General features: G+C 48.1%; 3 protein-coding genes across 8 annotated transcripts in view; 1 reads left to right on the forward strand and 2 right to left on the reverse strand.

Moving 5' to 3' along the window:
* The window catches only part of AEBP1 (AE binding protein 1), a 50,362-nt gene extending 47,093 nt beyond the window's left edge, over positions 1 to 3,269 (reverse strand). The window contains exon 1 of one of the 2 annotated variants that reach the window (XM_044437313.1): positions 2,140 to 3,269. In XM_044437313.1, coding sequence (XP_044293248.1) covers positions 2,140 to 2,404 — 265 coding nt within the window. In that variant the 5' untranslated portion in view covers positions 2,405 to 3,269. The remainder of the gene's footprint in view (positions 1 to 2,139) is intronic. The other variant, XM_044437314.1, reaches the window with a different exon arrangement.
* Positions 3,270 to 30,230: 26,961 nt separating this feature from the next.
* CAPG (capping actin protein, gelsolin like) lies at positions 30,231 to 41,087 on the forward strand. 2 transcript variants are annotated; one of them, XM_044437666.1, is made up of 10 exons: positions 30,231 to 30,329; positions 33,252 to 33,286; positions 34,448 to 34,620; positions 35,724 to 35,878; positions 37,395 to 37,562; positions 37,885 to 38,034; positions 38,262 to 38,354; positions 39,212 to 39,344; positions 40,358 to 40,446; positions 40,915 to 41,087. In XM_044437666.1, the coding sequence occupies exons 2-10, from the start codon at positions 33,264 to 33,266 to the stop codon at positions 40,978 to 40,980; spliced, it is 1,050 nt and encodes a 349-aa protein (XP_044293601.1). In that variant the 5' UTR covers positions 30,231 to 30,329; positions 33,252 to 33,263; the 3' UTR covers positions 40,981 to 41,087. The 2 variants fall into 2 exon arrangements, with proteins under 2 accessions (XP_044293601.1, XP_044293602.1); XM_044437667.1 differs by lacking the exon at positions 30,231 to 30,329 and adding an exon at positions 31,548 to 31,565.
* Positions 41,088 to 42,138: 1,051 nt separating this feature from the next.
* Positions 42,139 to 58,844, reverse strand: LOC123027162 (matrix metalloproteinase-17-like). Of its 4 annotated transcripts, none has more exons than XM_044437663.1 (12): positions 58,655 to 58,844; positions 57,858 to 57,990; positions 55,669 to 55,846; positions 53,454 to 53,737; positions 52,611 to 52,787; positions 50,706 to 50,796; positions 49,065 to 49,147; positions 47,427 to 47,579; positions 45,955 to 46,212; positions 44,179 to 44,647; positions 42,962 to 43,548; positions 42,139 to 42,177 (listed from the first exon to the last, which is right to left on the reverse strand). In XM_044437663.1, exons 1-10 carry the CDS (start codon positions 58,832 to 58,834, stop codon positions 44,349 to 44,351), a joined length of 1,836 nt encoding a protein of 611 aa, XP_044293598.1. In that variant the 5' UTR covers positions 58,835 to 58,844; the 3' UTR covers positions 42,139 to 42,177; positions 42,962 to 43,548; positions 44,179 to 44,348. The 4 variants fall into 4 exon arrangements, with proteins under 4 accessions (XP_044293598.1, XP_044293599.1, XP_044293600.1 ...); XM_044437664.1 differs by lacking the exon at positions 42,139 to 42,177 and having other exon boundaries at positions 42,202 to 43,106; positions 43,218 to 43,548; XM_044437665.1 differs by lacking the exon at positions 42,139 to 42,177 and having other exon boundaries at positions 42,202 to 43,548; positions 55,669 to 55,777.
* Positions 58,845 to 70,211: the final 11,367 nt, after the last annotated feature.

Below are 70,211 nucleotides of genomic sequence, written 5' to 3' on the forward strand. Positions count from 1 at the left end.
GGGGAAATTTGGCAATATTACTTGGAGCGGAAGATTTTAAAAAATACCACAACCATGATAAGACTTGCAACAGAGCTGCCTGTGAGGAAGTCAAAGACTGAGTGTGGAAGCAAAGAAACACAGCCCCCAGCTTTTCCCTCCAAAAATGGCATTTAGTCAATTGGCCTGCAAAACCACAATGGCTCATTGAACCATAGAAAGGGTTTGGCATGGGTTTGGCTCCCCCCCTCCATCAGATCAGCAGGGGAGGGAGAAAGTGGCCATTTTGCAATTCTACAGCCAGCCTCCCAATGCCTCAGGATCTGCGATTAGCCTGTGGTGTCCTCTCAAGTGGTCAGCCTTCTTGGATAAGGCTAGCAAAGGGCCCCATGGTGCCATAACACCCCTTCCTTGCACCCTTAATAGCTGTGTGGACAGGGCTTGGCAGCAGGCAGATCTCCAGCTGTTTTGGACTTTGACTCCCAAACCCCTGCCAGCATGACCAATAATTAGGGATTCCTGGTACTTAAGTTCCAAACATACCTTCTGCCCACCTCTGGCATCAAAGAAGGAATGTCAGAAGTTGACACCTGCTAAAATCCACCCTTCTTTATGATGATTAAAAAGTTCAGGACCCCTGTCCTCTTTCACGTCTTGCCACCCTAACTCCAAGGGCAGGGGATGGCCCTCCAGAGGGTTTTGGACTACAGCTCCCATCAGCCCTAATCCACATGGCTAGTTATGGGAGATGATCACATATCAGTTAAAGACCCATTTGTCTGTGCAGGCGTTGATTATATAGGCAGGTGCTCTATTTGGTTTTTGATTGATTGGCTGATATTATTGAAGCTTTTCTTTTATTTATTTTTGTGATGTTACACTTGTGATATATTGCAATTTCTGCACTAAATTTACTACCCTGGGCTCTCTCTGAGGAAGGACAGAATATAAAGCAAACCTAGGTGCAATCCTACGCAAGTTTAGTCAAAAGAACTCCCAACATTTTCCTGTCTAAACTTGTATAGCTTGTACCTTAAAGAAATATAAAATGATGAGAATTGACACAGATTGCTTCCCCCTGTACTAGTTTGAGGCACTTTAATCCCTATGCCTTGACTTTAGCTTTCTACAACCTTGTGCCTTTCAGAGATGATGGACCACTGGGATGATGGGAGTTGTAGTCCAACACATCTAAACAGCATCAGAAGAAGGCTGCCCTACTGCAACCAAGGCTGCACTTCTATATTTACTTACCTTGCAGTAAATCCCAGTGAAGGCAATAGGGCTTACTTTTGAGTAGACATGATAGGACTGCACTATTTGGCTGCAATTCAGCTTAAGCATGTGTGGCTGAAAGAACTGGACACAACTTTCCTGGTTACCATTTCCTTGCCTTTCTGCTACTGTTATACAATAAATATTAGCATTTTCATGCCTAGTTTCACAGGCTCACATCCCCTTCATCAGCTGAATAAAGTTTTATCTTCAGTTGGCAGGAATACACGAGAATTAATGGATATACAAAGAGAGCAAGTGAGAGCAGGCAAAAGCTTGGAATAAGCAACATGACCGCAAAAGCAGCACTATAATCAATTACTGCAGTTGCGATTGGTCACTCAGGCCACATTAAACTTTACACGGGACTTTTCTATAAACCTGACATGTGTAGTCATTGATCCCATTGCTCTATGGGTTCAGCGTGTTTGCCTGCCTACTTGAGAATAACTGGCTCTTGTTCGGGAAAGCTTATGCCACAATAAACCTATATCCACAAGCCTCTTTTGGTGCCAGGATTTTGTTCTGTGATGCTGCAGAGGACACCTGACAGGGCCACCCCTTCTGGAAGTCATTTTCCTCTCTGTGGGCTCTTCATGTCAGGATGGGAAAGGTCCAACAGCAGCTAACCTAAAGAACAGGAGCAGAACCTTCCTAGGCCAGGTGATTCTTCTAAGATGGAGATGGGAGTGACCAGTCACTCTGGGTTTGGCTTGGAAATAACCCTGCCTTGAAAGGGCAACAGTGGGCCAGATGAGCTTGGCATAAGCCGCGTCCTAGCACCTCGCCTCCCCAATAACATCTCCTCACACGAAGACCACGGCACTGTTCCTCCTGTTCCCCAGTGCTAGGGCCCGCTCGACACCCACACACGAGGGCGCTCACCTTCGTCCACTTCCACAGGGGTGCTCTCCTTTTCCACGGGGTCCAGCCGCCCTTGCCTTCCAGGAAGCTCCTCACCCAAGGCCACTTTCTCAGCCTCCTGCCCGTCTGCATCCTCCTCGTCAACCTCTCCTAGGAAGCCCTTCAAGAACTCCTCGATTTCATGGTCGGTCAGCACTGACTGTGCCTCAGACGGGGCAGGAGTATGGGAGCACAGCAGCCACGCCAGCAGGCAGAGCAGCGAGCCGGGAAAGCGGGTCCTCATCATCGCGGGGGGGTGGGCTACGGAGGGCTTCGGGGAGAGGGAGAATACCGCTGGGCGTCCTCTTCTCACCTGCGGGCCTCTGGCATGCGACGGTGCGGGAGGAAGATGCTGTGATGGAGGCTGGTTGCTCCTGGAGGAAGCGAGCCACGGGCACACTCGCTTTTAAATGGAAAGAGGTCAGGCAGGCAGCTCTGCTGACGGGAAAGGTGACTAAGAAGCGGAGCCGAGCGGGATCGCTCGAGGAGGCGAGCTCGGAGGCGCACGTGAAGAGATGGGCAGCAGCCGGATCGGGCCAGCAGGGTCTCTCCTGGCGCGCAGGCTGGGCCGACCCGGGGGCTTTTGGGCAGGGGGCGGACTGCGGGCGGAAAGCGCCGCCTGTCCACAGGCACAGGCGGTGGCGGAAGGTCTAATTGAGATCAGAAAAGCCTGCGGTTTCCGCGACGGCGTTTGAAGTATCCCGAGGAGGACGAAGCGAAGAGCCGTCCAGACACCAGGAGGAGGCGCCCCCTTCTCCCCCGGTTTCTCGACTGGTGCCCAGGCGTCGCCTCCTTACGCAAAAGGAAAGCAGCACACAAACAGAGGACGACTGCGACCCCGCTCCCCGCCCCGAGGCGCCGGTGGTCGCCCTCTCAGGGTCTGGCTAGTCTCATCTCCAGGCGAAGCAGCCGCGTCTCTGCCCGCCCCTTCGAAGGCGCCTGCAAATGGAACGCGCGGCTCCGCTCGCCGCTTCTCCGGCTCCTTTCGCTGAACCTCCAGCGACTCCTTTTGATCCAGGGACGGGACGGGGGCCGCAGGGCCTGATTCCCACCCTCGGCAATGGGGGTGGCGGGGCAGTTGCCCTTCTGCGGGGCTGCAGACGCGGTCGTTCTTTCTTCTCTGTGCAGAAGCGCAGGGGAGTCGGAGGGGGAACCTCCTGGCAGCTGCTGAGAAACTTCTGACCTAGTAAAAAAAAGACGACGACGAAGAAAAAGAGGCCGATCTCCTCCCCCAGCCTCCCCACCCCTCACTCATCTCGCTTCAGAGAGGCGTGGACAGCAGTTTCGCCACGAGTAGACGCAACCCAAACCCGATGAACGCGCGCGCTTGGCCGGGGCGAGGTGTCCTGATGCGTGTTCACTTATGAGCCAAGGAAAGGATTTGGGGGAAGCGTGCTTATTAAACACTCGTGTTCGGGGAGGTGCCTTAAATGGGGGAACATGCCAATTCAAGGGCAGCCCTAGGTAGTAAAAGACCCCGTGCTCTGGCCCTTCAGACGAAAAAGTACGACTTTCCCTCGATTCATTTACACCGGCTCTAAAACCTCCATGTAGGAGTTCTTTCATGAAATCCATATTTCACCTTGGCAACCCCTTTCTCATTTTAAATCCGTCCTGACCAACCTTGTACCTTTCTAAAAACAATAGCTAAGGGGGCTGGCAAGAAGGGTAAAGATGTCTGCAGGTCTTGTAAAAGACATAAGAAACTGGCTCATCCTAAGTCAGATCTAGCCCAATATTGCTTACTCCGACTGGCAGCAGCTCTCCATTGAGAATCCCATCCCCTGCTGTTTAATCAATTTAACTTGAGATGTAGGGATTAAAGCTGGGCCCTTTTGTGGGCAAAGACTACTCCACCACAGATTAGTAGGAGCACTATAATTCAGGCACTGAGTGGGCATCTCTCAGTCCAAAGCCAAGTTTGTTTTCCGAGAAGCTCTTGGGCTTGCATTCTAGTGGTAGTGGGAACTTGCACAAAAGTTGGGCAAAGGTTGGGATGCAGAGCTGGGGCTGGCTGGGGCTTAGGACCGGAAGAGCCCCAGATCTGATGCTTTGCATGTCTGAAATAAGGAGAGATCCCACTGCTCTGCAAATGGTCGTGGGGCACCCATAAGGTCCTGCTGTGCTCTCAGGAGTCTTCCTCCTTCTCCGGGAGATGGGCATCTGCTTCAGTACTCAGAGGCATTGTGCAACCCAGACTGTCTCTTTGCAAGATGGAATCGGTCACATTGCTATAATTTGCAAACCCACATCCATTTGCAAAGACTTTGCTTTGCTGTGCATTTTTGCCACATTATGACCATACGCTGTCATTTTCTTACACATGAGGTCATTAATTGCATAGTTGGGCATAAAGGAAAAAATGCATTCTAAGAGATGTGGACACACCGAACTCAAAGCCATCTTCATTGCCAGGTTAAGCATTTATGACAAGGTTTGCGGTTCCTCCTGGAAAACATGGGTTGTTTGGAAGATTAATTGGATTCCTATACATTAAATTAAAAGTGCCAAAAAGACTGATGATGGCTCATGGGACAGAATCCAGGACAAAGGCTAACACATCCATTGGTCGTTTTCAACTAACTTTTCCCCCGAGGAGTCCCCCTGCCTTGGGCTGATCTACAGCAGAGAGACAGTGGGTGAAAGGGGAGGTGCATAGCCCATCCTTTTCTGGGGTCCCAGGCCCAAGTGCGTGGCAGAAAATGCCTCTGGAACCAGACCTGGGAGAAAGGTTAGGGTAGTAAACCCCTGTCTGGGCTGTACCACCTCAGACTACAAGTGGGCGGGGGGAGCACTCATATGAAAAAAGTATTCCTTTCAAAACAAATCTACGCATCTAGCATGTCAGAGAACTGGCTAGGATAGGATCTAGAAAGAAAATGCCCAGCCAAAGGTTTACCACCTCAGTTGGCAATGCTGCAGATTAGATAGGCCAGCCTTTACAAGTCTCCAGGCAGAAAGCAAGAGGCCTCCCTTTCAAACCATTACATTCATTTCAAGAAAAAGGTTGGGATGACCAGTACCATACAGTAACAGTTCCATAACCTATATCAGTAGATTACACACAGAAACTCCAAACTGGTTGTGTTTAGATGTAACACTAAACTACAGTGTAATACTACACGAATGAGCCGTCTCTGTACGACAGTCCATACAGTTGTGAGGAAGAGACTAGAAATATTCATTTCCATTTTTAACCACCTGTAGTTTGCCCATTTTGTCTGAAGTGGGAACTTGTTATTAATTTTAGCTATGGTTTTGTAAAACAAGCCAACTTCAAATCATGGCTAATCATCCTAGCTCGTTTTGATAAATCATAGTTAGAACTAATTGCGGCTCCCTGCTTGGAAAAGTGTGTAAAAATATGCAAAGATATGCTGAATCAGACCAAAGCCTATCTTGCCCCAAACCAAATGCCCCATGGCAGGGGCCAGCAACCCATGGCTCCGGAGCCACATGTGGCTCTTGAACCCTCTGCTGCGGCTCCATCGCTCAAAACTGTCTGTCGCGCCGGCACAGCCGCCGATCTGCTGGAAGCTCCACTCAGGAAGGCAGCACTGGCTAGTTAAGTGAATCAGCTAGTTAAGTAAATCGCCACATTCCTCTGCTAAACAAGCTTCCTGCAGGCTCTCATGCTACTGCTGGAAAGATTCTCTTTGTCCCAATGTAATCTCCTTCATCTGAATGTTAAAAGCTGTGCTTGGGACCTGACACAATTCACAGCACTTGACTGTTTTCAGGACAAGCTGATTTACTGAGCCCCCCGCCCCTCCCCCCTCGGTAGGCCAACCGTGGATAAATCAAAGAAAAGTTTCTGAAGAAAACCGAACGTTTAATGGTACATGGGTAGATTCATTTGCTTTCACTGCTGACGAACTTATGGGGTTTGCTGTTTAATGCATGCAGCCCTTTAGCACTGACTTTGACTCTGCAGGAAGCTGTTCTCCTATTCAAAATATACAAAAGGAGTCCTACTAGTTTATAATGTAAGATTAGAAATAACAGTTTTTAGTGATTGAACAAGAGCTGCAGCTAAATCATAATGAAGATATACATAGTATTAAGGTAAAAAACAACATATGCAGTGTTATCTTCATTTTAGATGACAAAAGGGTTTTGCAACTCCTGGTGTTTTCTTTTGTGTGGGAAACAGATCCAAATGGCTCTTTGAGTGTTAAAGGTTGCCGACCCCTGCCCCACGGGAAACCTAGAAGCAGGACTTGAATGCAACAGCACCTCCTGCTGGCGTCTCCCAGCAACTGGTAGCAACAAGCTGCATTTAGTTGAAGCAGAATTAGATGCTCCTGGTTCGCTCACAAGTACATCGAAGGAAGGGAGGGGAACAGACTCATGCACACAATGCTAAACAAAGATTTAGCATTATTTCTTTACCATTTTACTGACCATTTGTTTTCCTTCCTCACAATGAGGATGACAATCACCATATGCTCCGTCTGCCTTCTCCTTAGATTGAATGCATCTCTGCATCTGGAGGCTTACTTCTTAGACTCTGACAGTTTCAAACAACTTTCCTAAGCTTGGCTCCTTCCAATTATTTCAGATTACAACTCTAGAAGCTGCAGTTAGCATGACTGATCGGGGATTATGGGACTTGTTGTTCTGCCCATCTCGCAGGTACTGGGATGGGTCAAGTCTGCCTTATAATCTGTATCATGCCAGGAGAGTGACTATTAATTTAAAATTACATAAATACAAAATAAAACTTGAACAACAACAAAGACTCAAGAGATCAACAGTAGTGTATGAATGATATGTGATGCTCTGCAGAGTAATGAACACATGACTCATGAAGTTTCACTACACAGATCCAACCACAACTATGTAAATGGCCTGAGTTAAGAGGAAAATACAGCTACATGAATACATTCATCATGGGAGATGATGATCTTCTCCAGGCAGGCTATAGGCCATAGAATAGTAGAGTTGGAAGGGACCATGAAGGTCATTGGGTCCAACCCCCTGCCATTGCAGGACACCAGTTTACACCATCCCACTCAGATGGTTGTCCAGTTTCTTTATGAATGCCTGTAGTGTGAGAGACAGCTGGCAGCTGGTTCCACTGTTGTATTAGTCTGACAATGAGGTTAGGGAAAGAGAGTGTGGAGACCTCTCCACGGAAGCTGAACTGGCCTCATAGGACTGAGATCTTACACTTCTGCTGTATTTGGAAGGTTGTATGGTCCAAGCTGGGCTTGAAGATAAGGAACCATCAGAAGGAAGAGCAAAAGGGTGTTGAAGTTGTCCATCAACATGTTGCATCTAGACAGCAGATCCAGTAGCCTAGTCATGCCAGTTGCCTGGTCTAATTCTTTCCTATTTTGGCAAGTTATATTATAGTCCTACCAGTGAAAAGCAGCAACGCATTGAAACAAACTTGGTGGAAGTGAAAGAAGAAATTGCAAAAGCAGGACTGCACCTGAACATCAAGAAAATGAAAATCATGAATAGAGAAAAATTACAACGCTTTAAGGTTAGCAGGAAAGAAATTGAAATCGTGAAAGATTTTGCATACTTTGGCTCAGTCATCAACTTGAACAGAGACTGCAGACAAGAAATAACAAGAAAACCAAGACTTGCAAAGGCAGAAATGGATTAAAAAATCAAGTGTAAGGATGTTTCACTGGAGATCAAGGCCCAGAACATCCACACACTGCTCATTATTATGTATAAGTGCATACAGCAAAGAAAGCTGATGGGATTTAAATGGATGTATTCGGATCATGGTGCAGGAGGAGAACTTTGTAAATACTCTGGACTGACAGAGAGACAAGGCAGGTCTTATATCAAATCAAGCCAGGACATTTTCCTGGAGGCTAAAATGACTACACTGAAGCTGTTGTATTTCAGCCACATCATGAGAAGCAAAACTTACTGGAGAAGACAACAATGTTAGGGAAAGTTGAAGACAGAAGAAGGGGAAGATGAACTATGAGCCGGACCAATCTTTAAAGAAAGTCACAGTCTAGCATTTACAAGAGCGGAGCAGGTGAGGGCAGGACAGGATCACCATAAGTTGGAGGCAACTAGTATGTCGCAACATAACAACAATAACCACAACAAATTTATTTCTAAATGTTCACCTCTATATAAATCAACAAATGTAACTTATATGGATCTGATCTTGTTTTGTCCCTTTTTCCCAGTGTTTCCTCCCGCTGAGGATGTTCAAAATTCAAACTTGTCAACAATTAAGGAGTTTACAGGAAACCTCCTTTGAGTCTGTGTTGCTTTTCCTGGTTAGTAGCTAATGACGACTAGATCCTGGCTGCAGTTGAAATCAATCAGGGAAGCAGATGGGCCTCTTCAGTCTAAGCCCATCCTCCAGTTTTTGCCCAAACTTGCAGTGTTGCAAACCTGATCCATTCTGAACTTTGTACAATGATCTCATTGACAGAAAATGTAACTTAGCCAGGGATAAATGCATTAACTGCAAACAAGGCAACACGTGGATGCAGTGAGCTTTCCTCTGATGCAGAGCTTTTAAATGAAGGTGTTAAAAACCCTAATTGTTGATGCTTCCAGACTAAATATGTTATGACTTGATATTGGGGTGGAATTTGGCGGTTGGTGGGTGGGTTCCTACCTAGTTACTTGAAAAGTTCTGCTCAGTCTCCTTAGTGATGGCAATGTTGGAGTATCAGGAATTCACCTTTTATGTATATGTTAAAAGAGCATATTTTTCTAGCTTATTTTCTACCTGTTTGACAAGTGTTTTGTTCCTGAATGCTGTGCTAAATATATTCTGCTTATATGTTTTGTGGATATATTTGTAGTTCTTGTTTAGTGTTTGTAGTATTTTTATGAGTGGCTGATCGTGGCAGGCCAAGAGGGGCAGACCATCAGTGGAGGAGAAGACGGTCAGCAGCTACTGGTTGTGATGGTATGAGCTGCCTTTGGGATCAGAGGCTGAATGTCTCCATGTATTGTTGGGAACTCAGTGTTGCTCATGGGATCCTGTGGGCAGCCAGAAAGCTGCTGTGTGAACATAATGCTGAACCAGATGGGCCCTCGTTCGGAGTCAGCATGGCTTCTCTTTCATCCATCTCTAAGGGCCAACCTTTTCTATCCTTGCTCCACACCATGGAGTGCAGAAGTACCTTTCTCATGAAGACTGGAGAAGCTGCCCAGGAGAGGGCCCGTAGCAATTTCCCCTGCAACTTTGCAGTCCAGAAGCAGCGCCCCTCCTCTGCCTTTTTTGGTACCTCATACTTCGTAAGTAATTTGTTTCAGGTGGCTGTTTGGACTCTGAATCATTCAAAGTCGGAATCAATTTTCCCCATTAGAAATAATTGAAAGCAAATTAGTCCACTCCCAGATCCTAAACAATACTCATTTCGATAAACGTAAACAGAAAATATGGCCTCCTGAACTGAATTAAGTTCAAAGGAGTAATGTTATGTTAGTGCATTTACTGTACCTTAGGGAGGAATGGTTACATATAAGTAACCAAAAGTATGGTGAATGTTTAAATTAAAAAAATATAGTAAAAGCACATTACCATTAATCCCCCTCATTTTGAACACACTTATCCCATCGTCCTTGCCACTTACTGGAGCAGTTCTGGAAGTTCTCTTTTGTGAGTGTCTTTAGTTGCACTGTTGTGGTTGCCCTCAATGTCCTGAATCAATTCGAAATGCACATCACTTCTGGTATGGCAATCTCTGTCAAATAAAAATATTATGGTGTATCCTCATCCACCTTATTCACCGGATCTGGCATCATGTGACTTCTGGCACATCCCCAAAATCAAAATGACCAAGAAAGGTAAACAGTTTGAATCAATTTCTATTTGAAGGGCTGTTAGAGGACAGCCCTTTCTAATAGACCGTCTTCTATTTCAAGGGGTACCCTCCAGATGCTTTAACACAATCCTTGACAACTGGCCATGGCGGAAAGAAGTTGTTTGAAGCATCTAAAAGGGCTGCTTACCCCTGCACCTATTTGGGAGGCTATCTAGTTCCAGATGTTTAAAAAAAAAAAAAGGAGACCATCTTTTGTCTATCAACATTTGGCTCCAACATGAAAAATACTGTATTTCTATGTAAATTATAGTAATTAGGTTTAAATTTGCATTGATACCTAGAAAGCAGCACATGAATTGCATTATTCTATTTCAGTCACAGGGCAGCAAGTCAGCACATGCAAATTTTATGCAAAGCAATGTCCTTTTTGCTCTTCTTTGGGTCCAAGCAGTTCTGATTTTTGGCAATACATCAGCAGCCATCCTAGCTCAGAGGGCAGCTGGCTTATGTCTCAGATTCACACACTGATGCCCTAAAGGAAGTGGGCGGAAAGGAAGCAGTGGGCAGTGAGGCTGACCTGGACATGGAAGCAACTGCAGCCTTATGCAAAACTAGATTAGCATCTGTTGTGCAAATGGAGGCTTTTTGACAACCCAAGAGCTGCTACAAAAGGCAGTCAGCAGACCCTGGCAGGAAGACACACATCCGACATGTTTCCGATGTTTTCCTTGCAGTCAGAACAGCTAGGAACACAATTTTTAGGAGATTGAAAACAGGCACGAGGCATTAAAGAGCACTGTCCTGCTCTCATGTACAGTCACGCGTGTGCACAGGCATTGCAGTGAGAATGGGCGGGACGAAGAATACACACAAAGCCACAAGTCGTTGCTTCTTCCAAGTAGGATTGCAAGGCCGGCTTACAGTTCCTGTTAGTCCAACCCAGTGCTGTTGAGAGTGAAGCACGGTAGGAGTTGCAAGGCAAAACATCTGAAAGACCACCCAGGCATAGACGAAGCTGTGTCATTGCATCTACATGCATGCAGCAAAAACGCTCGTGCACACAAGGTGTACTCCTTTGATCATTTTCTTTAGTATATTGGACACTGTCAAGCCTTTCCTACGGATCAATTGTTGCATTCCAGCCGTTCCCAATCTCCAAATGTTTTGGTTTACAACCCCCATAGTCCCTCAAACATTGGCCACACTTGCTGGGGATGATGGGAGTTGACATCGAGATCGGAGAAGAATGTCTGTGTTCACATGATCATCAACAAACAGCTGTAGATCCTTTTGGACAAAGGCATGCTTCACATCGATATTGTTCAACTGTGTTTATTTCTAAGTGGGTGGTGGATGCATGCCATTGTTTTCTCTCGTGAGAATGAAGTCAGTGAAGTCATATGAGGATATTTCTGGGTTCATCTTGGCTGCATTGCCAAGTGAAGGACTAAAGCTCAGTGGAACTGCACATGGTTTGCACGCAAAAGGTCTCCTGTTGAATCCCTGTCATCTCTATTAAAAATATTGGCATAAAATGGCATTGTCAATTTAAAAACATCAGGAAGAAGCGGATAGCAAAGCTTCTGCCAATCACAGGAGACACTACTGGACTAGACAGCTAAGGACTACTCCACATTAGGTTTTTAACCTTCCACTTTACCAAGGTTTCAGATGCTTTGTGAGCTCCTTACACATTTTCGTTCAAGGTATCTTTCTCTGCCTTTCTATATGCTCCAGCACTAAGTGGCAATATAGTATAGCAGAACTGCACAGAGTTTCAGGTTGCTATAACACCAGACTCTCTTTGTTCTAAAGAAGGCAGAGGAAATGATTGCAGAGAAAGGAAAGGCTTTGAAAGATGACAACAGCATGTAAAGGACCCACAAACTACCATGAGAGAGGAAACACAAGCATAAAACGAATGCCTCATGTAGAAAGCCTTTGATGTTTGATTCAGCTACAAGGCAAGGGCAAGTGTATGACTGTAAACAGTCATATTCTCAATGGCATACAGAGACAACATAGACAAATTGGCTGTTCCTCTAATTGAACAGCCACTGGGGGAACTTCTTCATTCTAAGGCATCCTCTATTTTAGCCTTCTGCATTCTGATGTTCTCCAGAAGTTCTGAAGTATAATTCTCAGGCAAACCCTACAACCAGAGTTCAAATTACAGGGGCTGGAGAGGCTTTGGCCTCCATAGCTCCTGTTACTGGAAAGATCCAGGGAAGAGTTGTGGATGGAGACTGCAGACTTCCTTAAGAGCCTCCTCATCTTTTCTTCCAGTTCAGATCTGCCTCCAGCTGCTTCTCTCACAGCCTCATTCTCTAAGGTCAAGGTCAAGTGAGATGCTGGATAAGACTGAGTCACCCTGTCACTCACCAGGTTTTCTCAGAAGGCCTCAGAAAAGTAGCCCTCACTTGTGACCCTGCCTCTACTAATTTCTCTTCAATATGAAAAGTACAGAAGATGCACTTCATGGACGTCAAAGCTGGTTCATTAAACTGAAGCCACTGACTATGCAAATACCTTCCTACTTCTGAAGCTTTGGAAATGACTAATTGAGTCTGTTAACACAGACTCAAAGGGCCTGGCATTTTGCTACATTTTTGTCTCTTATTTTCTATGTTATTAACAGCAACAGTCACTGTGCCACTGCCTCCTAGCCAATTCAGGCATCCTACATCTCTATCCCACCTTCCAGCACTCTTTTTTCCTAGGACTTAAGTCTTGCCCTTCTACTTCTCTGCCCTTTCCTAGATCAAGAAAGGAACAGATTTCTTTGGTGTCGAGACTGAGTTAGTCAGAAAAAGCTCCATAGAGCAATCATTTGGTAGAGATTTGCTTACATAGCAGCTTTCTCCAAACTTGGGGTCTTCCAGGTGCCAAAGTCTTCCAGGTACTTCAGTAAGGATGCCAGAGAAATCTACAAATGAGTTTAAATATCTACAATTAAGACCTACGGGTTCCTCTCCAGAAGTTGTCTGTGAGTCACCTGGATTCAAAAGTGCTGACTAAATAGGAGCATTCCCCCCATATATTAAAGCATAAACGTATTCTGTGATTTATGCATTTTGGGGAGTGCAAAGGTGTGCAGCTGCAACAGTTCACAATTCAATTCTGTTACTGGGTGATTGACAGAAAGACACCCAAGAATCCACAAAATGTGGACAGAACTGATTTCACAATGGCTGTCCAACTCTAGATGGCAGCTCCCGTAATCCTTAGCCACCAAGCCAGCATGGAATTGTGGAAGCCGCTGTTCGACATATTTGGAGGGCTCCAGGTGAGGGAAGTCTTCTAACCTTCTGTGTTTGCCTGGGAAAGGAGGGCTCTTCTAGGAAACTCTGACTTTCTAGCCTGAGGCACGTCTGTCAGCTCAGTAAAGGAAGCATGAGAGTTACCTGTCAGCTTTATGACACTTGAATTTGCTCTTACACAGGTGTTCACCAGTGATAAGGCATTTGTTCAAGTGTTCTTTGCTGCTACTGGCACAGTATCTCAAGCTTCCCAATGGTGTCCTGCTTAAGGAGCAACCCTACTGTCCTCATGGCAGATGCTTGGAAGCCTCCAAACAGGAGACTCACAAGCCCCCAGCACAGGGCACAAACTGCAATCATAGAAACACAGAAACTGAGCAAGACAGAAGGGGCCTCCTGGGCCATCTAGACTCAGCTCCCCTCATGGCATGCCTACCATGTGCATGTCCAGCCTGTCCTTGAACACCCTCACCACTGGGGCTTCAACCACCTTCCGTGGAAGCCCATTCCACACCTTCGGGGTCCTGACTGTCAGGAAGTACTTCCTGGCATCCAAACTGAACCTTGGTTGCCTGAGGTTTGCTCCATTGGAACACGTCCTGCCCTCCTCTGCAGGGGAGAACAGGTCTCTACCCACCTCCATGTGACACCCCCTCACGTGCCTGTACATCGCCAACAAAAAGACTATGAAACACCTGGACGATGGTGATTAGTTTTCCTCAAGGCACTTACTGGAGAGGGCCCTAATGTCCCACAATTTGGAGACTGTGCTATTTGTGTCTGCCTGTTATTGCATTAATTCCATCTGGTATCAATCCTGTTGAATATTCCTGTGGTTATTTTCTTAAAATGCAGGGGAATGCACCAGAATCACCTTCCTGTGTCTCATTTGAAGCTGAGCTATCAATTAATTGATGGACATATGGCTTCCTGTCTGTCAAGTCAGGCATGCGGCACTAAAATTTGCATCTGTGCAAGAGAATATAAAGGCAGCCACATCACAGCTTTGGCACAGAAATCAGACATTCTCTAGACTTCGGAAGGACATAGCGCCATCTTGTGATAGCTGCTTGATGCTGCTGCCTGTGCAGCTACCTACAGAGAAGGGAACCTACAGGGAAGGGAAAGTGGTAGAAATTACACAAGTGTTTCTCCAAAAAAAAAAAAAAAAAAAAAAAGAGAACAAGACAGGACACCAATTTGCACCATACACAAAAATGTATTAGTGCAAATCTAGTATTAGTAACTTTTATTTCAATTGAAAAGGAAGATGTTTTCGCATGTCCTGTGACATGCAGAATACGTCAATTTCAACCCCCAGCTTCTGCAGGTAAGGCCAAGAGAGAATCCTGCCAAAAACCTTGCTGCTGCCAATCAGTGTTGGGTTTACTAGGATACCACTGCAAAAGAACATCAGAACTGCATGGCATACTAATAAATGAATTAGCAAAACGTGGGCTTGGCAGAATTACAACTAGGTGGATCCACAACTGGCTTCAAAATAGGTATTAATGGAAGCTTCTCAACCTGGATAGAAATCACTAGTGGAGTACCATGAGGCTCAGCTCTGGAACCAGTACTTTTCAACTTCTTTATTAATTATCTTGATAAGGAAATCCAGGGAAAGATAATTAAATTTGCAGATGATACTAAACTAGGTGGAATAACTAATACCCTGGAAGACAAAAAGAAGATGCAGAGAGACCTAGACAAGTCTGAAATGTCAAGTTCTCCACCTAGGCAAAAACAAAACAAAAAATCAACTGCATCAATTCAAGATGGGAAATACTTAGCTCAACAGCACTAAAAAAAGAAAAAACTCAAAGTTGTTGTAGACATCTAACTAAATATGAGCCAACAATGTAATGGAGCCACAAAAAAGGCAAACACTATTTTGGGATGCATACGTAGAGGTATTACTTTCTGAAATAGAGAAATACTCGTTCCCCACTCCTCTGACCTGTACTCCAGGTCAGATCTCATTTGGAGTACAGTGTTCAGTTTTGGGCACCCAGGTTTAAAAAGTATGCTGAAAATCTGGCAAGGGTTCAGTGAAGGGCAACAAAGATAATAAAGGGCCTGGAAAAAAACTCTAAAATGGGAAGCTGGAAGAACTGGACCTGTTCAGCCTTGAGAAAAGAGGACTTTGAGGTGAGATGGTAGCACTTACCAGTACCTCAAAGGCTGTCACAAAGAAGAAGGATAAGACCTATTCTCATTCATCCCAGATTGTAGGGCATGGAACAATGAACTTAAACTACAGGACACCAGCTGCAGGCTAGACACAAGGAAAAATTTCCTGACTGTGAGAGCAGTACTGACAGTGGAACTGGCTGCCAAGAGATGTTGTCTGCTCTTCCACACTGGATACCTTCAAGAAGCAACTGGACAGTTATCTGAGCAGGACAGGGTAGCTTGGCATCCTGCACTAGAAGGGGGTTGGAGTCAATGGCCTTCCTGGCCCTCTCTGACCTGGCTGGTCTGAGAGTTTGAAAGTTCCTCAGTGCACCGCTGGCTACAGAATTCAACTGCATGTCGCCAGGGTTGATTTGTGTCTAGGAATGCAGAAGTCCTCCAAGATTTTGCTCTGTAGAGTCAGGCCTAATCAGGGATTGTGTGTTATGAACTGCCCAAGGACAACCAAAGTCCCCAGTTCGCCTGTTATGTAAAATTTTACAGAAAACCTGGAGGTGGAAAATGCAGAATGATGAACTGGAATCTTTAAGTTCAAGTAACTGTATTGTAAGAGCAGAAACCCTTCCAGTGGGAAGTCCTATGTTTATATTATGAGGAATTGAAAGCTTTGGAAAGGTTTGCTCCTTGAATCATAGCATCCTAGTCCTACTTCTGCTGAGTCCAAGAGATCTAGATCTAAGAGATGGATGGTCAGAGATTGGAGATCAAGTGATTGCTGCCATACTTCACAATTGGGTTGCTTTCTATTCAAAAAGCACCTTGATTTGAGAGAGAGAGAGAGAGAGAGAATAATGTTTTCAAAGAGAATGAAAACACAAGCATCCCTTTCAGAAGCAGGGCTCAGGAAATTCAAACAATCTTTACTCCCTTTTTTGGCCACAGCACATTTCACCCCCACCCCCCAATTCCTAGAAAGGATTTTTTTTCCAGCTCAAGCAAATGATTTTTAAAAATAAAAACAAAATAAACAAATGAAACAAATCATGTGGATACACAAGCAGCTTTGCAATTAAGACACTCTGAATCCCTGGTCTACCCTCCAGCACTGCTGGCCACAAACAAGTTGGGCTGGATTTTAAAGCACTGAGAGAAGCAGCTGGGGAGAAGGGTGTTCGGCTCTTCCTCCACATGCTGCTTCTCACATCTGTTTCAGATCCCGCTCCCCAGCCCATTTCCCCCTAATGAGGTATCATATGAATGTTTCCCGGAGTATGCACATGCCTGGGGTTTGCAAAGGAAAAGTGGTGGGCAGGGAAGGGAAGGGAAAGCCTCTGGGTTTCCTCTTCAACTTGCTCCATCTCCATGCTGTTTTGCAGCAAAACAATGGACTGGCAGTTTACTAATGACATGATTTCAGCTATAAACATGTTGTTAAACCCACATTCATTCCGGCGGTGAATTATATAGCTTGCAGATCAGATGCAAAGGCAGATGCCCCTTCTGCTCACTTGTGCAACTCTGGCAGTAGAAGCAGCTGGCCAGGCATCACACATCTGGCAGCGGGCACTGGGGGGGCGGGGGTCCCAGGGGCCCTGTCCCTAGTTTTCTGGGTGGGTGGTGTTGGGAAATTCAGATAACTCCTGGTAGAAAAAGGTTATATGTGCCTTTGTTGTATAAAAATACCTACGCCTCTTTCTCAGAAAGCACCAGAACTCCAGCCAGAGCCTCTGTTTACTGTTGTTACTATAAGAGACAGGAACTCAGCTCACTGGGGGCAACTGCGACATTCAGTTACATAGAAACTGAGAGAGTCAGTAGGGGTCTCCCGGGCCATTTAGTCTGACCCCCATCTCCAGCTGGTTCCACTCATGACATGCCCACCATGTGCATGTCCAGCCTATCCTTAAACACCCTCACCAATGGAGCTTCAACCACCTCCTGTGGAAGCCTATTCCATACCCTCGGGGTCCTAACCTTTAGGAAGTACTTCCTGACATCCACCCTAAATCTTGGTTCCCTGAGCTTTGCTCCATTGGAACATGTCCTGCTCTCCTCTGCAGTGGAAAACAGGTCTCTACCCACCTCCATGTGACACCCCCTCATGTACTGTACCTATATGCTCCCAACAGATCCCCTTGGATTCTCCTCTTCTCCAGGCTGGAGACCCAGTTCCCTCCATCTCTCCTCATATGGCTTCCCCTGCAATCCAGCCACCATCCTTGTGGCCCCACACTGCACCCATTCCAACATGGCTATATCCTTCCTGTAATGTGGAGTTCAGAGTTGAATACAATACTCCAGTTGTGGGCACACCAGAGTGGCAGTCATACCTCTCTCAGTCTAGAAGCCATGCTTCCGGCTATGCCACCAAGGGTGGCATTCGCCCTCCAAGACCTCCTTTTTGAGTGCCATCCACCCCTCCTGAACTCCCTTGCCTTCCAGTACCCCCTCCCAGGAGACCTTCCCCAGTCTGGCCTTGACCAAGGTTGGCCCTCATGGAGTCGCAGCTCCGAGGACTCGATCTGCCACTCGTTCCCATTTCCCAGATCTCAAAGCAAAAGATGGCGTGATCACGCACATCCAGGACTCCCCTCATCTGCACCCTTCTATCAGCTCCTCCCTGTTGGTCAAGACCAAGTCAAGAAAAGGTTGGGGGGAGATCTGGGTCATGGTCCCAACCGGGCCGTGAAGCACGGTGGGTCACTTTGCACCAGCCACTGACCCTCAGCCTCACCTGCCTCATGGGGATTCTGTCAGCCACCCTGAGTCTCTTGCAAGAGGGAAAAAGGCAGGATAAAATAAATCAATTAAAATGAAACGCATAAGCCATTCATCTGATATACTGTAGTGAGCAGTAATAAAGAGGGAAAACTCCCGTTCTGGGGCTTTGGGATCTGTAATGTGGAGCATCTTTTAAAATAAAAGCAGAACTTAGTAAATACATTTTATTACTGGCAACAAGTCTGAAATGCAAAACATTCTTTGGAAATAGAAACAGTAGAGCATAAATGTATTTTATTGCTGGCAACTGGAGACCAATTTAAAAACAGACAGAATATTTTGGTTTTTTCAGAAGTGTGAGAAGAAAGAGTGTGCACTGAGTTTTAGAAACCAGATTTCGGAAAGGAAGTGCCAGAGCTGCTGCGACTCCGACTGAAAGAGCAGTGACTGGGAGTTTTATATTTACTTATGATATCAGGATTCATGGACCAGTTGCTGCCTAGGAGCTATCTGGCTTCTTTCTACTTAGCTTCTGATTGGCCAGAATGCTCATTTGCATTACAAGCGCTTTTCTTTTTCTTTGCCATTAGCAAGTCATCAGAGCATCTCACATGTCAAAGTTGCCTTCCTTTATGCCTTCTGTTATTTGGTTTAACAACTGATCCCTGTTTCTGGGGGGGAAAAGTGCTGAAAAGAGGCAATTGTAATCCATGGGTCCCCTGGAGGTGCTGATTGAAAGCCCTGTGTCAGCCTTCCCCAGTGCAGTGACCCCCAGATGTGTGGGATTACTCCTAACATCCATGGGTTATAGCAGGTGTAGACCACACCATGCTGGGGAAGACTGCTCAATGGATTGGGACCACTTTCTCACAGATACCTGCAGGAACCTGCTCATCATTATGATTAGCACAGTAGGCCCTGTTCTCTGACTCACAAGCTAGAATGGGTAGACTGGTAAGTGCTAGGGACAGGGCTTTCCCAGTGTTGGCCCCACAACTCTAGAATGGCCCAGGGGTGTGCACAACGGGGCTGCATCATGACTGCTGGCTTAAAAATATAAACAAATACTTACTGAAGGCACATGGACTCCAGAATGCATTTGGCTGAATTCTTCAGTACTTGTAAAGCATATAAAAATCTTTATCTGTTGCTATTCATTAATTTTAAGTGATTTTGAGGCTTAGTGAAACTGTTTTAATTTTTCCCATGTGGATTCTATCCCCTCCCCCAAAATTCCATGAATGGGCAGAGCAAATGCACAATGCAGGTCTCATCTTGAAGTATTTTTAGCAAAGCAATGCATCCCATTGGTGAGTTAAAAGAAAATTAAAAATGCTCTCAGATGGCAACATAACTAGAAAGAGAGAAGATCAAACACCATTTGGGAAAAGATCACAGGCAGTCTGAAAAAGGATGCTCGAGCCACAATCCTGTATGCGTTTAGACAAAGAAAATGTGTACAATTCCCCACATGCCCCAGCATACCTGCAGCCCAGTGCACCATCTCATGGCGGCAAAGTCTTTAGCCATCTGCCCCAGAACTGACCAGTTCATCAGATAAGATCAAACGGATGCATGATAACCAAGCCCCTCTCCCAACAAACCACATGGTTATGGCTGCTGGCTGACCATTCTTTTGCAAGCACATACAATTTGTGAGAATAACCAACCAGTCGTGTTGGTTCTCAGTTCTCCCTGGGGTCCCAATCTGGCCCTCTGGGGTTCCACAAATAGCCAAGCCTCCTTCCCCACATCACCAGCTGGTTCCCAAACTCCCACAAACCAGCTTGCAAACATTGGGTGTTCTCCCTGTTCTTATGCAGTCCCCACATTCTAAAAGAGGGAATGCCTTTCCCAGTGCTTATGCACTGATAGTAGGAGCTTTCAGCTAAAAGATGCTGCATTTTTGGTATTTTGACTCTTTTTCCTTTGGCCCAGCCACTTTTGCATTTAGCTCCACCCACTACTGGGATATGGGCCCCCAAGAAGTTCTTCAAAACTCAGTTCAGTTCTCAGGCTGAAAGAAGTTCAACACTCCTGCTGTAAATAAAGCCTGGACCATTTGTTTTTCTTGCACTGAGAACAGAACTTTGGGTACTCCTCTGCCAAGAGGGAGAAAGCAGAACGGGTCCACAAATATTTCCTTACCATGACTCAAATTCTTCTTTCAACTACCCCTTCACAGTTTCTCTCCAGGACTGCCTTTCTGGGTACTTCCAAGAAAAGGTCATCCACAGACCATCAAGGGTAGGTACCCATTGCAAAAAACACACTTCAATCCACAGACAATCCAGACTATCTTGTTTAGTGGTTCAATTTTCCAGCTGCCTATTAACATAACCCCCTAATCTGACTCCATAAATTCATCTCATGAGTTATTTAGGAGCATCTCCAGCCCGCAATACAACAGCAATGGTCACAGTACCAAATCAACATCACTTTTCTAAAGAGCATTTTTCTGGTCTTTTTACTGGCAGCGTTCCTAAGCCAGCATGACATGCATAACTTTGGGAAGTTCAGCTTATTCTTTTTCCCTGCACCACCCCTAGTATAGAAAACAAAAATGGGGAAATATTTGCATTTGGTTCAGCACACAAAAAAGCCTATCATCTACAGAGTTCCCACCACGGAGACAAAAACTTTCCTAGAAAATAAACTCAATAAACATATTAGCAATAGTTCCTCATCAGCACTTGTTGGGAACAAATTATATTGCCTCTTTTAAGCTTGGCATAGTCTGGTCACAGGGTGTAATTTATTTATTTTTGTATTCCGTGTCCATTTGGCCCTTCTGCGTTGATATACACACAGATGTGTGCGTACATACACACACCACACCACCTCACTGGGGTCAGGCAGGCACTTCCTGGCCAAGCCCAGTCCGGTGGCCCCTCTCCATGCGAGTGGGGCTTCCTTGCCATAGATTCACCTGGCAGCAGCAAAAGCAGGCAGACTGGGAAGCCATTATCCCATGCTTCCTGCAATTAGAGTGGCCATGCGTCTTGTTTTACAAAGGACTGACTCTGTTTTGTAGAGCAAGACAGGCCTGGGCAGTAGACATACAAGTCACACGGTTTCCATTTTTCTCTCTATGGCAAGATGCTCTGAGAGTGGTCACATCTGCATATCAAAAAGAGTTCAATTCACACAGAATGTGTATATAGATACACATCTATAGATACAGGCACAACTTTTGAAATCATTTTTATAAAGCAAAAAATATCAGACTGCTCACCATGATGTGCACCTCCTGCCCACATGTTGGGGATTGCATGAGCAGAGCTGACTGGAGCCAGGGGTCAGGCTAGATGGCCCAGAAGACCCCTTCTGCCTCACTTTTTTCTGTGCTTCTACGTGTTGTGATTGGCAACTTCAAGGCTGTGCTTTCCCTTCTCATGAGTCTTCATCTTGAATCAAGTCATGGATTGGGCAGGCCTCCAAAGACGACTTCAGGGTAGAACACAGTCCACAGCCTTTCAAACCACTGTTCCCACCGAAGTGGCACCTTTTCATCTACTTGCATTTGCATGCTTTCGAACTGCAAGGTTGGCAGGAGCTGGGACGGAGCAACGGGAACTCACCCTGTTGTGCATATTCGAACCGGCGACCTCTCGATAACCAGCCCAGCAGCCCAGCGGTTTAAACCACAGCGCCACCTGCAGTCAACTTGGAGAGGGTTGCTTATTTCTTGATACAGCTTCTCTTTCAAAGAACCTCTGGGTTTTTTTCTGATTTTGTATTTTTTTCTGATTCTATTAGGTGCCTGTTATCTAAGTACCTCTCTTGGGGCTTAGTTCCAAGCAGGAACAGCCTTAAGATAACATCCCCTGCTGTTTATGTCCCCTGTTTATGTTTATGTTTATGCCTGTTTATGTGCAGATTCAAACCAGCCACCTTTTGATCAACCAGCCCAGCAACACAGCAGTTAAAACCACTGCGCCACCTGCATCCCATTGCCTTTCAAACAGAGGACTATAAAAGAGCATGTGGCCACCTATGCTGCTCAGGTGTAACAGGTGCTAAGGCCTGACTGGCCTGAAGATCACACCTCACACTTCTGATGAACAGCTGACTATAGTGCAGCCCTGAAGGTGCCACCGCAATCTCACTGTCTTTGACAAAGGAGGGCAAGTTTAGTTGTCTTCCACTCTTTCCGCATGTTACTGGCAGTAATTGGTTCAAGGTAAAATGGGGTGGTATGTGGGTCCCACCTCCTTTGCTTTTGGCCTGCCCCAACCCCATCCTGCACTTCACTGTGATGTACCTTTGTGTTATAAAATCAAACCTGTGCCCCTTTCTCACAAAGCAGCAGAATTCCAAGCCAGGTGACTGTTTAGTGCTGCTGTTCCTTTAAGAAGATGGACTTCTTAGCTGGACTGAGAAGCTGCTGCAGGCTCATAATACTTGTGTTCTCATCAGCTGCAGAAAAACTGAAACAATGGTATCCATTTGTTTCTGAATGGACCCACCTAAGCATCTAGTCCAGGGATCCTCAGACTTTTTAAACAGGGCCAGTTCACTGTCCAGTCACCCGGAAATCTGCAATTAAGGCTCAAATGAGGGCATTTAGGTTAATTTACAATACAACACAAGGATCCATGGGTGTCCAAGACAGGAACACCCAATGCTAATTATAGAACACACAAAAGGGGAGTGAATACTCAGGAAGGTGATTGGATACTTTGTTATGGATAGGAAAGTGATTGGATACACAGCACAGCATCCTAAAGAAAAAGTTACATTTCACTCTAATTAGATACACTTGACAGGCCTTCTAAATTAAAGTTACTTTGAACAGGGCTGGCCAAGTTAAGTAAATAGAAAGGTTACTTGTGTGAACTTACAGGGTTAGGGAGGCACTTGGCAAGCCTATAAAATACAGAGATTACACTTTGACAGTCCCTCAGACTGTTGTGGGGCCAGACTATAGTTTGAAAAAAAGATAAACCATTCCTATGCACACTGCACACTACAAATTATTTAAAATTAAAATAAATTTTAAAAGTCAGTTAAAAAAATAAAAATGTTCGCTCTGCTCACTCAGGCCGCAGCAGAAGCCCAAGATGATGCTGCGCTGCCCGCCGAAAGGGAGAGCGCGACATGAGGGGGAGCCATGAGGGCGCCCTCGCCTCGGTCGAGGCCTTCGTGGCCCCTCGCCGCCACCCCGCTTCGGCAGGCACTCGCCCGGCTCCAGGAGCGGGAGGCAGGGGAGGCGAGCTCGCTTGGGGCGGCTCCGTGAGGAGGGAAGTAATGGCTGCTTTCTGAGGCGAGGGAAAGCGAGGGGCAGGGCTGCGGCGGGCCGAGCGGGCGCCTCCCGCCTCTCCCCGTCACGGGGGAAGAAACATGGCGGCGGCGGCGGCTTGCCCAGAGAAGGCCACAGCGGAGGTGCGGGAGCCACGGCACCGCTCCGCCTTAGCCTGTCCACCCCTGGGCTCGGTGAGGCGGCCACGGTTTGGCCCACAGCCCAGAGACGTGGCTCACATAGTGAAAAATAGATTTTGAAGTTATATTTTCTTGCCTTCTATCCTTTTTTAGTGTCTTTGTCTCTCTCTCTTCCGCCCTCCTGTCTTCTGTATTCCCACTCCGTATTTCGGCTCTGTATTCAGAGCCAGCACATGCGTGCAATGGGGGGTGGGGGGAAGAGCCGACACACACAGGTGAAAGGAACTTAACACTCGTTATAAAAGTGTCTGTACGTGGGCTGTGATTTTGTAGTTGAATTTGCCTTTACCAGGTAATATATTATCATTAGTGACTGCAGGTACTGGGCCACCAATCAATAAAACAGCAGAGATTCAAGCATTTGATCCTTTCTACGGACCCGGGTGTTTATTTCCTTGCAAATTGAGAAATGAGATTCTGTCAGCTGCAGCTCCCAGCCCTATCCAAAGTGGTACACAGCCCTCTGGCCAACACTCCTGCCCTAAAGATTTCGCCATGCCACCTGTACTCTCTGTGTATCAAAAACAGCCGTTCAGGTTCTCCTCCCATTCTGTGCCCCAGAGCCCAGGTACTTTCCAGACTTTTCCTGTGTTTCTACCAGCGCTGCTGATTTGGAGGTGTAACCTGGCTGTCTGCAGAGAGAACAGCAATGGAAAGTCGGCAGCAGGGGTGCCGAGAGAGAACAACTCATTTTTCCAGCCTCACATATGCACAAAAAGCCATAAAGTTCTGGCGTTGCATTGCAGATGAAAGAATGCCTTCCTGATCCCCTGCCAGGGAAGCTGGAATGTAAATAATAGACATTGGGACAATAGCAGCAATTCCTGGACCTTCCAGCTGCCCCAGAGGAATTCGGTGCCAAACAGAAGCATCAGCTAAAGTGATCAGAGGGGTGGCCACGATGCAGGGGCCCCATCCCTGCGAAAGGCACTTGCGGCTCGTGTGTAGCACAACAGCAGGAGTCCAGGAGGCTCTCTGGGTGTGCATGGCAGTCCATTGGGCCGCATGCTTCCCTCCGAGCTGTGATGTGGCGAGACCTCGGCAATGGCCTGGGTGAGGCGTGGGGGGAAAGGAAGGAGGGCTTGGCTCCATGCCTGGTTTTAATCCTTGGCACAGGGTTCAGTTAGAGCCATTCCTCTGCTTCCTTTTGGAAGCCTGGAAATTTTTGTCACAAATGCAGCCTAAACCCCCTTCAGACAGGCCTTTCTGATAAGGAGCAGATTTGGTTACTGGGGCTCTCACTCTCACACACATGCGTGCGCACACAGCAAAGGGAGGCCATGGAGGTATGTATAAAAAAGCTGCCCAAATCCAGAAGTCACAGGTGGCCAATACTTCAACTAGGACCATGCAGAAAGCCACAGAAGAATGAGCAAGATTTCAAGCTTGCTAGGAATCTCCATCAAGCCAGCAAGCAGCTTTGTTTCCTGCATGAGGACATCAAGAAGTCACTGTAGTGTCATTATCTTGAAACCAAATACTCTGTATCTGGGTATGTGACTGGAAGGTTACAAAACTCTCTGTACATGGGCTGGGAACTTGTAGATGCTTTGGACTTCTACCTGGGAGCGTGTTGTCACGACTGCAGGAACTGGGGCACAGCTTCAGGTTCAAGACGATTAGCTCTTTCCTGCCATTCTGAGTATTTATTTATTTATTTGGGTATTTTTACCCCGTCCAAGGCACTGCAGGTGGTGCAGTGGTTTAAACCGCTGTGCTGCTGTGCTGGTCGATCGAAAGGTCGCCGGTTCGAATCTGCACAACGGGGTGAGTTCCTGTTGCTCTGTCCCAGCTCCTGCCAACCTTGCGGTTCGAAAGCATGCAAATGCAAGTAGATGAAAAGGTACCACTCTGGTGGGCAGGTAACAGTGTTCTGTGCACTTCGGTGTTTAGTCATGCCAGCCACATGACCACAGAGACTGTCTGCGGACACACTCTGGCTCCCTCAGCTAGGAAATGGAAATGAGCACCACCCCCTAGAGTCAGGCATGACTGGACTTAATGTCAAGGGGAAACCTTTACCTTTACCTTTTTACCCTGTCCAATGTGTTGCGGGTCTCTGAGTATTCATTCCTTGCAAACTGAAAACTGAGATTCTGTCAGTGGTCCATCCTCTTGTAGAGAATGACAAATTCCCATCATCTCCCTTCTAAACTCATCTTTACCACCTGTATGTTTATGGTAGGGATGCAGAGCCAGGTCCCTCGTGGGACAGATTATATCAGATTGGATCCATGAGCTGGAGATTGGCACCCTTCCTTTGCAGGGTTTCTAGGAAAGCTGCTCCTGCTGAGATTCCTCTGCTATGAAACACATAAAAGTATAGGAGCCCTCTTTTTCTGGCAACTATATCGGGGGAAGAAATGGAAGTAATGACAGATTTTATTTTCTTGGGCTCCAAGATCACTGCAGATGATGACTGCAGCCATGAAATTGAATGATGCTTGCTGCTTGGGAGGAAAGCTATGGCAAATCTAGAAAATGGTCATCACCTTGCAGACAAAGGTTTGTATAGTCAAGGCTATGGTTTTCCCAGTTGTAATGTATGGCTGTGAGAGTTAGACCATAAGGAAGACTGAATGCCAAAGAATTGATGCGTTTGAATTGTGGTGTTGAAGAAAACTCCTGAGGGTTCCTTGGAGTGCAAAGAAATCAAATCAGTCAATCCTAAAGGAAATCAGTCCTGACAGTTCTCTGGAAGGACAGATACTGAAGCTGAAGCTCAGATACTTTGGCCACCTAATGAGAAGGAAGAACTCATTGGAAAAGCCCCTGATGCTGGGAACGATTGAAGGCAAAAGGAGAAGGGGACGACAGAGGATGAGGTGGCTAGATCGTGGCACTGATGTAGTGAACATGAATTTCGGTGAACTCTGGGAAACAGTGCAGGACAGGAGGGACAGGTGTGCTTTGGTCCATGGGGTTGCGAAGACTTTGCAACTGAACAACAGCAACAATATTCTTTTATACTCTTTGTTCAAGGCCCCACACATTTCCCAGATAAATTTCTATTTGGAAATGTCACTTGGCAGATGTTTTGCAGCATCTAAAAAATATAAAGATGTGCTTTGTATGCAGCAGGAAGCAGCATGTTTTGGTACTGGTATCTTTCTTTGGGAGGGCTGCAATGTCACAGGATCCTACAGCAACAAAAAACAAAACAAAACAATGTTGTTTACACACAGTTTATTAGAACCATGACCCATTTGCTTGCTTGATCTAACATCTGCACTGATTTTCACTTGCCCCAGGGAAAAACACAGAAAGACCAGTCTCAAGGGATAAGTGGGAGGAGGGCAGAGATATTTGATTACACTAACTCATATAACAGAGTTGGGGAAGCTTTTTCTTTTGTGGTCCACATTCCAGCCGGCGGCAAAAGCAGGTGGCATTACAGAGATACTTCTAAGATTTGCCCAGTATGCAACTTAATTAAGAAAGCCATTTACATCCAAACATTTCCTACACTTGTGTTAGGGTTCCTTTTTGGGGTTGGTAGTTAAAGCAGATCTGGATGAATAGCTCATATCATATCAAGAACTTGAAGGCTACTGAACTAATGTGATGTGAGGGACAGATCCTGGCTTTAGGAGAGAAGGCCTGGTCCAGTGAGAATCAGACTGGACTGAGAAGCCCGGAAGTCTGCCTTTGGCTCAGAACCCACTGAGCCCCCACCATGCAGTACAGAATTACATTCCTGAGTTATTATATGTATATCCTACCTTGTTTCCTCCACAGAGCCCAAGGCAGCTTACATAATCCCACCTCCTCTCCACTGTATTCTCATAACAACCCTGTGAGATTAGGCCGAGTGCATGATTGGCCCAAAGTTACCCATTGAGCTTCATGGTCAAGTGGGGACTAGAACCCCGATCTCCCAAGCCCTATTCCAGCACTTGAAGCCCTGAGCATGCTGGGTCTCTGGATGCCATGTACCTCAACAAGGTTGGCTGCCCAGAACTGATTGGAGTTGGACTCCAACAACACCTGGAATCCCACAGGTGTCCCACCTCAGTTTCAAAGCCCCATACACCTGTCAGGAATAACACGGCCATCCTAGAGGGACTGTCTCTTGAACACATTTGGGAAATACGGAACGCCTTACTGGGCTCAGGATTATAAGGATCTGTCAGTGACCCAAGTCTTGTATGTCACCGATTTATGCAGAACATTTTCCCCACATATGCAGTCATGGGAGTTAAAAAGCCCAACAACAACAATCGCCCTCCTGCATCTTCAAAGAAAGAAATTTATTGTGTGCAGCACAGTGACGGGACTTTTTCTGCCTAAGCACGCACAGGATTGGGTCCCAAGCTAAAGGAGTGTCCACATTTTAAAGGCTTAAGAAACACTCTTGCAGTTCGTCCAATCCTAACCACATCTGAACATGAAGGATTTTCTCACTTGCCCAGCTCATTGTTCTGGAAGCTTCAGAAAAAAGCCTATGCTGCATCTGGAGCATGGAAAGAACTGCCAGATTCCGGGAGGATAAGGCAACACAAAGAATGACCTTACGCGCAGAAGGATCAGAGGTTTCTTCACAGCATGGTGTTTGCTGTGCAAACATACAATAGGTGTATGCATTGTACTGGCCTGCGTCTCTTCCACAGGAGCAGGGTGACACCTTGTGGTTGCACCATAGAACGGCACAACCACAAAGTCATCGTTTGCTCTCCCCTTTCAAAGAGCCTGGGCAAATGCTGGTACAGAGATGAGCCAATGTGGGGAACAAGTCCACAGAGATTCCAGAGTGTGCCAGGATATATTTAAGTGTGGGTGTTTGTTTGCATGTATGTGCATGCAGGGGGAGGGGCTTATTTTGGTACACACATGATTTCCATGGTGTAATTCATCCTGCTGCTCCTCCAGTTTAACTCCAGAGTGAAAACAAGCTTTGCTGGTGGTGAGTGGTCATCAGACATCTGTAGTTTGGATCAGACAAATACTTACAGTTCTGCTTGTGATTTCCTTGCCATGGAGCTCCATGGAGATATGGCTCATGGGAGATTTTGTTCTAGATTTCCCAGCAGCCAAACAGATCAGCATTGCCCCTCATTGGTGCCACTGAAGAACACGCAGCCAGCAGATGTCTCTCAGCTGGCAATCAGAGAATTTGGCTGGCTGCTGCAAGCAAAATATGGGCAAGATCCTCCTGCTCCTTCTGCTGAGTGGGGCCTGGAATCTACCCTGAATGCTTGATTTATAGACAGTCATCCAAGACGGGAGAAGCGTAAGAACTCAGGGCTGACTGGGAGAATCCTCCATGGAGAACAGAGTTCTCCTGAGCCTCTCCCAGAATTTTGGAACTCATGTGCCCCCCCATATATTTGCAGACCCCTTTCCATCATTCTGACTGAACTGAGATGGTCCAGAGAAAGGGGGCTACTTCAGGGAAAAATGATAAGGATGTGGGGGAAGAGGATCAACCCAATATTTTGCAAGCTACGGTGAAAGACAAGATTGCTTCCTTAGATTCCACCTCCAGAAGCTGGTTTTACTAGAATGAAACCTGACTCTTTGTTCAGAACTGGGGAAGAGATAACGCTCTTCACCATGCCTGAGATGAGAAGTCTTCTTCAGGGTAGGGGCATTGGCAGGCTGTGTGGAACATCGATCCAACAAAGGGGAACAGCTGGGGGGACTCAGGAAGAATGGATGGTGAGTGGTGCTGCCCCCCCAACATCCCCTGAGGCAGTCGCTCACTCGGCCTAATGGCAGGGCTGGCCCTGGTCAACAAGATTAAAGGAAGGACATCCTTGCACATTGCATAGTTGGAGTATGGAGCTTGTTGTGGCAACCAGTGTTGATGGCTCTAAAAATTGACTGCACAAATTCAGGGAAAATAAGTCCCCACGAATATACATTGCCCCCATTATCAGAGTCAGTATGGCAGCTACTGAGCCATTTAAGTGGGCAATTGGATTTGCATTCATGTCCTGCTTGTGGGTTTCTACAAGCAGCTGGCTCATCACTGTGTGGACAGAATGCTGAGCTACTATGACACTTGGTCTGATCCAGCATGACTCTTCTCGTATTCCTAAAATAAATAACAAATTCTTGCTCTTTGCTTAGCAAAATAAGACAGTTTGAGTCGAGCAGCCCTGGGCAGGGAAGAATGTTTCAGCGATCCCAGAAAATAAGGAGTACAAAGTAGGCAAGTCGATACCTTCCATGGATCCTATTTTTGTGACTGTACCTTGAAGTTTGAACAACAGACAGAAACTACTGAACAGAAACCACTGAAATATTAATACTGCTTGCATGCAACATGGAATCACTGATGGACTTCAGAACCTCTGAAAATGTTTTCATGATGAAGCTGTTATCTACAGCAGCTTGGCTCATAATACAGGTGTGCAATATGTTGAAATACAACTGCATGTAACTGGAAGGACTGAAACATAAGCCGGTTGTGTTTCCACCTTTGACTTCATAAGGGAGAAGTCTCTCATTTTCCTTCATAAAAATTGCAGGATGCTTGTAACTTCTCTCCCTCAGCCGCCTGTGGAAGGGGCAAACCCCGTGCTCACCAGAGCAGATGGGAAGCCACTTCAGGGGCACGGCCAGCACACACACATGTTGCGGAGGGGTTCTCCACCACAGAGCGATGGTGATGCACACAGACCACATGATGGGAACACCAGAGTGATAGCAAATCAGAAGTGAAGTGAGTCACCGCTTCTTTGACCATATCTGGCACTTTCTGCATTTTTTTCTCTGCCCCGCAGCCGCAAAGAATCTGAGGCAATGAAAAGTTTGAGCAGAGTGGAGAGGAAGAGCTCCGCCCAGGAAATCTAGTTTTGCATTCCTGAGTTGCTTTAGCAGAGGCTGATGGTGAGCGACTGCCTTGGTGAGTGTGAATACAATCCTCTTCCTTGTAGTTTACTTGTCAAGATGGGACTGAAACACTGTGTGTGAGCAAAGCAAAGATCAGAGCAGATGCTGCCAGTAGCCCTGGTGTGATGAAAGCCGCAGTCACTGGCGGGTTTGTCTGGCTGGGTTTGTTTAGTGAAATCTGGGAAATGTGTCTATCTTTCAGCTGTAATTATGAAGGAAAGATGTGTCCCTCACCCTCTTTCTTTCAGATTTAGTTGCATATATTCCCTCCCCTAGTAGCTAAGAGGACCACCATGCAAGGTAAAGGGGACACCCTCTATTTCTTCCCATTGTACTTCAAATGCCAGCATAGCTCCACCTGGTTTTGTACTCTTAAAATAGTCAGGAAATGACAGTACTACCTGGATTAAAATAAGTGGGAACATGCAGCAAAATCTTGCAGGATATCCCTGGCTCTTGACATAGTGCGCAGGATTCCAGGTAAGAACTGAAGCCTGTTCAAATTTGCAAGGAAGAGAGAAGCTTCAGGAAGCATGGAGAGGAAAAGAGACACCTTTCTTTGCTACCCTCTGAAGTTTCCCTTGGTGGATTAGAAGACTCATGTTGCAGCTGAGTCAGAAGGATCTCTGGAGAGTCACCCCCAGTCGGAAGTGATGCAGCACTAGGCTAATTAGGCAATAACCTGCCCTGGTGTTAGGGCTGGCTTCTTTGTTCCTCCAGAGCCAGAGGGCTTGGGTTTGGAGCTGCCACTCAGAATGTGGTGTGTGGGATTCCAGAGGGTAGGAAAGTGGAGGGATGGCGTTTTCCTTTCCTTCCTCCTAAAGCATCCCAGTGCGGAGGAGAGATGCAAGTCTCAATCCCACTGCACACATCCCCCACAACTGTACGTCACACTTCCCCAACCTGGTATCCTCCAGATATGTTGATTCACATCTCCCATCATCCTGAGTCAGCTCAGGCAATGGTGGGGAGTTGTTATCCAACTCTATCACTTGGAGTGCAACAGCTTTGGAAAGCCTGCTACAAGTTGTGAAAGGCTTTGGACAAGTTAATTTTCTTCTTCCTGTCTAACTATTTTCTTTTCTCACCAGCACCTCTGCTCAGCCTGATCTATTTTTCTCCACTTTCTACATATTCTGGAAGCTCACATTCTGGCTTCTTCCTCTTTCGGTCTACAAAGGGCACAGTACATCTTTTTGCATCCCTAGAGAGTTGACCGAGCATGCTGAAACTTCTCTCTTTTGCTTGGGTGGGCCTGCATTTTTTTTCAAAGCTTATAGTAAGCTCTTGTGGTAGCATATCTATTAGAAGAAATGGTATCTGTGGTGTCCAAAAGCAAAAGTATATCTCCTTTCCTGTGTGATGGGGAGATAAGAACAAATCCAATTTTCCATTATTCTTTAATGGGATGTGCAAGGTGCAAATTACCTAGACCGGACTCGATAACAGTTTGTATGTGTTTGGGCCAAACAAGACATCCCATCACCCCATTTATGCATGGTTGGGATGTTGTGGATATGGAAATTTTGGAAGCACACAAAGGGGGTGATGCACACCAGGAACTTGATGGAGGTCCTTTGACCTCCAGTTTCAGTCTTGATCCAAATAAGAGGAAAGATCTCGTATTTGTCTTCCATTTGTGTCAGTGGAAACCTTCCATGGGGGGACTCAATCTGGACCAGTACTATAGAGGGAGGGAAGGAATTAGCAGTGGAGACAGGTAACCTCAGTGTCAGTGGGGTTCCTTATCTATTGCAGCTTTTACCCTGAGCCTATCTGTGGTGCTGAACTACATGCCCCAAACAGGTTTGCCACCATGGAACAGCAAGGATAGCTCCAATAAAGCTCAGGGTAAAAGCTGCATGGATAAGGAGCACTACCACCATATGAGTCACTGGCCTCCCCGTGTCTTCTCCAATTCTCCCCTCCCTACATACATCCCTTTGCCCACCAGCCCCACCCCAACACACCAGGCTCCTAATCCAGAAAAGTTCCCCTTCATTGCTTTGCTTTTTAAAGCCATTGAAGGTGCAATCCTATGGAGGTTCGAACTGGAAAAATGCAGGCAACCCCCAGCAGGCCCCAGTCAGCCAAGACAGGAGTTGTGGGACCTTTTTCCGTCTGAACCTGCTCAGGATTGCATGCTAATTCAACTGCGGCCGATGCCGTCTTTAAGGTGCCACAAGACTCTTTGACTTGTGCAGCAGGTTAATCCCACTGACAGGGAAGCTGCAGCAGAGTGTCTCAGCAAGGGGTAGGGAGAGAATTTAGAAACAGGGTTGCACCTAAGGGGACAGCAGAGGCAGAACTCACCCAGTATGAATCACAAGTCTAGATTCCTTTCCAGCAGTGTGTTGACTTGCTTCCAAATGAGAAAGTTACTGGCAAGAGCCCTGGCTGCCCTCCCCCGCTGACCACAGCCTGGCATCTTGCAACGGCACCATGGCTGATGTGGTCTTGAATGCAGAGGCTGGCCGGTCAGGAGCCAGCAAGGGTGTGGGGCACATGACCAGCCTCCACTGGCAGTTAATGCTGTAAAACACCAGTCTCTTGCAAATGCTACAAGCAGCAGGGGCAGCATGAGGAAAGCCCAGCTGGATCAGTCCAAGGTTCTTCGGTTCAGCAAGCTCTGCCGAACTGTGGCCAGCCAGAAGCCAACAGGAAGCTTTCAGGGAGAACACAAAGGCAATGGTCCTGCCCCATCCTTCGTATTCAGAAGCTGATCTTTGAAGACATGCATAAGAATGTACAAAGGGCCTGATGAAGCAGACCAGAGGCCAATCCAGCTCAACATCCTGTTTTCTGCAGTCCTGCGGCTTAACCAGCATCCTGTCTGCAACAGTCAAAAGCACACAGATCTGTGTAACATTTGCAGAGGTGGGGACTACCTCTGTGGCATGTTTGATACCCCTAACTAAGATTCATTTCTCACCAGATCCCTGGAGCCATGTACACAGCAGTCCCCAAAAGGTAACAAACTCTTTCGATTCTTCCCCCACCCAGAGGCTGATAACCATTTTATTAAACAAAAGATTTGTGGGGCAAGGGGGAGGGAAAAGACAACTTCTCTGGCTCGTAGGGTTGGATCAGCACAAGCGTCCCTCTGGTCCACCATTCTGTCCACACTGTGGCCCATCAGCTTCCTGGGGGAAATCCACAAGTAGGACGGAGGTGCCACACGACACAAAGGTTGTGTTCTGGTGACTAGGACAGGTGCTGAGGACAGCCATTGATCACCTTATATCTCATCCCTGCCTTCTGCACAGCAACTCTTTCACTTCACTCCCTCACCCAACACATCGTTAATCTAAGGAATCCATTTATTCAAGATGTAGTGACGGCCACCACGTTGGAAGGCTTTAAAAGGGGATTGTATAAACTTGTGGTGGAGGAGGCGGCGATCCACGGCTCTTAGTCCAGAGGGCCATGTGTCACCTCCTGGTTCAGAGGCAGCAATACTAGTTGCTGGGGCACATGGACGAGAGCAGGGGTCCTCAAACCTTTTTGACAGAGGGCCAGCTGAAAGGTGCCGGTGCCGGTGCCGGGCGCGGGCTGGAAAGGCGGTGCTGGCGACGTGCGCAGGCTGGCAAGGGGGCGGAGGCAGGGGCGGCACGTGCGGGCGCTGAGTCAAGGGTGGGGCGCGCGGGGGTGGCGAGGGGAGGCAAGGTGGGGCGGCACGCGCGGCACGCGCGGCACGCGCGGCACGCGCGGCGAGGCAGCGGCTGGCTCGCTTGGAGATCGTTTTCTCCGAGCGAGTCCAAACCGGTCTTCATGTGAGCCAGCCGCTGCCTCCCTGCACGCGGGGCGCGGCAAGTCTGAAACCTCTGAGGCGGGCCAGATAAATGGGCATGGTGGGCCAGATCCGGCCCGTGGGCCCTCGTTTGAAGACCCATGGACTAGAGGGCGCTGTTGCACCCATGCGCTTCTTATTGGCTTCGCATGGGCAACTGGATTGGTTTTTTGTTTATTAGGTTTATATTTTGCCTTTGGTTGAACAGAATGCTGGGTTACATGGACCTTGGTGTGATCCAGCAGGGTGGCTCTTGTGTTCAGGACATGCATCTTATTGTCTGTTTCTGTTTTGTCCTCTCCATCCTCCAATTCATCTCCTCCTTCCATTCTGGCTGGCAGTGGCTCTCCCTTCGATGCTTCTGTTAAAGAGCCAGGCCTACATATCTGGCGAGTGGAGAAGATGAAGCCCGTGTCTGTCCCCGAAGAGATGAAAGGCATCTTCTATACTGGGGATTCGTACCTAATTCTTCACAATGGAGCTGATGAACACTCCTGTGTGCACATCTGGATTGGTGAGTGTTGGCGAAATCCAGATGAATCCTGGGAGAAAAGGTTGCTAATATGTGCCTTTGTGTTAGAAACTCAAGCCTGCAACATCTCTGCATCTCTTTCTCAGAAAGTACCAGAATTTCAGGACAGGCTTCTGTTTAGTGTTATTTTCAAAGCTGTTCCTTTAAGAGATGACTACTACTTTTGTTTGGAAAAGCCTTTGCAGAAGGGGGTTCCCAAGGAAGGTTAACCCCTGTCTATCCTTGTTCTAAGAGCAAACAGACTGTTAAGGCTGCCAGACAAGTTTTTCTAGCAGTATTACAGTCACCTTCATTTACAGGCCAAGACTATCAATAATCCCGGTGCCTCAGGGTTAACCTCTCACCTTCTTTTGACTGTGTCCCTCTTATTTCATCATCAACTGCCCAGACAATAGATATTTCACCTGCCCTAGTACAGCACAGATGGTCAGTCCACACACACACAGGATGTTTGAAAGTGGCTGAGAAGGGACCTTCTTCTACATTATCCTCTTTGTGTCCCTATCAGGTGGATTGAGGGCTGTGGCTACTAAGGAGAAGGCCTTCTTGGTGGTGGCATCCAGGCTCTGAATGGTGCTAACTTCTAGTGCCTTCTCTGTGTTCTTTTCAGTGCGGGTTAAGACCTGCTATTCACGGGGGTTTTTAGAGGAACTCTGAGCTCCCACTGTTTTCAAATGAGTTCCAACCTGAGCTGCTAATTGTTTTGCATTGCCTCTGCTAGAAGAAACCGTCAGGGTCTCTGGCAGGGCACTCCAACTCCCCATTCCTGGTTTTTCTTTTTTCGTTTTCATTTTATGCACAATCTGCCTAATCTTCACTGGGCTGGGGCAGAGGATTGAGAAGTTCTGGCCCTCCCTGAGGCATTTGGGAAACGTTTGTTTGCCCAGCTTGCTGATGCTTTCCTTTTGTTTCCCTGGGTCCTTACATCGTCCTGTTTCTGTTGGCATTCACTGCCTGACTTCACCATTAGAGGGGAGAGATACATAAGCTAGAAATAGTTACTAGAACAATCTGCCAGTAGCCAGAAGGTTGAATTTTCCTCAAAAGTGGAACTGTCAGATCCTTGCTGTCTCCTCTTCTCCCAGGCCAGAATTCTTCCCGCGATGAGCAGGGGGCGTGTGCACTGCTCTCTACCCACCTCAACTCCTTCCTGAAGGAGAAGCCCATCCAGTACCGGGAAGTGCAGGGCAACGAGTCTGACGGCTTCATGGAGTACTTCCCCCACGGGATCAAATACCAGGTGAGAGAGCCCCAGCCTGACATGCTTTCCCACATCGCTGGCCTTTCTGAGGCTGCTCACTGGGAGCACAACCGGTAGGAGTTGGGGCTGATACCATTTTGAAGCAGCCTGAGTGCGCCACTAATAAGGTGCATAAGGTGTTCTCTGTGCGGTGCTTCAAACCTGCTGCTTTAGCACAACTTCTGCCTCCAGACTCTGTGGGATTAAGACCATCTCTTTGACACACACGTGTGTGTGTGTTACGGGGGTTTTGTTTCTCTGCATGTCTATACGTTCCACTATACAACCATGAGGTGACACTACAATATAGCCAAATGGCAAAAAAGAGAGGTGCTCCTCATAGCACAATTCCCAGGTAATATTACAATTTTGTTCACTTTAAAAGAGCTAGAGAAATATTTCGAAAGTACAGCAAAGACCCTGGAGGAGGACAGCATCAGGCAAAGCACCCGCAAATGAAGAATCACGAGCACATAAGAAATGCCACAGGGACGGTGTCCTTATGCTATTTCTGTGACATACAATCTGCCTTATTTGCAGAAAAGGGGACTCGGGCGGCTCACTCAAGTTCCTCAAAAAAGCCATAGCATATTAAAACAAGCATGTACCACACCCATGGCAGTATAGTCCTTAAAACAACAGTTCCCTCCTCACTACCCCAATACTAACATTAACCAATATTAACCAATAGGAACAGTCCATTTCTGGGAAAAGTGGAATAGCATTAAACCCAATGAGAATAGCGTATTCAGCTGAAATCCTTCTTGAAAAGCCATGTTCTTACCAGCCATCTGAAGCCATGAAGATGAAGTGAATGACTAGATTTCAGGTGCTTGTTTCCAGCAAGGCTTTTGTCATCTAGTCACCATGTTTCACGCATGCAATTTTACAGGTGTTCCAGATGTCATCGTCAATTGTTAACTCTCCCATGTTTTCCCACTGCTTCTTCTGCCATTTCTTTTACCGCAGAATGTCCATTAATGAGAAGGCAGTGCATTGTCCTCTAATGAGCAATTCCAGGAGCCATCCATCTGGAAACACCAGATCTCATCTGTAAATATATTCAAACATACTGATTATTCAATCCAACCTACCTCACAGGGCTGTTGCATAGGTAAAATGGGTGCGGAGAGAGCTATTTTATTTGTTTAGTTTTACATGTATAGCCCACCTGTTTTCCTCTTGTAAAGAACCCAAGGAAGAAATCTTTTCATCCTCAAAACAACCCTGTGAGGTAGATTAAGCTGAGAATCCACCACTGGACTTTCTGGTTAAGAGAGGAACAGAACCAGGTTCTCCTGAGTCCCAGCCAACACTGACCTTGCTGGCTATGGATGCTAACTTGACCTCTATGGAAGATAAGAATATAACCACACTAATGAACTAAGACGGTGGTTTCCTTGCATCTTTTCCCTCCTCAAGCAGGTCTGACTTTTCCCTTGTTCTGCCTCCTATCTCAAAGTGCCTCCTAGATTCTGCTGCTTTCTAGACCTGAACCTTCACCTGTGCTCCACAGGAAGGCGGTGTGGAGTCTGCCTTTAACAGAACCCAGGCCAGCCAACAGCCCGGCCTTGTCCGCAAGCTCTACCAAGTGAAAGGGAAAAAGAACATCCGGGCCACGGAAAGGGAACTGAGCTGGGACAGCTTTAACACTGGTGATTGCTTCATCCTGGACCTGGGTGAGGTGAGTCTGGAGAGAAGAGGGCAGAGGCGCATTGCCAGTGCTGGAATCAGGGCTCAGCCCTACTGAGGGCTCACAGCCCAGCCAGGCAGTCTGAACTGTTCCTGCTGCCCCACCACACGCTCCCTCTGGCCCAGGTAAGTGTGGTGGTTAGAAGGAAGGGGAGCAGGAAATGCCAAGGGCTTGCTTGTGGGCTTCCACCCTGTCAAGCAAGCCAGTGGTAGCAAGGATGAGGGCAGCGAAAAGATGGAGGGAGGGGGCTCCCTGAGGCACAACTTGCCCTCATGGCAGGGGCAGGCTTCCATCCTCTGACTTCTCATTTCAGACCATCTTTACTTGGTGTGGGGCAAAATCCAACATCCTGGAGCGCAACAAAGCTCGTGATTTGGCAACAGCGATTAGGGATAGTGAGAGAAAAGGGAAGGCCAAAGTGGAGATCATTGCCGACGGCGAAGAGCCACCAGAAATGACCGCGGTAAGATCCTTGCAGAAGGGGAAGCCATACTGGGGGGAGACAGTGCATCAGTCTTGCGGAAAGTGTCGTTATAGGCTATGCAGTAGAGATGGGGGCTTTTTGATGGTGGCCCCATATTTGTGGGACTCCCTCCCTATATATTTCCTACCAACTTTACTGGCTTTTAAAAGGCCCTCAAAAACCACCTGTTTGGATCTGTTCTCAGCATTCCCTGTTGCTTATTCTAGGTCCTGGGTCCTAAGCCAGTTCTGAAAGAGGGCAGTCCTGAGGAAGACATCATTGCTGATCAGAAAAATGCAGTCACAGCTGCATTATACAAGGTAATAACTCAAAGAAAGCCCCGAAGTGTACAGCAGGTTTCGATTTTGTTGCCCTCCGCTGCAAGACTGTCCTCCTGTGGGGTCCCTCTGACATCAGCGTATCTCCCTTCTTCCCCCATTCTGTGGATGGGAACGTGAACTGCCTACCTTCTTTCTGCACCATGCCCCAGCGTGATGCATAAGTCGGGGGCATTGTAATCAAAATGAAAGGCACTTCACAGACCCAACCAGCAGCACAATGGGCTCTGCGGGGGCCTTGGCTGCTGCCCAGGCATGCTGGGTGCTGGTGCCACTTATGCTTCCGGGGTGCCTAAAGATCCATCTAGTGCACTAGCTTGTTTCGAATGTGGCTGGGCAGATGTAACACTTGACGCAAGAGCCCTTCCCAAATGTCTGTCACCACAAAATAATTACTATCAGGTTTCACTTATCCATCCAGACTATTAGCCATTGCTAGACCCAGGACTTTGTCTAACCTCCTTTCAAAGCTATCTGTGTCAAGGGCAACAAGGGTGGCAACTTCTGGCCCTCCAGACGTTTTGGCCCACAGCTGCCATGATTCTTCACTGCTGCCTATGCTGCCCAGAGCTGATGGCCGAAGTATCAGGTGGGCCAGAGGTTGAAGTGCCCTGAATTTACCACCAAGCATTTCAGGGGGCGACAAGGCCTACGGATTCTATTGGCTTTACCAGCATCATGCAAAGCTGCAAGCAGCTGACTTCTCTTCCAGCCACTATTTTGTACCTAGTGATGCACACACTCCAGCCACTACTCTGAGTCAGGATCTAGCTGGTGGGATCCTGCAACAAGTAAGACCCCACATGCTTGCCTCCTTCTCTTTCTTTCTCAACTCCCAGGTCTCGGATATGACAGGGAAAATGAGCCTGACGAAAGTCTCGGAGTCCAGTCCTTTCTGCCAGGACCAGCTCATCCCAGATGACTGTTTCATCCTGGACAATGGCCAGTGTGGCAAGATCTATGTTTGGAAAGGTAACAGATCCCAGATGCCTCTAGGAACAACCTCAATGCCTAGTCGAGGACCAAACATGCAGAATAAATGTCCAGTTAAGAGTGGTACCAGCTGGGAGGCCCGACTGTGTGGTGTGGACCATTCGGATGCATTCTTCCAATGGCTCTGCAGTGAAGTGCTTGCTCTAAAGCAGGGGGTCTCTGGTAGAGAAAAAGGGCAGTGAGACTCTGTTGGAGAGCCTGCCAGTCAAGGTTACACAACCTGTAAGCCACCTAGGAAGGCCTTGGCAGTTATAGGTGGCCTATAAATGCATGCATGCATGCATGCATGCATGCATGCATGCATAAATGTTTATCCATCCAGGTTAAATAAACAAACGTGGAGTCAGGTAGGCAAATCGTTTGTCCTGGTTCAAGGCAGCTTCCTATGCCCTGGTGTGTCTTTTGCATTCGAAAGCTGTGAATCTATGCCTATATGAAGTTGATGTAGCCCACAAAAGTTATTACTAGCCCGCTTGGGGGTGTCAGAAGAGGGACAGAAAACTGTCACTCCACCAGTGACTAGATGCAATTCCTGCACTGGGCTTGGGGATCTTCTTTTCCCAACCTGCTTTCTAACCCGCATACCACTCCTTGTCTTCTTTGGTGATCAGGCAATTGTTTAACTACAAGGCTGGTCTAGAAGGACCTTCTCTGTGGTGGTGCCCCAATTGTGGAATTCACTCCCTGGAGAGGCTCTCCTGGTGCCATCATTTTATTCTTTTTGGCACCAGGATAAAACCTTTATTTCCCCAATGTTTTAAGATTTGATCATCTTGACAGGGGTTTTATTGCTGTTAGGAAATTTTATTAGGATGCTGTGTTTGATTTTATATTGTTTTATTGTTAATCCATCCCAAGACTATGCGATGGGATGGTCTAGAAAAGTTTTAAATGAAACAAACAAACAAACAAACAAACAAACCCAAATTCAGCCCTGCTTGTCTAGTATCATTGTCTCTCTTAACCCTTCTAACCCTCCCTTCCATGAGCAGGTCTGAAAGCCAATGAGCAGGAACAGCAGGCAGCTCTGAAGGTGGCAGAAAATTTCATCTCCCAGATGAAGTATCCCTTGAACACACAGGTGAGTAAGCAGAGGTTGCACAAAATTCCCAGAAGGCTCCCGTAAAGGAAGACCACCCCTCCGGTTCTGGGTGCCATGCTTTACAAAACAAGCAGACCAGCAGGGGTAGCAAATTTTAGGTTGGGGCTGGCAGTAGTTGAAGTCCAAAATATTTGGAGAGAACCTAACTGGAAAAGGTTGTAATAGACAGATCCATGGGCACCTTCTGCCAATGTCTAATTCCCCTTTTTCAGACAGTGGCCATCCCCAAATTTTGTGGCACCAAGTTCTAGCAGTCACTTCTATATCGTGTGAAGTACTTGCATTGGCCCAGAAGTACGGCACCATTCCCCGGGAAGGAGCTGAAAAATTATCTTGAAGAAGTTATCTTTGAAGCACTGCTCCTCTTCTTCCTACCCAGTGGGACAACACTTACGTGTGTGTCCTCATGAGTTGTCCTCGTGACACGTGCTTTAATCCCTCTTGCAGGTGGAAATCTTGCCGCAAGGCCGTGAAAGCCCACTCTTCAAACAATTCTTCATCAACTGGAAGTGAAACTCAACTCTAGCAACCTTGAGCTAGCAATCTTCCGTACATGTGCCTTACTCTGCATCAACTATTATGCCTTATTAAACTGGAGCTGCTGCATCCTTTCGAACTGGCTTCTTTGTCTGAAGTTGCTTTTGTCCGGTTCCTTGCACTCCAGACCCAACAGGGGAGTGTAGCTGAGTTACAGCACATGTACATTGCATGCAGAAGTCTGAGCTTCCACCCTGGCAGCTACAGCTGGGTCTCAGAAAGACCTCTGTCTGGGACCTTGGAGAGCCGCTGTTAATCCGAGTGAAATGTTTTTTCCCTTTGCTGTGTCTGATCCTTTAGGTGTGTCAGGAAGGGGGACTACAACTTCAGTGATGTACACTGATGTTCCTAGCCTTGGGACCGTTTCCAAATCACAGGGTTGGATCCAGACTTAGCATGGATTAAGGGCACCAATAGGAATGGACTTCCACACGTTATCCTTCTTAGAGAAACTCCTACAGTCCCCTGAAAATGCTGCACCTTGCTTGAATGGGGTGAGCTGTGGCATAGGTGGGGAAGGGGAACCCCAAAAAATGGGTAGAGAGGCCTCCTGTAAGCAAAGTTCTTTTTAAAGGTAGGCCATCCTGAACTCAACCCACTCACCCTCGCTGCGCCTTTTGCGGCCCCTGCCAAATTCAGTGCAGGCAGAAACAACAGGGAAATGGTGCTTTTTTAAAATGGCAATTTTAACCCCAAAGAGCACTAAGCAGGACAAACTCAGCTTCAGAACCAACTAAATTAGAGCTGTTTTGCCTGAGGTTTCCCTCCAGATTCTTTTGGGTGGCTAACAGAGAACTCAACAGCCTGTCAGCAAGGGTAGCGGGTGAAAGGGCCTGGACACTTCCCCCAAAGATACACAAATTAAAAAGGAAAGATATCAGGGAGTATACATTATAGGTTAAAAAGTCAAGGGTTTAAAACGAGGACTAGACTGTCCTCTACAAAGGATAGAAAATGCCTGAGTAAGTTAACAATGGTGGTGAACTTGTAAAGGAACTACAGGTGCTATTCTGCATGCTTCTAGTCCAGTGGGATCTAAAAAAGGGATTTTCACTGCCATCTGCTTAGGAGCAGCTGCCTGGTGCAAAAGCGCTTTGCTTTCCTTCCCCCTTTCTAGCAGCATTCAGCAGGCTTTCCATGTTCCACCATGCAAAAGTGACTAATCATTCCACACTAAAAGGAAAGAACAGCAAAATAGATCATTTAACATTAACTTTAATAACTGCCAATACACGCCCATAATGTTTGAGGCCCATTTTGTGCCCCTGTGAAGACCAGACCTTGGTACACGTGCCCAATCATCCCACCCAGCTGGTGAAATATCTCGTGTTTAACCCTTTTCTTTTACTCTCATTGGGTTTAGACAATGCAATAACAGTCAAGGTTGAGTGTGGATTGCTGTTGAATCATGAATTGTTCCTGAAACAAATGTTGGGTTATCATGTTGTCTGAATCCAACTGCACTGACAAGCCCTAGCTTGTTAACCATAAGCAACCCATGGTTTTTCCTGGGTTGTTCACCATGTAATAAACCACATCTCAACAACAACCTATAGTTCAGTGAGAACTTCTACTCAGCCCTCAAGCACGGATTACTGTGTTGCTTTACTGTGGTCTCTGAGAAGGTACACTAGAACACTTAACTCTGAGAAAGAGAAGAAGACAGGTTGTGAAAAAAAGTTTGAGGAAATAGTGAACTGGGATGGAGGGTGACCAAAAGTGAGGGACTGAACAGGCTGAAGAAAGAGCAGCATTCTACCTTCTCCCCAAGTTAGTAGTTAGATGCTTTGCAAGCAGCTGCCAGTAACAGAGGCCTGTGGTTACAGCCCGACACAAGTTTTAAGAAATAACCTGCCTCGGTAGACTATATAACTACTGGTCAACTTTCTCCTCTTTTAATGTTTGGGTGCTTACTTTAAATCATGTTTACATTTGAACGCTTGTTTTGCTTCCTTACCTCATCCCCTTCATTGTTAAATCCGTTCTAGTTCTTGTTTTGAAAGTTGCGTCACACGCTCCTTTTCAGGGCTTTTCAGGCCTGCATTTGTTTCCCTTAGCCATCCACCTGCTGTGTGAATCCAGATCCCTAGGTTTCTACAACCCTACAGGGTGGTGGGTAGGAAAAGCAGAGTTACATAAGAAACAAGGTTGGCTATGGACAGGGTGGGTAGGCAGGAGGAGGTGGGTGTAACCACAGGCGTTTTCAGACATACGCATCTGCCTTTAAAGCTCCATAAGCATCCATAAAATGTTGGATGTCGGGAATGTGATGGATGCCGCTCCATCCGTCCTGTCTGGATTCTTCTCCTCCGCCTCAGCTCCCGGTTCTTTCGACAACAGCCCCCATGGACTGTAGGCTACAAGGACGCTTTGTCAGTCAGCCGGGAGTTCTGAATCATTCCACAGCTGCGCTGATGGAGCAACTGCAGAAAGAGGCGGCTGTTTGTGTTGCTTATAGTGACTCAAGGTTTCTTTTCCCAAAGAGTGAGTCCATGCCCAGTGTCAGCAGTTTTGTGGAGGCACTTCGTGGTTGATGCGTCACTGCTGGAGAGAATTTGAACAGCAGACTGGTCACCCCCTCTTCCAGGTCACTGATGAAAAGACTGAACAGGGATCAAGTCCCAGGACAGAGCCCTGAGGGACCCCGCTTGTCACCAGCCACCATCCCGATGACTCCCCACTAATATCCCCATGGATATAAGGCTAACCGGCCTGTAACTCCCCATGTCCTCTCTACTACCCTTTTTGAAAATTGGGGCCACGGATGCCACTCTCCGTTCCTCTGGAACCGCACCATTCTCCACGAGGCCTCAAAGATGGAGGCCAATGAACATAAGAGCACCCCTGCCAACTCCTGAAGTACCTTTGGGTGACCATGCCTCCTTCCCCTGGCCCTACCGCCTCTCCCCAAACCACTAAATGCACGGAGATTTCTCAGGTTTTCCATGTTTTCCCCTGTTCTAAAACATTGAAATGCCTTTTCTAATGCTTAGTTACTGGCAGTAAGTTGTCAGCTAAGATATGCTGGTGCAATTTGGTCCTTCCACCACTGGAATGTTGCTCCCCAAGGGCTTCTCAGAAATGAAAGTTGGCCCTCCTGCCAAAAGAATTAATCCCCCCTGCTTTAGGCTCCCCCTTTAGGGCTTTGTGCACCATTTGAAGAAGCCCCCCCACCTCCTTGGTGCACAAGGGCCTGCAATTTCAGTCTGCATCCCAGAAGCCCAACAAATCCTATTCCACTGGGATGCTTCTTTGATTCTTCCCCTCTTCCTGCCACAGACGTGGCAACTTTAGTCAGTGCACCACAAACGATGCTTGCAGAGCAAGACCTCCTTTTGCCCATCCTAGGCAAATCTGTGGAGAGCCAGGAGAGCGGCAGGTAGGCAGTTGAGCAAGATGGAAGAGACTGCCTGGAAGGCAGAGCAAAAGCACACACAGCGCTCGACCTCTGGCTGTGGGCCCCGCAGGTCTGGCTGCAGTTCGGCTTCCAACGCAGGGCTCGTGGGCTTGTTCCTCGGAGGGAACAGTTCGCCTGTGCAATCCAGCCAGTCCTTGGCTATGGAGCGAGGGTAGCCCATCAGGGGCTTGAGGGTGTGTGAGTCAAACTTCCAGTACTCCCTGTCCTTGAAGGCATACAGCGTTCCTGTAGTGAGACAGGAGTGGGAGTGGGAGGGGGAGAGGACACCAGGGCAGAATTAACAGGGCATTGCAGAACAGAGATGGAGAGGTATTGCTGGAAGGGCAGGAGCCGGGCTGGTTGGGACGCTGCGGATGAAGCTGGGGAGCAGCCTTGCAAGGCTGGCGGGATACCATTTGGGGGCTTGTCATTTGACGGAAACCAGCATTCCCTTTGCCTTCCAGGGCTTGTGCTGCGTGTGCTGTTGCTACATGGCCAAAATGGCATCTTCTCCACCCAAGAGGGAGGTGGCAGCACGTTCAATGGGAATCCCAAAGTTTGCAAAAGGACACATAAAATAAGGGGAAAGCCCCTGATATTGTGGGGGAAAGAGCCCCAAAACAGCCCAATGGGGACTGAGCATGCCTGAATGGCTGAGGAATGTCACCAGGGGGGTGGGGGGTGGGGTGGGGTGGGGGGGCTGAAGAGAAACGGAATGGAGGGCCTGAGGCAGGACTGCAGAAGGATAGTTTGGCAAGAGCAGACCTTCTGCTTCACAGTCCAGAGAGTGAGAGACTTGCTCGCATTCAACCGAAGACTTAGGGGCATTTCTTTGAAACTGCCTTGTTTGTTTCTTTGTTTGCTGATTGCATGTAGGCGGCTTTGAAGAAAAAATGCTTTAAGTAACTCAATTAAGCAATCGCCATGTTCTCATGTAACACTAAACTACAAATTTGTACAATATGCACAAGCTTCTGTGAAAGCAAATGCAACTTTGCCTGGGCCGCTTCCTCTCCCACACAACTGGAAGGAAGGGCGAGCAAGGATTCAGCTGCAGCTTCTATGATACTTGGCTCGGAGTTACATAATGCAAGCAAGCAATAGTGGTTGCAACAAGCCAGCGAAGCAACCCATAATTTAAAGTTGGCTTGTTGAGAGACTGACTATAGTCTATTTTAAACCCTGAGTCCTCACCCTGACATAACAAGCCAAGTATCATAGAGACCTGGTTAAGACCCCTTCCCAGCTGTGTAAGGAGCCATGGTTTTGCTCAGGCCCAAACAGCAAAACACTAAAGCGTGGTTAAGTGTTCCATGTGAACTGGGTCATTCTGCTTCATGGGGCTTTGCAGAGCATGAAGTCCTTGTTCCATGGAACACAAATGCTCAGAAAAAGGGGACGACCTTCCTCATGAAAGGAGGGGATGGACTGGGTCTAGCACTATCTTTCAGGCGCTAGACCGAGTTGGATGCTACTCCAGAGAAATGCCAACACAATGTGAAAATCAGCATCGCTGAAAGGGGAAGGAAGGACCAGCTGATGTTCCGACTCACCATCGTTCTCACTCAGCACGGCATCGACGGAGGTGGGAAACTGTTCCCAGAGTGCACTGCTGACAAGGAAGCCTTCTTCCATGCGCTCCATGGCTTCATCGTAGCACCAGTGGAGACCTCCCTTGAAGAAGCAGGTTTTCCGGCCCAAAGGCCATAAGAAGGCACCATCAATGCCCCCTTGCGGTAGCCCAAAGTCTGTGACGGGACGAGGGTAGCCCTCTTCCACACCATTGTCCTTAAACACCCAGTAAAGCGGGCCTAGATACACCAGGGAAAATGGACAGTGTCTCGTGACATCCTAACAAGCCTAGCAGAGATCTCAAGTTTTCTTTGGCCTTCTCCAACCTTTTGGCAGACCACTTCCATTGCCCAGAGCCAGCATGTAGCTTTGCATGCTTGGAAGGTACCGGGATGTGGAAGGCTGTTGTCACCACATCTAATGTCCTTTTTATTTATCTATTTATTTATATTAGATTTCTATCCCACCTTTTTCCTTTTAAAGAATTCAAGGTGGTTTACATCAATCCCCTCCTCCTGCTTTCAGTCTTATCCCCAGAACGAGAACCCTGTGAGGCAGGTTGGGCTGAGAGTCTGTGACTGGCCCAACGTCACCCAGTTGGCTCCATGGCTGAGCGGGGACTCGAACCCGGATCCCCCGAGCACCAGACCTGCACTCTTAACTGCTGCAGCACAGGCATGTGAGTGTTGAGGGAAAGTGGCGAATGCAGCAATTGAAGGAAATCACAGAGTGTGATAATTACATAGAAGTGCACATGTAATCAAATCATTGCAAGGAACACACCAGTGTGCGAGCCAGTGTGGCGTAGTGGTAAAGAGCATGGGACTGGGACTCAGGCGATCCGGGTTCGAGTCCACGCTCAGCCATGGAGCCAACTTTGGCCCCAGGGTGGAAGGAGGATGCTCGCTGGCCCTGCCTGACCTGACCCGGTCCAGCAGGGCTTGAGGGGCCAGCAGGGATGCTGGAGTCAACTGCTCCCTTGCCCCACCCAGTATTTCCTGCCCCCTCTGCGCTTAGCTGCCAGCCTTTTCACAGTTGTGGGGGGCAGCATTAATCTTCCCAGCAACAACATTGTTCCTCCTCGTGACGCAAAGTATTTTGAAGGGTGTGGTCCTGAATAGGGAAATAAGATCCATTAGATTACAAAAGAAGCGCTGTGGTGGAGTGGAAATGATGACTACAGTGCATTTAGGACCTGCCCTTCTTCCTCTTGCAAGCAACCCAAGAAGCTTACAGGGTCTGGCGCTTTCCATTTTATCCAAGTGCCAAAACTGGTTTGGTTGATACTGATCAGCTCAACAGGCAGAATGTTTGAGCTTTGGGCCTGGATAGGAAGACCTTCCCGAAAAGCATCTGCATTTCACCATTGGCCACTACGCCAGTGCTCAGCGGGGCTCTCTCTTGACGCTCTTGCGCAGACCACCCCATCAGCACAGAGCCACGGCCCTCTTACCACTGAAGAAGAGGATGCGATGATCTGTAGGCCTCTCATACACCGCGTCGACTTTGCTCAGAGTGGACGGGAGGCCCCGCCAGAAGCCAGTGATCAGGGCTGGGCGCAGAGAAATGAGGTGCCGCTCCTGGCTCTGACGCCAGAAGTACCTACCTGCAACAGGTGGGGAAGGTGGGAAGGCAAGGAAGATGTTAAACCCTAGGCAAGTGAAGAAGCTGCTGACTTGCTAACTCACCACGCTGTCCAAACATATAGCGCCAATTCGGGCTCACTTGCAATGGCTTCCTGCATGGTTCTGAGTCTGCTTCAAGGTGCTGCGGGATATGCCGGAAGCCTTACATGGCTTAGGAGCACAGGACCGGATGGACCATCTTCCCTGGCTCATCTAAGGCCCTCCTTCCAGCACCTCTCTGAGGATGGCCCGGGGGGCAGGGCCAGGCCACATGGGGCTCTCCACATCTTGTGGCTGACAGCTTCCTTCAGTGCTAGTAAGCACAGCAGAGGATGGGAGCTGTCAGCCAAAACAAGTGGAGGTGCCCACTTTTGATCTGCTTTGATTGCTAGCAGCTCCTTGAGCTTCCAGGCGAGAGTTTTTCCAGGTCACAGAATCATAGAACAGTAGAGTTGGAAGGGGCCATGAAGGCCATCAGGTCCATTCCCCTGCTGTTGCAGGACACCGTTACACCACCCCACTCAGAGGGCTGCCCAGTTTCGCCTTGAATGCCTCTAGTGTGGGAGAGCCCACCACCTCTCCAGGCAGCTGGTTCCACTGTTGTTTTTTTTTTAATTTTGATTTATATCCTGCCTTTTTTCCTCAAAGGACTCAAGGCAGCTTACATCATTCTCCTCCTCCATCTTATCCCCACAAGAACAACCCTGTGAGGTAGGCTGGGCTGAGAGTCTCTGACTGGCCCAAAGTCACCCAGTTGGCTCCATGGCTGAGCGGGGACTCGAACCCAGGTTGTCTGAGTCCCAGTCCCATGCTCTTCACCACTACACCACACTGTTGTATTGCTCTGACAGTGAGGAAGCTTTTCCTGATGTCCAGCCTGAATCTGGGTTGTTGCAATTTGAACTGATTACTCTGTGTCCTACACTCCGTTAGCAGCAAAAAGAAATCTTGACCTTCCTCTTTGTGACAGCCTTTGAGGTACTTGTAGAGGGATATCATGTCCCCCCTCAGTCTTCTCTTCTCAAGGATGAGCATGCCCATTTCCCTCAGTCTCTCCTCATAGGGCAGTGTTTCCAAACCCTGGATCATTTTTGTTGCCCTCCTCTGCACCCTTTCTAATTTACCTGCATCTTTCTTAAATCTTGGTGCCCAGAACTGGACACAGTATTCCAGGAGAGGTCTGAGTAGTGAGGAGTATAGGGGAACTACTACTTCTCATGATTTGGAAGCAATGCTTCTGTTAATGCATCCCAAAATAGCATTTGCCCTTTTGGTGGCTGCATCGCATTGTTGGCTCACGTTTAGCCTATTGTCCACAATTACACCGAGACCTTTTTCTTTTTCAGTGCTTTCTGAAGATGGTCCTTTCTGAGGATGCCTGGATATAAACCTTGTACATGCAAAGCACTTGCTTTGGGCACCAAGCAGCTACAGGAAGATGCTGCTCCATATGTGAGGCCACAAACCTTTGAAAAAGAACGTTTCTCCTCTGATCTGTGCAATGGCATCAATGGTGGAGGTGCAGCGATCGGGGAATTCCTTCCCTGATCTGAAACAAAGAATTGGGGAAGGAGGGAGAGCAAGAGAGAGGGAGTAAGAAAGATAGGGAGAGATACTAAAAGCAGCTGATACCATGTGACTTTTCAGTGCTACTTCTATTTTAGTTGAGGATTAAATGTGCACTTCATTTGCTCCATCTGCTTCCCACGATCCTTCCATAAGGTCACCAGGAAACTCACAATGCAACAGCCATTTTGGAAGCAGCATAAAAGTATCTTAATATCTTAAGATTATATCTTAATCATATAAGCTGAGATCTGAATGAGACTTTCTTCCATTCACTGGGAAACTATGGCTAACTGTTTGAGGGGGTGGAACCAGATATTAAGCCAAATTTCAAACCAAGATTTAACTGCCTGGCTTGTTCTGAAGTTCTGAATCACAGTTTCCCAGCTTGGCCAAAATGGAAAACTGCAACTGGTGGGAGACATCTGGTTTGTTTGCAGACAGAAGAGTCAAGGGGCTGCGTGCAAGGCCAAAAGCTTGGCTCAGATCCAGGTCTATCAAGCTGAGATAATGATGTTCCTGACTGCGTGGCAATTTGAACCATGGCCTCCCCAGTCCTTATCTGACATTCTGACGATGGTACTGTACTTGCAACAGGAACTGGTCTATCAGCAAAATATCATAAATGCATTGAGCCCAAAGCCCGCAAAGCCACTTCAGCCCTGTTAGACAAGCGCAGCGAAATAGTCAGCCACAATGTCAAGCAGAAGCTGGGCCTCATCAGGGGCATCATCACCTCGAATTGAGCAGAAATGCAATACCGGGTTGCAGCCTTGCAGCCTTAAGTTTGTCACAAGGCCCCATTGCTGCAGCACCCAACCCTTAGGCTGCCAGGGACAAATGTGGGCGGTCTCGTTGAAGGAGTCGTTACTCCCAGCTTCAGTCTGGCCTGCTGGGCCAGTGCTGACAGCTTGGGGTATCCTGGAAAGATACTTCAGGAGATGGACTGCACTGGGCGTCCAGTTGGGCCACATGTCCAGCATGGAAGGAACATGTTCATTTTATTTATTTATTTGGGTATTTTCATCCCGTCCAATTATGACACATCTCTGGATGGCTTACAAACAGAACACCCAATAAATACATATAGTAACCCATAATAATCCACAACAGAGAATAAAACTAAAACATTTAAACTTTAAAATTATTGGAAAATTAAAAGGTCTTGACCTGGCACCAAAAGGCATATAGCATGTTAGTCTTTCAGGAAAACTCACATTTTTCAAAAGGCCCTTTTTTCCATTTGCTACCCTTTCAGTTTACCAAACAGAGCGTAGGAAGTTGCCAAGGTGGCCCTGGTGTGGGCAGGGAGGGTCCAGGCCGCTCTGCGGTACGAAGTCATGCCACGGTGGTGAAGCAACTGCCTCTTCCAGGTGAAGCCACCTGCCGCCTCACTCCTGGGAGTGGAATGCAGATGCAGAGCTGCTGGGAACAGCGCTTCTGGGATCAAAGGAGGAGCCAGGGCTCAGTGTGCCCCGAAGTCATTGGTGGCCCTTTCCTTACCTTTCCCAAAGTGCATTGTGCAAAAGGTACTTTCTAACCTGAGGGCTGGGAAATCAGGAGGCAAGGAGAGAAGGTCTGGGAGCAGCGAGGTTACGTCTGGCTTCTCTGTGGAATGAGGAACTCGGCTCCCTTATACAGAAATAGAAGTAACAGAAAAATAAGAGAGGCGGGAGAGAGAAAGAGAGAGAGGTTATTAATGGTTACACATGAAAATAGGTAATATATTTCCAGGACCAGGAAAATACAGTGAAATAACAGGTGGAAATAGTGAGTGTTCCTTGGAAGCAGGTCCACTGCAAGCCACAGGGAGGCCTACCAGGTGCCTTCATGGCCACCTGGAGACGGGCAAAGAGATGGCTGGAATCTGTATTGACACTGGTCCTGTTTCTGACATGGCAGCCGTGTCCACATACAACAATACGTCAGGATTTTAAGCTTATTCTGGCTTCCCATGAATAACTAGCTTGTAGTGCGGAGGCCAGCACACTCTTCCTTTTGGGCAGGCAAGTAAAACTAATTAGGGAGGGATTTGCATAGCACGGCTCCCAGCCCTGGGATCTGGATTTGTTGCTCCCAGAGAAACTAGGATCATGAACCAGCCGTAGATGCAAGGGGCGAAGGAAGAAGTGGAGTGGCAGTGTGAACCAGGGTGCTGCTCATTCACAGGAAGCCAAGGTAAGCCAGGAATCATCATGGACTCAAGCTACAGGAAGCCAAATTCCAGCTGAACCTCAAGAAAAACTTCTTGACTGTTACCGTGGAACCAGTGACCCAGGGAGATTGTGGCCTCTCCGACACGCAAGATGCAACTGGACAGCCAGCTGAGAGGGATGGTGTAACTTGGAGTCCTGCAGGTGGTTGGACCCGATGGCTCTCTGGCCTGCTGCAGCTCAACTACTCTGCGGTTGAACCTGATGCCCTTCTAGCACCCTCCAGCTTGACAGTTCTATGATTCTGTGTGCAAAGGCAGCAGGTAAACTGGCACACGTTCCAACAGCACAACCAATGCAGCAATTTAAAAATGTTACAGTCCGCTTCCGTGCTGGCCAAGTGGAATGCAACCATTAAAAGTTCTGCTGCATCTCTTAGAAAATTTAAGAACAAAAGTCAGTCATGATGGTCCCTGAGTAAAAATTCCAAACTCCACAGACAGGGCCAGCCAAAGTTCAGCAGCAGACTGCATGCATTCCAAATTGTCCAGAATCTTCTAGGGTTCTTCTCTTCCTTCCAGAATACCAGAGGCAGACCTTGACGCATGGGCCTCTTGTCTCTTCTGCACTTTACTGAAGACATGCCTGCTAATGAGCAGTAATTGCTTTTTCCAAAAGTTTCTGCCCCACCCTGAGTTAGGGCTAAGTTTTCCTGCACTGTGTGTTTTTCCACAATTCATACAAAGAGCTGTTAGGACTGTCTGACCATTAGAAGGCAGATCAGATGATCCTATCAGGCCCCTTTCCATGGATCAGGAGAAAATGCAGATCTGTTAATGTAATTCAGCTCTGTTAGGAATTGCCCAGTTGGAAGAAGGTACATATGTGCAAGATTAACAGCTCTTTGGCCATTATTGGGAGTATTATCACTTTTATATCCCATTCTTCCCCCCCACACTTCCAGGGAACACGGGCTGCTCAAGCAACATAGGCTGAAAAAAAGGTTCTCCTTTTTCCCTTTTATTCCCACAACAGCCCAAGGAGGTTGGTCAGGATGGCAGTCAAAGACTGGCCCAAAGTCTCCCAGGAAATGCCATGGTCGACCGGAGACTAGAACCCTGAATCGTCCCACTCTGACATTCTAGCCGTACTCTGTGGAGCCAGCGCTCTCCATCATCCCCCTTAAGGGACTCATCTGACATACAGCAGGACATTCTCTAGGCTCGACAGATTTGGCTGAGGTTGTCCCCAAGGCAGATCTGTGAGGCTGGGCTCCCCCAGTGCCACACATACCATAAAGCTTCTGGATCTCAGTGCGATCAACCATGTGCAGCTGGTACTGCAGTGGGTCTCCCACTGGTCCTTGGTAGTAGGGGCGCATGATGGAATGCTTGGAAGGAGAGTGCACAAGGCCGAGGCTGTGGCCAAACTCATGCACCGCCACGGCAAAAAGGTCCGTGCCAAAGTCATCTGTGAAGAGATGAGAGTGACTGGTCAAGGAGACAAAGCATGGGAGAAGGGATCCCAAAGGCAATGATGCCCGGGGTGATTCCGCGCAGAACCCAAAGGGACAGCATCCCACCTAATCTGATCACTTGCCGCAAAGCAACGCACCGGCCTGCCCATAACCCAGATGGCTGCATCAGAGGAGAAGAAACGCAGGAAGATGCCTCCAGAGTAACGATTCCCAACGGGCCAAACAAAGAAACCAAATGGCCCTAAGGAGCTCTGCCCAGCCACTGCTCCAAACGTGGCTCTCGCCTAGACCTGAGCCAGTTCCAGCCCTGCACCCACTCATGGGCTGTGGTCCTGCTGCCACCTCTTCACCAACACTGGGCAGCATCGTGGCAGCAATTTAAGAGGAAAATGAAATGAAGTCAGTAGTTTGTTGCCAAATTTTGGCTGCAAGAGACTATGGAAGCTACAGCAACATTCTGAGGACAGGGATAGTTTGTTTTCAGTTTAATCTGCTTGGTAAGCTGCTTTTTGCTGCCCTGGGCATGAAAAGGAGCTACATCCCAGTACATGAACCAGGAAGACTCCAGTCATGATGCACCGCCTCTGCTGCCAAAGGTTCATCCTCCCAAGATTAACACGCACTTAAACCCTTCCATTTCCCCTAGAAAGTTGAATCACCTGGTGAACGGAAGGTCCATTCCTCATCACCATCAAAGTGGACATTGCCAGCCCTCTGGGGGTCTCCAGGAAAGAAGGCATGGGCCACCATCCCACCGGGTCCATCAAAAGGGTAGCCATCACGATGGTCCAGTCGGAGGAACTCAACAGAGATGTCAGCGCTGTGGCTACCCACCTCGTGGAAGTTCAAGGATGTGGCTTCACTCCAAACCTTTAGGGCGTAATACATCAACACACGCATGGTCTCTCGGCTAAGATGGGCTTCTCGTGGGTAGGTTTTCACCCTATGGTAGAGTCAGTGAACAGATGGAAGCAAGTTCCTCACTCCAGGAGTAGGCAGACTTCGGACTTGTACAAACTCTTTTCCTTTTTACCAGAGTTCAGTTCAGACAACATTTCAAGAGCAATTCACACTGCGGTCATTACCAACCCCTGCATGTAGGTTCTCATGCAATCGGAGTCTAGTCCTAGCTGCCTGTGGTTCCCACACTGGCACATGGAACACCAGGAATGTAATTCGGGCCAGGATGGACTGAAGTAATTATAAACTTGTGCTCCTTAAAGGATTATGATGAGTTCTAAAAGTAGCTGCCTGTGATATCCAAGCATCTGGTAAGCCCGAGAGACACTTTGGAGTTGATGGACACATTTCTTAGTATCTGAACATTTCTCTTCCTTCCACAGAGCCTTGAGGGCTGTGATGGATCAGATCCTTGCTGGAAGCGAGTGCCTGCCATTTGGTTAGTTAGTTAATCTTTGGCTGAGCAGCATGTTGAATGCACCAGTGAATGTTAACATTCCGGTGTTCGAGCTCAAGACTCTGGTGCCAACTGGAATCCATTGCCCAATCTGACTGCATTTTGCAAGGGCTAAACAATTTGGTTGCACAATGTATTTTCCGCACTCCAAACATATTTAGTTATCCCATTGTTAATTTGTCTTGCATTCTGATGTGATTTGGTTTATGCGCTCACCACTTCTGCAGCCCAGTTCCTCAGTCTGAAAATGAGTGTTCTTTCTGAAATTCTGAACCAACTCGCCTCAGAAATTCTGCAGTGTTGCTTGTCTCCTAGCTCCCCCTGGTGCTACTTTGGGAGGGTAGGAACACAGGAAGCTGCCACATACTGAGTCAGGCCCTTGGTCTCTCTAGCCTAGCATTCTTGACACGGACTGGCAACAGTGGCTCTGCAGGGATGTAGGCTGAATTCTCTCCTAGGCCTACCTGGAGGTGCCAGATAGGGACTGAACCAAGCTGGGCTTTCTGCCTTGCAGGATGTGAGCTTTGCACGTCAGGAATTCCACTGACTCCCTGTGATGTGTCTGATGGAGCCGCAAGGGCACCTGGTCCAATCTCAGCTGGTGAGAGTGGGATGCACTGAACAAAAGGAGCTAAAGGTCCAATTCAGGAGAAGGCAGGCTCATAGAATCTCACTTTCTAGTACCGAATTGAGTGCCTCTGTGCTGATGGGCTTGGAACCCAAATGAACCTGCTGAGAAGCAACAGGTGAATCCCCAGAATATGTAGAAATACAATAAGACGGTTTTATAATGTCTACGCACAAAAACAGCCTTGGGGAACCTGAGCATGCTCTGTGATGACCACCGAAGGCCTTGCTTTTTCTTCCTCTCTGGAGTAATGCAGGGGGATAAGTAATGCTTGGGGGATAAGGGTCCTTTGACATCCCCCCACAAAGTGGGCCCAATCCAGATGCTTGCAATGTGTATTGCTAAATTGCAATCCATGTACCAGATCACAACTTGGCAATATAAAATGCAGTCCCATCTTCCCAGGTCTGGAAAGGGTTAAGGCCTCCATCCCCTGAGCTCAAAAGAAGGAGAAGGAGAAGATGATGGCAGCACAGAACTGCTAGCTATGCCTTTGATGTTTGGTTTGGCTGGAAAAGAAAAACATAAACCCACGCGGGGGTGGGTGGGAGTGAATTGGCCGTCTTGAGCTTTTAACAGCTTCTCACATCCCAGAGGAAGGGGCAGCTGGCTGGAACCCTGATCAGGAGGCACCTTTCTTAGGGGATGGCACTATGCTGTAATACTGGGGTGCTTGAAGGGCACAAGCACCTTAAACTCAGGCAAGGAGCTAAGCAGCGTGCAGAAGGACACGCTTCCCTGGGTCGCTGCCAGTCCAAACAGAACCAAAATTCCTTCCCAGTTCAAGAGCCAGCCTATCTTCCCACCATGCCTGCGTGTTGATACCTACTTCCAGGAGATGTTCCTCTTCATCCAAATGGGTCCTGCACTCCTCCTACTCCGACTTTTCCTCCTCCTGCGCCTTTTCCTCCTTTCACTTCTCCTCAGAGGGAGGTTTTCTGGGAAGGTGGCAATAATATCAGGCAATGAACAGCGAGGCATTCGGATGAGCGCTAACGTGGCATCATCTGTTGCAATGCAATGGAAGAGAATTGAGCCAAGCTCAGTTGTGTGGCTTGCTGTAATACCAAAGTCTTCAGAACACAGCTAGATCGTCATCCTTCCACAGAAAAGACATAATTAAGAAAATCCTGCAGAGATGTTGAATCAGTACCACCTCCCTTCTCCTGGTCTCTACCATCAGCAACTGCTGCTTTGATGCATTTTTCCTCCTATTCTGAAGTTTGAAATGCCTTTCCTAAGGGTTGGTCTCTGGTGAGAAGAGCTGTAAGCTAAAAAAAATGCTGGCAGTACCCCAAGATCCCTTTCACAAGTGCTGCTCTACAGCCACTTGTCCCCTAACCTGTACTTAGGACACCCATTCCTATGCCCCAAGTGCAAGACCTTGCACTTATCCGCATTGAACGCCATCCTGTTGTCCCCTGCCCACTTCCAGAGTCTGTCCAGATCTTTCTGGATCCAGAGTACCTGCTCCTCAGTTGTGGTCATCGCCCCCATTTTAGTACCACCTGTGAATTTGATCAGCAGATTGGTCACCCCCTCTTCCAGGTCATTGGTGCAAAGACTGAACAGGATTGATCCCAGGACAGAGCCCTGGGGGACCCCGCTCTTCACGGGCCACCATCCCAATGACTCTGCTCTTGGTCCATCAACCATGCTATAATCCATTAGACAGCGCATCAGTATATCCCAAAGCTCCTCAATTTCTCAACCAGGATATCTTGCGGCACTTTACCAAAGGCCTTGCTGGAATCCAGGCAGACCACATCTGCCGTGTCTAGCCACCTTGAAACCTTGTCATAGAATTCCAGAAGCTTGTTTTGCAGGGCCTGTTTTAGCCGAAGTCATGTTGGGCAGCCGCCAGCCTCCCTTCTCTTTCTAGGGGTACGACATCTTTCCTTATTATTCCAAGAAGGCTAGCTTTAATCTTTCGCTGTTTTCCATTTTCAGTATGGAAAGCTGTTACTGTGCTTTATTTTGATATCAAGGAGGATTGCAGACATGTGAGCATCCATGGAACCCTGAAGTTACTAAGAGAAGGAGCAAGGATTTGACCTAAAGACTCTCCATTCCTGTCAATCAAACATGAGCTTCAGCATAGCTGTAGTCCACAGGAAGATGCTGAGCTCTACCAATGGTAGTCACACTTGACCGTAATCAATCACCACGGCAACCAGACTGGAAAAGGGTCTGGAAACCAACTCCAATGATGAATGGTTGGAAAAGCCAGGTCTGCTTTGCCCAAAAAAGATGATGATGGAGGGGGAGGAGGAGGGGGAGAGATTAAGGGGAGACAGGATATCCCCAAAATATTGGAAAGGGTGTCCTGCAAGAGATGGAGCATACCTGCTCTCTTTGGCATCAGGGGGCCAGATTGGGTGGACACTGCAGAGAAGCAGATTCAGCTGCATGTTAGGAGAAGCTTCCCCATGAAAGTTAAGAGCTGCTTTGAAAGTGAAACTGACAGCTGGTGGGCTCTCCTTCACATGAGATGAGATCCAGTGTGGCGTAGTGGTTAAAAGCATGGGACTGGGACTCAGATGATCTGGGTTCGAGTCCCCGCTCGGCCATGGAGCCAACTGGGTGACTTTGGGCCAGTCACAGACTCTCAGCCCAACCTACCTCACAGGGTTGTTGTTGTGGGGATAAGATGGAGGAGGAGAATGATGTAAGCTGCCTTGAGCCCTTTGTAGGAAAAGGGCAGGATATAAATTGAATAGAAAAAAAAAAAAACATGTTGGCTGGGGCATCCTGCATTTCAGAGCTGGATCAGATTGACCTTTTCCAATCTGTTGCTCTCTAGATATTTTGGGGCTCCAATTCCCATTGGCCCTAACCAAAATAGCCAATTCAGGACAGGAATTCAGGAAGTGTAGCCCAAAACATCCCTCAAAGGCCTGCAAGATCACTTCCGACTGCTATGCTTCTGACATTCCGGCAGGAAAGGCAGCCTGTCGAAGCACGGAGGTAGCCAGTGAGGACTGGCAGGCACTAGAAGCCCCTGGAATGTTGCAATACCTGGGATCCCCGTCTCCGCGATGCCTGCAAAATGCTGCATTACACGGATGGCGCTGGTCACTGCCTCCCAGGTCTGCAGTTGGCCTGTCACCGGATCAGCAGGGGGAAGGTATCCATACTGCGTCAGCCACTCCTAGGCAAAGGCGAGAGGCAGAGAGCACGGCTCAATCAGGGCAGCTTCACCCTTCCTTCTAGGCATCTCCAGCCCCCCCAGCTTGAGACTGAGTCTCTTACACTCCCAGGCAGTTTCATGGGTGGCTTTGTCTATCACAAAGAAAGTGCCATTCTTGTGCTAGATGTCAAACATGAGGTGTGCATGACCACATGGGGCCCGTTTCATTCCCAATGCACCGGCTGAATCTTTTTGCATGCAGAACTAAACAGATATTTAAGGTAGTTCTTCAATAGGCTGACCCCCACTATGACTATTAACGGCCTATGAGAGGCATTATTTTGCCTTCCTCACAGCTATGCCTTTTTATTTTTTTACTTTAAGGTAGGTGCAGGGAGCCTAATACAAAATTGCAACCCTACTGAGTAGGATACGGGAGTTTTAAGATCTAGATGGCTCCCCTAGGATCCCAATCCAGCCTTCCACACACTGCTCCTCTGGCACCAAGTTTCTACTCCTTGAGTAGAATTACTATCACCAGCACACCGGCTAGGTATGCTGGGAGTTGCATCCAGCCCATTTGGAGGGCCCACAATTGGCTGAAGGCTCCTTGTAACGGATGGCTTCCCAGTTATTGCAAGGGATTCAGTTCCCTGGGCTCCACTATGCTCTAGGCATGACTCACCACGATCTCGCCACTCTCATCTGCAGGATGGGCACAGGACGGCAAAGCCGGAAGCAGCAGCCACAGGACAAGAAGCAGGTGCGTGGAGAGCGGTGGCAGTGTCTTCTCTTCCCTGCACCACAGCTGGCACAGCTGCTTCATGAGACGTATTTTGGGCAAGCACACTTTCCTGGCCTCCATCCAGCTGGCATGTGAATGCTTTGGTTGGGTTCCTAATAAAGACTCCCAAAGTAACTTCCACAACTCAGCTGGGCTGAGCCTATTTGACTTGGAAAGCGTCACAGGCAGCTCCAGTTCCAGGCTGGGGATCTAGGAATAGCATTGTTGTGTTCCTTGGGTTGGTACTTGGGCACCCAGACACAAGCATTTCTCCAGATGCAAGCATCACCTCCCACACCTGGGTCTAAGCAGAGGAAAGGAGAGGGACAGATACAGATCACAGTGCTCCTGCGCGGTTCATTTGACAAGTATACGAGGTAAGAGTACGCCCTGGTTTCTAGCAGTACATAGCACCATCTCCAGTCCACCCCAGATCTGGACATTTGACTGCACTAACCCACAAGAAGAGTGACTGGACCAAAGGAATCCAAGTGGCAGGAGAACAGCATGAGCTTTAACCACGTGTGGTGTTAGTTCAGTAAAAATCTGGGTAGGGCGTTTCCAAGGGATTTCTCTACAGGTATGTACGGTGTTGTTGTTTTTTAATTCCTTCCAGATTGGTTTACTTTTAATACATTGTAAATTTTGTAGTGGTGATGGATTTTCAGAAAATTGACCTGAAAAAGTAGCTGATGATCTGGGACTAGGCCCAGAGAGATATCTAGTCAAACTTTCTCTCAGTTTCACATCACAGAGATGTGAAAGCTTGGGAAATAATGGTGGGGGGGGGGGCATTGCCTCCCAATTTCTTCAAACAATGAGGGGGAAATTATCTCACCTTCTTCTCTCCCCACCCCCAGCTTAGGCTATCACATTTCTCGCCATTAAGCTTATCAGATGACATTGGACTAAGGTAGCTTATCCTACCTCAAAGGGCTGTCATGGATAACATGGACTGAAGGAGGGGAAGAACTATTTACAGTGCCCTAAACTCCTAGGATAAAAGGTGAGATTGGCTAATAATAAGTGAATAAACCAGATCAATCCTAATGAAAGGACTTGTGTGTTTTGAGAGCAGATCATGGCAGGGAGTTTCATTTAGCTTGAAACGGATCAGGTGAAGAAAGAAGATATCAGCAAGAAAAGGAAGCTAGGAGAAGGAAAAGTTGTCAGATTACGGGGACCTCTCCCCTGACTGCCAGTTCAGCTCTTAACATATTATCTGGATCAGGATTTCTGGAACCTGCCATGGCAACTAATGTTAGCAGACCAGGATTCAGCTGGAGCAAAACCATTCATGTTTTCTGCCCCCCCCCCCCCCCATTTATGCTGATCTGCTGGTGCTGATTAAGTTGTGTCAGAACCAGCTTTATCATGAACAGGAATAATGCCTTCATTAAGATATTTCCAAAAACAATCTCCAGGAAATGTCCACATCTGTTTCTACAGTTTGGGAAGAATGGCCAAATCCACAGCCTGGACAGGCAAACCTCCCACCCAGCTGCCCCCGGCAGGTTCTATTCTGCCTGCTTGCTGCTGACTTTGCCAGAATAGTTGGGCAGAGAGAAAAATAGGAGACTTTGCACAAAAACTAGATATACTAATGTCAATGTACTGAAGTAGATCTGGAAACTACCATATAATAGAAGTGCAATTTATGTCCCTCTAACAGGGAAGATTATGGCTGCAACTTGAAGGCCCGGCTGCTCTTGCTGCTTAGGACTTGGCCTGGATGGCCCCTCAGACAGTCGGCTGCCCTCTCCAAGGCAGGGCACATGGCCAGCCTAGCACAAAGCCACGGAATACAGTGTGCAGCGTATTCATGCATCCCACCATTTTTAGCATGGTGAGCCAGAATGCCCTTTAATTTCAGAGCACCGTGTAGTCCAGTCTTCTCCCAAGCAGGTGCCCTTCAGATGTTTTGGACTAGACGTCCAAGGATTTGTAGCAACTGGAGATGATGGGATTGAGCTCCAAAACATTCTAAGGGCCCAAGGCTGGGAAAGACGGGTGGAGCCCAAGAATGGAGGGGGAGGCAAAAGGCCTTCCAGAAGTTGGACTGAAACACCCATCATCTTTCACGACTGTCTATGCTGGCCGGAACTGATGGGAGTTGCAGCCCAACCACTGGATGGACACACCTTTTCTACCTCAATGTATTCCCCACCCACCCCATTCAGGTTGCATCTTTTCTGTGACTGTTTGGGCATTTATGATCCTGAAGCAATCGATCAATCCTGTCCGCAAAGACCAGGAATTCCAGTTCAGCTCTAGGGACTACGGAGTTCAGAGATCTCAGCGCAGCTCTTGTCCTTGCCCTGTCACCACCTGCCTGCCTCAGCCTCCTTCCCTTCCCTCTGCCCCACACACAAGACAAACATGTCACCAATCTGCATCCCAAGCTGCTTGCACAGATGAAACAGTGATATGCCTCATTCAGTTCTTGGGTATTCAGCTCCTACCTTGAGCCACTACCTGCTCAAGATGGATGCTTTGCTCAGAACTATTTTGTCTGGTCCACATTTTGATGCAAATGGACCTGATCTGCACCTCCTGGACTAATGTGTAGGCTGAAATGCAGTCATGCTTCAGTTCTTGCACTTCTCTAGATTTTGTACTCCTTTTTTCCTCAACAGAGGCCTCAAATTTCATATACAGATCTGTTTGAAAATACAGTCTTTGCATGAAAAATTATGAATGCCTATTTAAACATGAATTTCCTTTCTTTCTTTAAGTCCTAGAAAATGCATGAAATTGACAGATAAATGAACACAAGAAATGGACTAGATGGATCCATCCATCCATCCCTGTGCTCCGCCTTCTTTCCACACTAGAAACACCACCTCTGCCATTGTGTACATCAGCCTTCTCCAACCTGGTGCCCTCCAGATGTTTTGGACTAATAGTCACATCAGCCCCAGCCAGTGTAGCCAACACTCAGAGATCACAGAACTTGTAGTTCAAAATGTTTGGAGGTTGCCAGGTTGGGGAAGGCTGGTGTATGTGCTAAGAATTCCCAAGAATGAACAAGACCACCCCCAGCCTCCCCCCTCCTCATTTCAACTGGCCCCCTTCCATTTCCCTTCATCTAATTTTCCTCTTTCCGTTTGTAATCCCACATTGGACGTCGCTGGGAATTTAAAAGAGTTATCTTCATTTCAGGATTATAAGAGGGAAGCCCTTACGCGTCCAAAACATGCCAGAACAAACACACACATAAACATCTCCCTCTCCTCCTGGCTGGTTCCCAAGGCTCCAATTCCACTCCTCTTTTCTTCCTTTAACGGGGGTCCTTCGGCAGAGGTAATCCAGAGAGTCCCTCGCAAAGCAGCCCTCGAACTCCCTCTTTTCAACATGGGGCAAAGAGCCAGCCCACTCCGCAGAGAACCTGGCTGCCCCGCCGTTATTGCTCTAATCTGCTTTGCACAACTTAATAAACAGCTGCAAACGTCGCCTGGCTTTGCACTTAACCGTTATTGCCTCCGCTGACCCCCCCCCCCCCCCCCCCCCCCCCCCCCCCCCCCCCCCCCCCGCCCACCGACTTCCACTCACTTCCACGGCTTTAAAGTGTATACACACATACACGCAACCGCTCTGTTGCTGGAACATCTCAGAGAATACCTATTTCTCACCCACGCGCACACAAACCTATTCCGTATGCACGCACATTAGTATTATCATTTAAGAATTAGCATGCTAATTATTCGTCACGCGTGGCGAATTTCCCGAAATCGGCTTCCTCTGCACGCCCAGGCGCGCGCACGACCGGACGGTCCCGGGATTTAGTCCGGGCAAGGCAGCAGAACCCCGCTTCCCCGCCGGGCCGCGAGCCCCACGAAGCCGGAGCGCCCGTCCAGCCCGTCGGGAAACTCCGACCTGTGCCCGCGTGGCCCCACGCGCCCCACGGAGGGGCCGCGCGCCCCGGCGCCGGCGACCTCACCCGGGAAAGGGAGCGGGCTCCGGGCGCGCAGCTGCGAGGTCGGCTCCGCGCTGGGACTCGCCTCTGCGAGGCCAACTTTCTCTCCGGCTGCGGCGTCGCCTGCAGCCGCGCCCGGCCGGCACACGCGCTCCCGCCGCCGCCGCCGGTTCCTGCGCTGCGCGACCCGCCGCGCTCCGCCCAGAGCGCTCCGGGAAGGCGCCGAGCCCAGCACGTCCTCCGGGGACGCGCTTCCCGCGGAGAGCAGGGAGGGGCCGCCCAGCCCGAGACCGGGCGCGCTCTCGGACAGCGAGCCGGGGAAGGAGGGGCTGCAGCCGAGGAGGGGCGGGGGCGGCGGAAGGGATCGGGGCCCGAGAAGGCCTCCTGGCTTGGACTCCCTCCGTCGCCTCCAGGGCCACGAACACTGCTTGATGCTCAGTACTCTGATGGACCATATCCAATCGCATCATTGACAGGTGCCGCCGAATAAAGCTTTGAAAACTCCAGATTCTCTCTCTCTCTCTCTCTCTCTCTCTCTCTCTCTCTCTCTCTCTCTGTGTGTGTGTGTGTGTGTGTGTGTGTGAGAGAGAGAGAGAGAGAGAGAGAGAGAGAGAGAGAGAGAGAGAGAGTCAAACAACATGAGGGGGAAACACCCTAAGGCGTCAAGGGACCAATAATTCAAAATAATCTAATAAGGAAGGAGCAGCTTCTGTGCTATTGAATACTGGCTGCCTATTGGGGTAAGGAAGGAACAAGCAGGAGGAGCTAACAGGCTGGTTGGGACCTTGGAGGGGCGCAGACATTCCCTGTTTGACCCCTGGCATCTCCAGAAACCCCTGTCTGGAGAGGCCCAGAAGAGCTGCTGCCAGTCAGTGCTGACCTTATTGGGCAAAATGGAAAAAGGGGCTGCCTGGCTATCAGGCCCTTCCCGGTCCCATTGCTTTTGTTCTGCTTTGCCCAGCCATGGAGCTCATTGGCTGACTTTGGGCCAGTCACGGGTTCTCAGTCCAGCCGACCTCACAGGGTTGCTGTGACAATCACACTGCCGGGGGAGAATTGTAACTATGTTGAGTTCCATGAAAGGAAAAAAAGATGAGATATAAATATAATAAATAAATAAATGTATAGAAATGTAGCAAGCTTTTGAACGACTTTACTGAACTCATTGTTTAAACACCAGTTGGTCTGACCTCTAGACAATTTTAATAACCACCTCAGGTAAAGTGAGCCACTTTTTAAAGTCCCGAGTCGTTACCCTTGCGTTTTATTCAGCTGTACACAAGGGACTGTTTTACAGATGTTGAATGATTTCAACATGGTTTGAACATAACTGTACTTCAAAAATTTCTTTTTTGTAGGTATTTTTCAATGGCCAGTGACTAAACAATAAAAACCAAACAAAATCTGAATACAAAATATCTAAAGGAGGGCATGTTTCAAAGTAATGCAGTAAAAACATCACTACGTCTATTTGTTAATCGATGGTCTTGTTTGCTCTAGTAATCAGATGACTTCCCAGTGTTACTGCCAGTAACGAAACCGGCTCTGGGCTTCTCCAGCATAACCTGCAGCAAAGGTGAACTGCTTTGGTGCAAGATCTGTTAGCCAGAATCCCTTCAGAATACCCTATTCCATGTTCCCTCCTACCTGGGTTTTCTATCCTCCCTCCAAACACGCACACACAAACATACACACAGCCAGCTTTCTGGGTTGTTTGATGTACCCCTTCCCTTCTCAAGGTGTTTCGTCTAAAACGTTTTTGCATGTCTGCAAACCTTAGACTTTCCCAGGCCAGCCAGCCCATGCCACCCCTTTGTGAATTGATGGCTATCTGAGGATCCACGCGGAAATACAGGGAATGAGGCCTGCACCACACAACTATGTGTACTGGGGACAGGCACGGTGTGTGCCCACAAGTCAGGTGTACCCAAAACTCAGGTGAGCCTCCCTCCTCCCCACCAGCACCCACAGTTTCTTTGGCTCCCCGGCCTCTTTCTCTTCACAGCTTCTATTGCTTGCTTGACAGGAAGAGCCAGGAGGCCTCTGGCAGGGCCTTGCCTGCCCCTCTGTCCTCCTTACCACCGCCAATAACTGGGTCAAGGAGAGAGGCAGGTGAACCAGCAGGCTGAGGAAGGGAAAGCCCAGGAGGCCCGTGTTGGGGGTCCTTGCTGGCCTGTTGCTGCCAAGCCATGGCATCCTTCAACTCCAGCCCTGACTTAGATATATACTTATCTTAGCTAGAAGTTGCTGTTTGCTTCTAGGAATGTGTCTATTATCCACCCCCCTCCCCGCCCCACAACCCCATGCTCTTTCTGTAATAGGACATCAAGGGTTTCTATGTTTAAATTTTTAAGCCTGCACAACAATCTCATTTATATGGAGACATGATCTTGTCGAACGAAGTTGGCTTCCCAGCCCTACCCTCTGTGTTCTCAACCCAGACAGATTTTCTGTTCCCAAGTCACATAGATCACCTTGACTCGGCTGGCTGGCTGCCTCCCAGTTCCCTCCCTGTCCAGCCTGAAAATGAAGCACAGGATGTCTGTCAGTGGCTCTTGGAGTCCCTCAGTCTTCACCTCCAGAAGCTGGTGTCTGCAGGACGTTTCCTCTACGCGCCCCTTTGTCCAGACTTCTGCACCTTGGGCAGCCGTGTCCAGGATGCCACATGCAATGCAGCACGAGCGTTTTGGTGCCTTGGCAGAGAGACCGCACTTGGGGTGTGTGCAGCTGAGGAAGCCATGGGCCCAGAGTTGCTATTTTGGGTGACAGGGCCAGTCCAGGGCCTGGCTAAGCTCTGCAGGGGAAAAATGCTGTCTGACAATATGGCCATTAATCTCCTAGGAGGCTGGCTCTGCTCAGCTAGCCTGGAGGTCGTGTCCATGGTTACCTAGTCTATGGGGCTCTATTTCTCACTGGGATTTCAGCAGTGGCAGAGTGGGGGAAGAGGACCCACTCCCCAAATAATTGTTAAAGCAGATTGTTAAGGAAACTAGGAAATAGAGCTTGTCACTTGCCCCTGAGACTATTCCTCTTGACTGGTCTTGGGTTCATTGAGGTAAAATATGTAGTTTTCTGTGAAGAAAAAGCTCCCACAGGGGTGCAGCCAATGGAGTCAGTGAATTGGCCCTTTTCATTCATTCATATTGCGATTTATATCCTGTCTTTTTCCTACAAAGGGCTCAAGGCAGCTTACATCGTCTCTCCTCCTCCATCTTATCCCCAGAACAACAACCCTGTGAGGTAGGTTGGGCTGAGAGTCTGTGACTGGCCCAAAGTCACCCAGTTGGCTCCATGGCCGAGCGGGGACTCGAACCCGGATCGCCTGAGCCCAGTCCCATGCTCTTAACCACTATGCCACACTGGCTCTCTTCATTGCATGCTACACTTCTGAGTTTTTAAGAAAAGATTAAGCTTCCCCACATGCTGGTCCTTTTATTTGTTGAAACAGAAGGAAGAACATGGGAGGCAATATTCTGGCTCAGTAAGGGGAAAAATTCTCCCACCTTCCAACATTGGGGTCAGGGGTGCAAGGTTTCAGCCTTTGGCATCTATTCCCTGCACCCTCCAACCCAGGTGGCTGGAATCAGACACTGGACTAGCCCTACAAGTGAAACATCCCAAATCTTATTATTATGTGCTGAGCATCACTCAAATGTCTGCAGGAGGGTAAACGGGATAGACAAGGAAATGGCAGCATGCCCAGGACGTGTGCAGGGTATGAGTCATATCCATTGCTCCCATAAGATCCTGCTGTGCACTGCATGTCAATGCTGGCAGCATGGCATCACCAGACTTGGGAGCCAGTCTCATGGGTGGAAGTCATACAGAGGATAAGCTGCATCATCTCCCTTCGGGCAGCCCTCTGAAGTTCTTTAATCGTCGTGTGCTGTTGAACCAGCAGCCGGCATCGCTTTCCAGCCAGCCCACATTCCTTTGAGTGAGAGTAGCGTGGGTTGCGATTTATATTTACCAGATCTTGAAAGCTGCATTTAATGCCACGTGAGAGAGTGCATATACTAGTATAAAGGAAAAAGCAAATACAGAAGAGTTAGTGGAAAAGCTAAGAGGGAAGACTTGCTTTAAAAAAAAAATCCAGACCAAGGTGCAAGGCCAAAAAGCAAGCAAACGCAGTGGATATTCCAAGGAGAGAAGCCAGATCATGGGCGGTGGGGGGGACATGGGGGCACACAGTCTATTTGCACACAGAGATGCGGTTTTAAAGACTGATCTCAGCTGGCCAAGGCTATGAGAGTGCAGGAAATCAAAGCAAAGCAAAAGGCAAACAAGGACACCGGTTTGCATAGATAAAGAAAATGCAAAGGAACAAATTTAGAAATAATGTGCAGTATTTGGCACCATGCTAATAAACTTAGCAATTGACATAGTGCTGCCTTCAGCAACCCCGAGTGCAGGTGGTGAAAGCAGGCACAGCGGGTCATCTTGAGAAGCCTGATCAAGCTACGCGGAGCTGAAGCTGCTTGCCGTCGCTTATTCTACCACTGTGTCACTTGTGCAGATGGGGCAGTCCCACTGGGTTCTGCCCAAACGCTGTGATTTAAATAGAAGCAATGCATGCCACCCCAGGAATGACTGACCAGGTGAGCGGTGTCTCTCTCTCGGCGCTACCTGCGGATGGACAGCATCAAAGTCTTTGTTTCCCTTTCTTTGGGCCTTTCAATTGAATTGGCAAACCTACCCAATAAAGGATTTTCCTTTGCTCTCGGAAACAGGGCCCTGTCTTCTGTGAAGTAGGATCTCTGGCCACTGCAGCAATCAGGAGCTTTAGGAACCCCAGAGATGGAGTTCCAAGCACTGGCCTCAGCTTGACAAGGTAGCATTTCAGTTATTCTTTATTCTCACATTTATATCCTGTCTTTTTATCCAAGGCAGCTTCTGCAATCCTCCTGTCCTTCATTTTATCCTCACAACAACCCTGTGAGGCAGGCTAGGTTGGGAATCAGTGACAGACTGAACCAGGGAGCTTCATGGCCAAGTGGGTACTAGAACCTGGACCTGTTGAGTCCTAGTTCAACACTCACTACTGCACATTGGCTGTCATGACAGTTCAGGGTACCAAAAAGCTGTTCAAACACCCCCCTCTGGGGTGGGGGGTAAAGAGCAAGGAAAAATACAGCAAAGATAAGCTGCTCCGAGCTCAGGGTTCATCTCAGGACAGGAGATTTGGGTCTGGAAAGCTCTTGTTTATAGTTTGGAGTGGAAAGCGGGGAGGAAGGGAGAAGAGTAAGTTGCAGGGGCCAGGATGCAAATGGGATACTGATGCAAAACTCCAAGAACGGGATGAAAACAGGGAGACTTGTGCAAAGGGGGCAATTTGTTCTGATTGCTGCAAAAACAGTTCGACAGGTAAGCCAAGCGATGAAGGCTGCAACAGTCACACCTTTGAGACAGAACAACTTCTGCCACAGGGACCGGAGAGCACGCAGAGGCTTTTCCATCTGGACAGCTCAGCAGGGCTTAATGCAAAAAGAAGGTGCCCCTTTTGCTCCCAATAATAAAAATAACCTGGGCTGCGTGGTTCACAATTACTATTTTGTCCCAGATGTTTGAGCCCCCATGAGTGAGAAGCCCTGTCCCCGCTGGATTATGCCATTTCATCCCTTTAAGAGGATTGCAGTGGCGCTTGTGTTAGGAAGTCTCACAACATGCTGGATTTCACAGCTTCCTCCTGTGGAAGCTCATTAGGCAGCGGCTGAGTGGGAGGGCAGGGGCATCTTGCCAGGCAGTGCCTCTATTCTGTGCATGCTCCTTTAAGATGAGAGGCACAGCGGGAGACCACCTGCACTTAGGAAGGCCCCAGGTCGAAGCCCGAAGCTTCCGTTCAAAGGATCCAGTAGAAAGGAGCTGATGAGCGATTTGTGCCTGAGGCTGGGAGCTCTGTCCATTCCAGGCGAGGTGGACAAACAGGACGTGTTATAAGCCCACTTCTGATGTGAGCCCATGCAAACCTGCTCATTGCTGAAGCTCACCATGAGAGGCTGCTGCTCAAACGTACCAGGTCACCTGGGTTGGGTGCTGGCTGCTGAAGAGGGTCCCCTCGGTGGCAGAGCCCAAATTGTAGAACTCCTCCTGTGGCCATGTTTGCTTAAGTGCTTTCATTACCGTTCCTTTAGGTGCCAGGCAAAGTCCTTCCTGCCCTCTTGGGATAACAGCATTTGCATTATAATTAGGAGATTTAGTTTCCCTTTTAAACATTGGATGCTTGCTTTTATTAATGCATTGGCTGCTTTCTGCTTTGTTTTAAATGTTGGTTATAGTAGCTGCTCTGAGGCTTTTCCATAAAGGTGGGATATCCATTTCTTAATGAACCTTGTTCACAGAAATCTGCATACCGTATTTTTCGCTCTATAAGACGCACCTGACCATAAGACGCACCTAGTTTTTAGAGGAGGAAAACAAGAAAAAAATATTCTGAATCGAATGGTTTACTAAACTAATAAACTATAACAGAATATAGTAATACTGTATTTCAACCTTGTAAAGTGAACAGCAGTCAACAGTGGCATTAAGAACCATCATCACTGTCATTAACAAAAGAGAGACTTTAAAGTTCGAGTACTCTTCTAGTTTTCATTGAACCCATAGAACTCATCACCACTAGAGTCAGAATTTATGAAGCTCTGTTGCTCACAATCACTGACATCACTTTCTTAGTCAGTAGTGGAATTATTGAAGGAATCCACAATCTACACCAGTTATACAAGAGCTGCTGCAGACATTAATAACAAATCTAAAAAAGCCAGTAATGTCCACGCTGCCCTACTAGTAAATAATAGAAAAAAACTTCTGACAAAAAATGATATTGTACGGTAAATCAAACACACAGCAGACTAAGTAGCCTTTGAAGAATAAACTTCATACACGAAGGTAATGCTGTTCAAATATCCACTGACTCTAAAAAAAATGTGTCTGATCAACAGATAACTGATCCATGGAAAGCTTCCTGATAATCACAGGCACATTCCCCATCACTTCCCCATGGGCTTCATTAAAAGGCGGGTTGCCATTTGAAAACACACACCGACCTGTGATTAACGGCTCTCACCTGCGCCGGAGGAGGGGGGCAGAGCAGGGCGCGCCGAGCGCGTGCCGGCCAGGTGGTGCCACGTGGTGCAGGCGGCCGGCAGCGTGCCGGCGGTGGTCTTCCAGGCGGCACGGCGGCAGGTCTTCCCGGGCGGTGGGGGTGAGCAGTCCATCTCTCCGTGCTCTCCGTGCGGCCAGCGGGTTAAAGGTCATGGCTCCTCCTCCACACGCCTTCCTGAGAGGCACAGCTCTCACCTGCGCCGGGGAGGGGTGGAGCAGCGCGCACCGAGCACGTGCAGGCCAGGTGGTGCCACGTGGTTCAGGCGGCCGGCAGCGTCCCGGGCGTCAGGCACACACATTCGCTCTATAAGACACACAGACATTTCCCCTTACTTTTGAGGGGGAAAAAAGTGCATCTTATAGAGCGAAAAATATGGTATTTTAAAAAATGCCCATGCGCTGGAATCATGCACGCAATGCACACATACACTCAATACTTCG

This window comes from Varanus komodoensis, unplaced genomic scaffold, assembly GCF_004798865.1.
Source record: "Varanus komodoensis strain SLA01 unplaced genomic scaffold, ASM479886v1 scaffold30, whole genome shotgun sequence".
Lineage (NCBI taxonomy): Eukaryota > Metazoa > Chordata > Lepidosauria > Squamata > Varanidae > Varanus > Varanus komodoensis.

Bases quoted from the DNA above. Each gene is read 5' to 3' on its own strand.
- CAPG (XM_044437666.1), top strand. From the start codon at position 33,264: ATGTACACAGCAGTCCCCAAAAG. The intron at 37,563-37,884 runs GTGAGTCTGGAG...TTCTCATTTCAG, and splicing joins TCATCCTGGACCTGGGTGAG to ACCATCTTTACTTGGTGTGG. The intron at 38,355-39,211 runs GTAATAACTCAA...CTCAACTCCCAG, and splicing joins TCACAGCTGCATTATACAAG to GTCTCGGATATGACAGGGAA.
- LOC123027162 (XM_044437663.1), bottom strand. From the start codon at position 58,834: ATGGAGGCCAGGAAAGTGTGCTTGCCCAAAATACGTCTCATGAAGCAG. The intron at 53,738-55,668 runs GTAGGTATCAAC...ACTCTACCATAG, and splicing joins AAGAGGAACATCTCCTGGAA to GGTGAAAACCTACCCACGAG. The intron at 50,797-52,610 runs GTATGTGTGGCA...TTTCTGTATAAG, and splicing joins TGAGATCCAGAAGCTTTATG to GGAGCCGAGTTCCTCATTCC.